Source organism: Podarcis tiliguerta (assembly GCF_965153285.1).
Source record: "Podarcis tiliguerta genome assembly, chromosome: 1".
In the NCBI taxonomy this organism is placed as follows: Eukaryota; Metazoa; Chordata; class Lepidosauria; order Squamata; family Lacertidae; genus Podarcis; species Podarcis tiliguerta.
The window spans coordinates 39,759,631-39,824,297 of NC_139534.1; the positions used below are offsets into that span (position 1 = coordinate 39,759,631).

General features: G+C 40.7%; 1 protein-coding gene and 1 long non-coding RNA gene across 2 annotated transcripts; both read left to right on the forward strand.

The window, feature by feature from the left end:
- The first annotated feature begins 17,039 nt into the window (after window positions 1-17,039).
- Window positions 17,040-24,237, forward strand: LOC310665490. Its single transcript, XR_014505498.1, has 3 exons — window positions 17,040-17,462; window positions 17,670-17,757; window positions 24,155-24,237. It is a non-coding gene; the product is annotated as an uncharacterized lncRNA (long non-coding RNA).
- Window positions 24,238-32,185: 7,948 nt separating this feature from the next.
- NXPH2 (neurexophilin 2) lies at window positions 32,186-58,240 on the forward strand. Its single transcript, XM_083413592.1, has 2 exons — window positions 32,186-32,740; window positions 56,328-58,240. Exons 1-2 carry the CDS (start codon window positions 32,681-32,683, stop codon window positions 57,069-57,071), a joined length of 804 nt encoding a protein of 267 aa, XP_083269718.1. The 5' UTR covers window positions 32,186-32,680; the 3' UTR covers window positions 57,072-58,240.
- The last annotated feature ends 6,427 nt before the right edge of the window (window positions 58,241-64,667 follow it).

The window sequence follows — 64,667 nt, forward strand, 5'->3', positions numbered from 1 at the left end:
CCAGACATCTACCTGGATATATCCTTAATCTGCTCATCTTCAAGCCACATTGCTGTGTTTCTCTTAGAGGAGAAATTAGTACATTTAGATCTGTGGAAATTAATCCACAAGTGGGGATCCATGAATGTTTCATGGTTGGTGGGGTGATTGGGTTCAAAGGACACCTGAGCTCTGGTGAGACACCATTGTTAAAACATCTGCACTGGCTGCAGGACCGTGCAGAGCTTGTCTGAGGCCTGGGGCAGGAGTCTTCTTAAGAGTAAAGTTATAAGCTCAAAGAAGAAAAAGCAGCCGGTCCCTGGCAGCACCCCACTCCACAGCTGGTTTAGCCCTCCAAGGCCCAGGGCAAGTGTACACAGCTGGCCACCCCCTCTGTCTGGGCCTGACTGGCGGTCCATCTGCTACCAAGCCAAGTTCAAAGTCTTTGTATTAATTTACAACTTGGGTCCAAGTCACTTAGGGAGTGCCTGAACCCTTATATCCTAGCTCAGTCATCGGGATCATCTATCTGTAGGAGTGTTGCTGGTTGTGTCCCAGGTTAGTGAGGCTCATGTTGCATCAGCACAAAACCAAACGTTTAGTGTAACTTGTCTAGTCCTGTGGAATGTTCTTCCAGCAGGGATTTAGCAGGCATCTTCAATATTGACTTTTAAATGTTTGCTGAAAACTTTCCTTTGCATCTAGGCTTATGCAGACAAGTGAGATTAAACACTTTCTGTAATAGTAAATTGGCAATCTGTTTAAATAAGAATAACCTGTGCTTTTTATTTTGCATATATAATGGTTTTAAACTGCTTTGATACTTTTGATGAAATTGCAGTATACACAGGGTGTGGGTGTGTGGATAAATGGATGCATATGTGTGTGTGTGTGTATATACACACCAGTTTATATTAGTTTTAAATACAACCCAGAAAAAAGTAATCACTTTAACTCTGGTTGATATAAATGAGGAAAATAAAACTCAACACCCCCACTGAACTCAGTCATATTTAGAGTTATAGAATTAGCATCCATTTATTTCCAGGTGCAACTATTTCTACCTCCCTCCGTAACATATATGGATTGACAATAAAATGAATAGCAGGAGATAGTCGGACCATTTCCTTGCCAGAATATCAATTCAACCTTCAGGCATTTGAGCTAAAATCTGTAGGCACCTAACAATTAACTCCAACTAGCACCTGCAGGACTCTTTAATTCCTCTACTTCACAGACAGAGCTTGCCAAAATGTGTGTCGCGACATGTTAGTGTGTCAGCTGAAGTGTTGTAGGTATGCCATGCAAACGCTATCTATGCTCCTCCCGGGGCTGGAAAGGGGTTAGTTTAACCTCTGTTTTGCTAGTAAAACTGAATTATTGCGTTGAGAAATGATGCATAAGAAGTGTGACACCAACATGAAAAGTTCTGAAAGCTCTGTTAGGAAATATAGATGTCTAACCCATTAATTTGAGTACTATTCTGACATTTAAAAATGTGAATGGAAGTGAATATTAAATTTATTCACATTGAAAACTGAAATGCTGCTTTGTTACTTATGCATTACATGGAGGTCTTCTGGTTCCATACTCGGGGTCCTGATAATCTATTTTCTTTGGTTCTGTGCTTCTTAATATTGGGGTTATATGTTTGGTCTTTCTGAAAGGTCAGGCTCTATTGGATTATAGCACCAAACTGGATATTGCTCAGAGATCTACACAGGTGTGACCCAGCAAAGGTCAGCAGTAGTCCAATACTTTGTTCAAGTCTGGAGAGTTATAAATAGAGGGTGAAAATATAGTTCTATATAAACAGGTGATGTGTGCTAGCCTTCTAAGGTCATTACAAACAGTCCAGAGAAGATTCGTGCCTGATTCAACCAAAAGCTGATCAATATATGAATAAAAGGAATCGAGAATTTCTGGATATTTGAACTTTACAAAAGTCCTGAACGATAATTTCCATTGGGAGCTCATATATTTAGTTCCTCTAAAAATTGCTTTATGCTGTGATTCAATAAGTGTGTAGCTAAAGTTTTAATCAATTGTTGTCAAGGTTTCAACTGGGTAGCCTTACCTGAAAAATAAATCATGCTATTAAAAAAAATAAAATGCAGCACTTCAAATTATCACAGACGTATTCTAAAATTAAATTTTGTGTCATGTCTTATAGATAACACTTTGTGTGAGATTATAAATTCAGGTTGCCAGGACAACATTTACGAAGGAAGAGTGCTCTGGGCCTGTAAAGATGCCTGAAGCAGGTTTATACCATCCCTTATTTGTAGTTGTTTGAGAAGGAAACTGCCTAAGCATTGTTCTAAGAAGATTAGCATCTGCATGAAGCAGACCTTCTGCTACTGACACACTTTCAACCATGCCTATTTTATCTTTTAGGGTTTTTTTCCAAAGGGGTTTAGCTGATGTGGGCAGTTGAAATCCCAGGTGTATAGAGATTCCAGGTGTATAGAGGTGTATAGGTGTATAGGGACACAGATGGTGCTGTGGTCTAAACCACAGAGCCTAGGGCTTGCTGATCAGAATATCGGTGGTTCGAATCCCCACGATGAGGTGAGCTCCCATTGCTCGGTCCCTGCTCCTGCCAACTTAGCAGTTCAAAAGCACATCAAGTGCAAGTAGATAAATAGGTACCGATCTGGCGGGAAGGTAAACAGCATTTCCGTGCACTGCTCTTGTTTGCCAGAATCGGCTTAGTCATGCTGGCCACATGACCCGGAAGCTGTACGCCGGCTCCCTCAGCCAGTAATGAGAGATGAGCGCCACAACCCCAGAGTCATCTGCAACTGGATCTAATGGTCAGGGGTCCCTTTACCTTTACCTTTAATTGATGTGGGCAGTTGAAATCCCAGGTGCATAGAGATCCAAAGGAGAACAATAGCCTATCTCTCTTTATCTTTACCATTTTATAGCCCCAGCAGACTTTCAAAGCAGCTTACAAAAGATTCCCAAAGTAAAAAAAAAAAAGAGAGAGAGAGATTCAAATCTTGTTCCAGCAGCAGGATTAACATGGTATTCCTATGATAGGAGAACAAATGTTTGCTATCCAACAAGTTCAGATCTCTTAGTTCGCTTCATCAGGGATTTTCAAACAGAAAAGCTCCATCTTTGGGTATACTGCCTCCCTCTTGTGGGAGGATTGGCTGGAGACATGTTGTGTTCTTATCCTTGGTCTTCCCTGGTTATGCTGTTTGGTGGTGGCATGCTAAATAATAGAGCCTGCTGAGGGAAAGGTATAGGGCAGAGCAGCTGGAGTTCACTCAACTCAAGATGGAGGCAAGTTTTCCCTTGCTGATGAAGTTGCTGGACTTCTGTTCCCTGAAGCAAGGGAGTGGAGCTGAGTGGCTGGATCTTGCTCAGCCAATGATGGAGAAACAGAAGCAGAAATAATAAGACTTCAAAGCAGTGCTATTTTCCCAGAAAAAGAGGTTCTGGGGTGGGGTGTGAGCCCTGCAGCAAAGTGATTCACCTGCATCATGCATGAACAGAGGACACATATATTATACGAGGATGAATAGGTTATATGACTCTGCTGTATTAGTGCCTTCCATCATCCATATCAACAGTCTCCAGTCTGAGATGGCAGCGGAGACCAGTAATGTTAGCAACTCTTGGAATAAAGGTTGTGGCTGCTCCTCATATATCACAGAACCACTTGGAATTATAGGGGGCGTAGCTTAGATTTCACTTTTCTTTCCTGAAATAGTCCATTTTCTCTGAAAGAGAGAATGTGCTGTCCTATCAGGCAGAGCATACTTGAAAGACAAATGATGATGAAAAACCCCCCATCCTTACTCAGATTGTGAATTTAAAGATGAGCCTACATTCTGCTGCCACCCCGAAGGTCCTGAGATGCATTACGGTCAGAAGAAAGTATGTCTTCAAATTTATTCTTGTGGGACAAATGAACCGAGATACAGCTCCCCTTTCCTCCTCTTGCTGCAGTTGCCAAGAAATTGCTTAAGACCCTTTAAGATGCATAGGGAGAAAGAATGAGACATACAAGCAAGCTATATAGAGCTAGATGAAAGAATGGCAAAGGACAGGAGGGGAGGAATGTTACTGGGCAGAATGATGAATTTTGTAGTCCACTTTCTGATCAAGATTTTGCAGGCATGATGATCCTAAAAGTTTGTAAAGCATGCTCTGCTCCATCAGAAACTGTACAGTATGCCTGTCCAGTTGTGTTCATGCAATTCTGGGGCACCCTGGAGGCAAATATTAACTGCAACAGATCAACACGGGTAGTAGGATCTGAGTTGCTGTCTTAATATTGAATTCCCTGGCCAGCTCTCTACTTCCAGCAGCAGCAAAGAGCGTGGGAGGAAATCAAACAGACGGAAACCACTGCTTTCCATGCTTATCCAAAGTAGGAATGTATCCCAAGGGAAGCAACACAAGAAAGCAAAAAGGCTTTATAAAGGATGCCCTTAGAAGGCCAAGTAAATCTAGTAGTGGGGAAAGAAGAAGAAGATAATAAGCAATGAATTCTGAAACCCACTAGAATAGCCTTTATCGAACCATCATTCAATGCATCTGAGAAGCTAAGATTTAACAGTCCACATTTGTGGCTGACAGTACAACCTGGGTGCTTCAAGCCCATTTCCCTGAAGTTTGTATATCACATATAATCAGATATACAGCTGCTCAGTAGATGCCAAATTATACTGACTGCTCATGAGTTGGAATACAGAGCAAAACACTTTAGCATATAACAAGCTTTCTTGCAAATAACAAGATAATTGCTACAGTTTACCCATAAGGAATGGGTTAATATTAGGGCTGTAAAGTTTAATCAGTAGTTTAATCAAAGCTTTAGTTGATTACTCAGGGTCAATGTGAATTGGTGAGGGCAAATTTGAATTGATGGTACTGTGAGTTAAATGCTTAAAAAAAAATATTCGAGGCTACTTTGGTTTTGCCATGTAATGAAAACGAAAATAATGCAGGGAATGAAAAGGAAAATATTAAATATAGATATTTTTTCTGACAGTGAGTGGTAGGTTTTGTTTATTAAATTGTATGTTATCTTACACTTTCTTCAAGATCTCAGAAAGATGCCTATATTGAGGTTTTGATTATATTCATATTTAATAAATTGATCAGGGGATAGCCATTGTTCATCATACTCAAGTAGACTTGCTGAAATCAGTGGACTTAAGTAACTTACATTCATTGATTTCAATGGGCATGACTTAGCTGGACTCTTTCTACATTGAAATGGATTGTGAAAGGATGGCTTTCAAATTTTGCAGGGAAACATGAGAAAAAAATCACTGTCTAGGGCTGAGCCCTAGTTGCTCTGATGGCCCAGTTTTCACTGCTGCTACCCTGTGGTTTTTCCTCTACACAAATGAGTTAGTAATGACTATGTGACTTTTAAAATGTAAAGTCTGAATTACCTCAGAAAACTGCAAAGCCTTTCACACTGGACAGTTATTTGAATACAGAACCTTTTTAAATGTTTAGGTAACCTCATTCTGTCCATTACCAACCCCACACAAAATAGCCTTTGTGGAAGCAAACACTGGAAAATAGCATTCACAGTAGGATTTGTGAAACTTATTGTAAGACACATATGTATTTAAAAAGTTGATTGGGCAAGCGACAATCAATTCAACATGACAAAAATATCCATCAGCATTGCAGCAGTTCGTATGAGTTAATACTTTGGTACCAGACCCGTGACACTTTTAAATCTCATAAAGTATGGAAAATGCAAATGTATGCAGGTAGGGTTTTAAAAGGCAAATCTTTAGGTAGCTGCACAAGTTCCTTTGATCTTTGCAGGGCTTTTAAATTGTAAATGAGAGGCATCAACTTGAATGGCACTTATGTTTTCAAATATTTGCAGGTAATTCTAATTCATTCTGCAGAAAGCAGGACTTTGCATTAGCAAGTGATTTGCGGTTCAGGAGACTGTCTTTTAATTTGTTTGCATAATCAGATAAATCATGACATTTTTAAAAACTCAGATTACTATTATTAGAATATGTGAGTTAATGATTCACTCTAAGAGGTGGATATTCCAGGGTACTTTGATCTCTGAACTCCGGCAAGTGATTATAGAGGCTTTCAGGGGGAAACTGAGCCCATTACAAGAATAAGATCCTTCATATTACATAAATGTTGCATTAGGTTTTTAAGAGAAGCAGAAGAATGTAATGGGTTCTATAAACAGGGGGTTGATTATACCATTTTGACATTGTGAGCGTAACAATCCAAATTAGAACCATATGTTTGCCAAGCTGCTGTCATGATTAGGTGTTCAAGAGCTCATCTTGCTTTCTCAAACAATGCTTCCCCAAACGAGACCTGCAACAAAATGTTGTAGTTTTAGCAGCCCCTGTTCAGAATATAGTCATTCTATTCCTCTTACCCAGTTTTCTTTTCCTGACCAGGAATTAGGGATCTGGCAGACACCCCCTACTTTCTGTGCTTTTAGTATTCGGGAACTTGATTGAAGGACATGCCTGGCTTGCTTGGGCAAAATGGAGAGCAAAAGAACAGAATTTCACTCTGCCCCAGGAATCTTGGTCATTGTGGTTTATTTTGGCTGTAGCCAGTTTGGTACTAGGTTGATAACAGTACAGTAGCAAATTTGACCTGTGATGGTTGCCTCTGTGGTCTTAGGGTTGTGGGCCTGCAATAGAAAAACAGGAGAGACAGATCACATACGATACTACTATCATCCCCAGGATCACCCTGAAGAGGGTTCTAGCTACTACACATATAACCAGAGCTGTGTGGAATGTAACTAAAGGGAATCATTAGGTATAATTATTGGGAAATATATGAACCAAGCCTTCAGACTACTTGACTTTGACCTGTTCTACATGATGCTGTCTGTCTTCGTGCAAAAAAGTAACACTTTCTACATTATTCCCTCCAAAACAGAATTCAATATTAAAGTAAAGGTAAAGGGACCCCTGACCATTAGGTCCAGTCGTGACCGACTCTGGGGTTGCAGCGCTCATCTCACTTTATTGGCCAAGGGAGCCAGTGTACAGCTTCCGGGTCATGTGGCCAGCATGACTAAGCCGCTTCTGGCAAACCAGAGCAGTGCACCGAAATGCCGTTTACCTTCCCGCCGGAAGTATTTATCTACTTGCACTTTGACATGCTTTCGAACTGCTAGGTTGGCAGAAGCAGGGACCGAGCAACAGGAGCTCACCCCGTCACGGGGATTCAAACCACCAACCTTCTGATTGGCAAGTCCTAGGCTCTGTGGTTTAACCCACAGCGAATTCGATATTAGTCTCACTTTATTTATTTATTACATTTCCAACCTGCTTTTCCTCCAAGGAGCTCAAGGGGACATTATTATCCTAAAGGTTCACCCCACATTTCATGCTCATAACAGCCCTGCTCTGCATGGGAGAGGGGTGTGTGTCCCAATTTGAGCTTGGTGTTCTTTCTGGTCCTCATCCTACACACTAACCATTACCCTGTGCTCACTCTCTTAAATGCATGAAGAGAAGAAGGAAAAGAGAAAATGAAAGCTACCCCCAAATTGGGGAAAAGGCCTATCTGAGATTATAGGCCTCCTGTTTTTGACATTTTAAAGCAATCAGTTAGCTGATTGTTTAAAGTAGTGCAGTGAAATCACACAAGGAATACAGAGTTTTCTGCTTAGGAAGCCCTAAGAAACATTGAAAATGTTTTGCAAAAACCTCCAATACACTGGAGTCCTGAAATGTATTTTATTTCAAGTGAAGTACGTTGTCTGAAAAAATATAATGTAAGTTCAGAATGTATTCTTAATAGCAAGGGGGGGCGGAATAGAGTTCTGTTTTAGCTGAAGTGTTTTGCACACATGATGATTGGATGATGGCATGCATAGCAGCCCCTGTTCTAGTCTTCAGAGTCTGCTTCCAGCTACTTTGAGTGACAGAGTTATCAGTAACATTTTTCTTGCGTGCTTGGTGCACTCACATGGTGCCCCAGAGATTTCAAGTGTAATTTCTTCCTTCATTCCTTTCCTCTCTAAGCATTGCTTATGGAACACTTTCCCCATTAACTGCGTACCTTTCGTTTCAGGTTTGTAAAACAGTTCTGCCTTCTAACATCTTACAAGGGGGAATACTGTTGAATGATTTCAGCTGCGTAGACTAAAAAAAGAAAACCCTACAAAACAAAACCCATAAAAAAACCTACCAATTCTAGTATAACCATTTATGGCTTTCTCTCCAGAGAAAGATACAGTGATATCATTGCATTGGGTGTATATGCAGATTCTGGGCCACACCATACTTGACATTTAACATCATGTGCAAATGGAATTACCATGAGCAAGTGCTTGTAGAGAAATGTTAAACAGATACACTTGTGAGGGACTGCCTAGGGTAATCAGAGTTGTTCGACTACAACTCCCATCATAACACTCGTAATTCAGATGCTGCTGGACTCCAGCTCTCATCATCCATGGCTACTGGCCATGCTGGCTGGGGCTCACAGAAGCTGGAGTAAAACAACATCTGCAAGGAACCATGTTGGCTACCCCAAGCTAAGCTGCCAAATTAATTAATGTGGGAATGTGACCACATGAATGTTTCAAAAGGAAATGGCCACACAGCTTTGTTTAAGGGCATACAATGAAAAAGATATAAGTATTAAAAGTTCACACTGGGAGTAAACCAGTGGTCACCAGGCAGTTGCCTATTGATATTTTACTCGGGGGGGGGGGGATGTCTAGAAAAAAGTAAGTCCCATTTAGTACAACACTAATGGGTACTCACCTTAATGGTGATTATATTATATGTTTTACCAATCTGTGTATTTTTGTGCTTATATAGTACTGTTTTTATCGATGATGAAAGCTGCCCTAGGTAGAATAGCAGAAAAGTAGCACATAAAGTAGTAGTTAGTAATAGTAGTAGTAATAGCTACTTTTAGATACGCAGTGCTGTTAAGTTGTGGGGATCTTTTACTGCTGTTTTATCTGAATTGTCCCTGGGAGTTTTAGTGGGGGTGTTATATTCAACCACAGTTGATATACAGTACTCTTATTTTCATATGTAATCTGCCTTAGTGGAATTTGTATTTAGAAAGGGAACAATTTTTTAAAAAAAAAATCAATCAATATATATTTAATATTTGATATTTAATAAAATAATAATAATATTTACACAAAAGCAATTGTGTAAATGTAATTTCCCTGTCTGCAAACTGCAAAAAATGCTTTTTTTCTAAATCAATGTACTTCCATTGTTTTCCATTCTTCATATGTGCAGAATAAAGTATGCTGTAAAGTTTTGCAGGGCTTTTTTTATAATTTTAAAAAATTGCATGAATTGTGATATAAAATACCAGGAGATGGCAGTATAAAGCCATTTAGCTGGTACTGTGCCCATGACAGACCAAAGCCAGTGAGGAAACAGGTGAAAGAAACAGATTTGTGTTTTGCTTCAATTTCATTTAGTGGACATTTTCTGAAAATAAGGACAAAATTGATTGGGAATGGGCCAGCAAGAAATGCTGTGGGGAAATGTGATGGTATTGGATATAAGTGGCATGAAACACACACAAAAGTAGTCATATATATCTAAAGCCTTTCAGAATGCCTTTCTGTTTTCTTCTTGAACAATAAGCTCTGAGTTTACATTTTCAGTGAGCATTCTTGTACATTAGCGCGGGATGAAGAACTATTGCCAAACTTGCCACTAAGTGCCATAATTTGAAGTTCATTTTGTGCCAACTTTCAGAAGCACAATAAAAACTGTGGAAAAGTATTAATGACATTATTTAATTACTCTTATGCATGGAGGATAGTGAAGTCACACTTGCACAGTCAATTTGGAACATGAGGTGTTTGGGTGGTTTTGTGTTTTTTTGAAGTGTCTCTTAATTGCTTTCCCTTGTTTTCTAGTCATGAAGTAAGCAGTATCTGCAACAAAATATTGTAGTTTGGAATGCTTCTCTTCCCAGTGCCTGGCAGCCAGCCATCGGGGCGGACCTTGGTAATATGCCATCCTGTGAGAGGCCATTTAATGCCCTCCCCACAGACCTCGTGGTGCCACCTTAAGCCAACCTTTGACAGGGTCCTAGAGCCCTCGTATCTCCTTCCCAAAGCCTGGTAAGCACCTGCCTGGCTTTGGGAAGGAGAAAGGGGGACTCTAGGACCCTATCAGAGCCCTCATACCTCCTTCCTGAGGCTGGGCAAGCACTTACCGGCCTTTGAGAAGGTGCCCTCCTCAGCTGTGCACCCAGCGCAACCACACCGCTCACAATGCCCTAAATATGTCTCTGCAGAGGCCATATCCTCTTCTAAGATTCTATGTTCTGTTGTCTCCCTCTCTGCCATTTGTCTTTCCTCCTCCACCCACCAGCCTACTCAATAGTGAGCCAGCATCCCACGACCACTGAGCCTTAGTCTTCATTGGGCTATAGTAAAAGGTCCCCCCACAAGAAGTTTCTCCCCTCAAACATTTCTTTATTACTCTTGCAAACCTTGGCATTTTCCTAAACCTCCTGTTATCTTTTGTGTGTGTGGCTGGTACAGACAAAGCCATCACTTTCAGCTTCACTCAAGTTCTCCTTTTTATTTTTATTTTAGTCTTAAATTCGGTTCTCCACATTTCTGCAGCAATTTGCATTAAAAAAAACAACAATCCTCATGAAAATTCATCAGCGTTTCATTGTGAGTTTCTCCAAATATATACATTTTTGTATTCAGTTTTTGAGTAATATACACATTTTTGCTAGCTGTTTTTTCCTGACATAATGCATTTAACATGTCGTTTTCATGCATTTTTGTACACTTGGCTTGCTTGGAGAAGTGTATCGCAGAATTCAAAGCAGGGCAAATTTCAAAGGATAGTTGTTTTGGCTCGCATTTTATGTGCACATTTGGTATGAAATGGTGCAAATTAGGTAGTCTCTCATTAAAATGCAAACAAAATTGAATTTATCCCCCATCCCTATCTTCAGTTCAACTACCCTATCCAGATTTCTTTCCTATTAGCCACACCTTCCTGTATACATATTCACCTACTGCTGTCTTCTTCCAATTTTTTTTCCAATACTGAAAAAAGAAGAGGAATCTTTCCAAAGAACCCATTTAGCAGTAGACAGGTAAAGGAGTGGCAGCAGGCACAGGAGTAATAGTGCATTTAACTGCTATTAACAGTCCAAAAGGAGGCATGCCAGACTCTACCAGCTGTCACAAAGAAGTATATGCCAGGTTTCTATCACCACATGTCTTACCTCAGTGTAACCTTTGCAATGATGCAGCACATGGTTTTTCTTTAAAATGGATCCCCAGTTCATCTCCTATTTTTTAAATATTTTCTGTTTCTTAGAGTTCAGTAGATACAAGCCTCACTTCAATGGAAAAATCCAAGAATTTTTGTTAATTTTGAATGCTTTCAAATGTAAAGGATGGCATTCTGCCTGAACAAATTTAGACATGAATGAATGTGAAGCTATAAACCTGTGGTAAAACTTGGAGCCGAGTCCTACCTATGAGCCAGCAGAAGAAAGAGAAGCTAATCGCAGCACTAAGCTTAAAATGAATGAATGAATGAATGAAACTGAAAGAGAAATGTATGGTGATTCATATTCTTTTTAGAAGAAAATTTATTATTAAATAATAAAATAGGTTATTATCCAAAGAAAACAGAAAAGATTAAAGTACAATCAAAAGAGTTCACAGGGAGAATACGAAGTTAAATTACCAAATTATTATAACAGTAATATGGTAATACACAATTGCCCAGTTTGCATGTATCACTAAGCCAAACCATGACTAAGCATGAACATGCAAGTGTGTGGGTACTCACGGCAACAATTGTGGCTTCTCTACTCCTTCCTCAATCATCCTGTTGCTGCACTACCTGGAGCTAAACCATGGTTTGGCTTAGTGTTACATCTGAACCTGGCATTTCATCTTCTTCCAGATAAACCATGAGCTGTAGCCAAGGTTTGTTCTTGGCTTATTACTGGCTGTTTGTCTGGCGGATACAAACCATGATTTCCAGTTCACATGTAATGCGAAGCCAATCTATGACTTACCTCTGGGTAGTGCAGCAACAACAGGAGAACTGAAGCACATGTTATTTTTGCTGTGCCTACTCACACATTCACACTTAGCCACTGTTTGAGCTGGGATAATAAATAATTATGCAGGTTGGGACGTGGGTGGCGCTGTGGGTAAAACCTCAGCACCTAGGACTTGCCAATCGCATGGTTGGCGGTTCGAATCCCCGCGGCGGGGTGCGCTCCCTTCGTTCAGTCCCAGCGCCTGCCAACCTAGCAGTTTGAAAGCACCTCCGTGTGCAAGTAGATAAATAGGGACCGCTTACCAGCGGGAAGGTTACCAGCGGGAAGGTTAACGGCGTTCTGTGTGCTGCGCTGGCTCGCCAGATGCAGCTTGTCACGCTGGCCACGTGACCCGGAAGTGTCTGCGGACAGCGCTGGCTCCCGGCCTCTTAAGTGAGATGAGCGCACAACCCTAGAGTCTGGCAAGACTGGCCCGAACGGGCAGGGGTACCTTTACCTTTACCTTAATAAATAGGTTAATTTTATAAATTACTTAAGCTATTGCAATCACTTTCATTTTACTATGACTTTGATGTGTACATAGTACAACTTCATCTGTTCTCATAGTATTTCAGTGCTGGGAATAGCTCTGGGGATGCAATCTCGGTGTATGTAATATAGCAATGACAGGGGAAACCAATGGGCAGCAGATGAGCATGCAAAAGTTGCCTCTGAGCTTTAAATGAATCCTCAGAACTCCTCCCCGAAACAGAAACTAATAGGATCAGACTTCAGGCAAAATCTCAAGGTCACTGCCTAATTTTGAAAACTGTTTTTAAAATCTAGGCTGACCACAACTTGTGTTCCAGCTACACAGTTCACAAGACTAGGAGAAAACATGCATATGTAATCCAAGCTGATGTGGGGGAGGGAATCTACTTGGTTGTACAATAGGGATGGGCATTCACTTCAGAACACTGGAGCAATTGCAAATGGGGCTCATGAGGTTCCATTTTAATTTGTTCCAAAATGCACAGAGGTGTGAAGGGATAGAAGAACTTAAGAAGAACCCTCCTGGGTCAGAGTTATCTAGACAGACTAGAATGCTATCTAGTCTAGCATTCTGTTCTTATAGTCACCAACCAGATGCCTATGGGAAGCTCACAAACAGGAGATGGCACTGTTTTGTTGCTTCCATACCATTCAGGGGTGGGCAATCTACTGGTCTCCACTGGCATGAGCTGGGTTCCATGGTCACTACTGCTGCTGGCCATTTCCTCCTCCCCAGATTGCCCCAGCAATCACAGTATTTCAGCAAAAAAAGGAGAGGTGTTTTTTTAGTAGTGACCCCTAACCCCCTGACATGAAATGAAATGTCTGGAGAAGAAGAAGAAAGACCATTTTTTGAGTAGCTGCCCAAGTTGGTTCTATTCACGGCACTGCTATAGGCGGTGACAAAACAGTAATGAAAAGAAGTAAAGGTGGGGGAGACCCAAAGCAAACAACTGCAAATCACAAATAGAATATAAGTCCAACAAATGAGCAATAAAATGAATATAACTTGCATGGTGTGATAATCAAACTAGTGTGCCCACTAATGAAGAAAATGAATGGCGTTAAAGAATGGAAAAAGTACTTACACATCCCTATCATACAATACCTGAAAATAGAATAATGTTCAATGCATTTGTTTTAACATTTATAGCCCGCTTTTCTTCCATATCAGGAATTTGAATTCACAACAGGTTAAAACAATCGTACATGGGATTTCAGACAAAGTCAACCATCTGACACAACCCCAGCTGAAATGCAGCAATACATATTCATTCTAAATGACTAGGATTTATTTATGCAGCTGAGAGAGACACGGCAAGAGAAAAATAGGTTGTGCAAGTGAGCACTTGGCAGATGGAACTGACTCTGATTCAGAAAGAGCATACAGACTTAAAGGACTCTAGGACTGATTTATAGCTATATATTTACTTGGCTATACAGTTCTTCCTGTTTTGACTTTGTCCCTTCAATCCATCAAAAAAGGAAAACATTTTTTACATGGTCAGAGATGTACGTCACACTCTAGCAAAACGATGATCATTAAAATGGAAAGGGCCCATGGATTACAGCAACCCATGGCAGCTGGGGGCGGGGGTGGAATGAATCTTTCTCTATGCTGACACATGCAGCCCCCCTAATAGGCTCTCAATGTATGTTGCTTTGCTCTACAGAAGGGAACAGCAACTACTCATACTCTCAACTGGGAAAAATAAAACTTTGCAATAGCAAGCACCATTGACTTCTGAGCCACCTGGCCCTGCTCCCTCTTTCACATTATGAAGCATTCCATGTCAAAACACTGGCCAGCTGATTAATATTCCCTATGAAGCTGGATTTTCTTCTTCATAGCCTACACTAGGCAGTAGTCTAATGAACAGGCCAATCTCCTCCCCATCACTGACTTTTACACCATTCAACAGTCCAATCTGAGGCATGCCTACTTTGAAACATTACCCGTTAAGTTCAGAATGCCCTACAAGACCACATAGTTTGTTTCTTCTTCTTTTTCAGTGCTTAGCATTTTAAAAAGCTGCTAGTGAACCTGGCAGTATGTTGCCTCCACCAGGTACTCCTAACTTCATGCAAAAAAAGCTCTACCCTTCTGATGCAATTAGGAATAATGTGTGTGTGTGTGTGTGTGTGTGTCTCCCTTTCCACACACGCAGCTCCAACTTCTCTACTAGATCAGAGAGAAGACAATAAAATGTCAATTTGCTTGCCTTCATTGGGCACACAATGTAAAAAGCAAGTTATTGTTGAAGACGTAAAATCAAATGCAACCCTCTTATTAGAACAATTAAGAGATTTTAAATGGCTCGTTCTTAACTTGCCAGGTCGCCTGAAACGATAATGTTCGCTTTCGACGTTTTGAGTGCAACTAAACTTTGTTCTGTCATGTGAGAAGAAATCAATTGGAAAAATCTGCATCACTCTGGGAGTGACTGGCTAGAACCCTTAATAGCTGCTGACAAATTTAGCCTCTGCAAGCCTGCGTTATTGGCTATAATTCTTTCATCTTATATATTTAGCATTAAATATAGGAAATCGCTAGAACACATTGCACCAACTATATCACAGTGTTCTAGTGACTATCCAACAGATAAGAGCTGCCCAACAAAGATCTTCTTTTTTTACTGTAGCTCAAGTTGCCACTAAGATCTCACAGAAGTAACAAGCCAGTTACTGTGTTGTCCTTGCAGCCAGCTACGATTTTGCACCGAAGCTTTGCTCCTCTTTTCATGCTAGGATAAGCCATTGCTGTAGTTCAGCAGAACGGCAGGAGAAGAAAGTAAAAGGAATTGTTATAAAGCTGAAAACAGGCACACACAGCTAGTAAAATAAGGGCTGTACAGCTCAGTGGTAAAGCATCTGCTTTGCATGGAAAATGTCCCCGGCCTAATCACTGGTATCTCCAGGTGGGGCTGGGAATTTCTCATCTGAAGCTCCAGAGAAGTCCCTGTCCATGTCGAGAATATTGGCTAGCTGGATTAATGTGTATATCAGCTCCCTGTGTTTCTGTGTTCCTATGCTTTGTGTGCAGAAGGTCCCAGGTTCAGAAATGTGTCTGAAACCTGGAAGGCCACTGCCTCTCAATGTAGACATTACTGAGCTAGATGAACCAATAGTCTGACTTGGTATATAGCAGCTTCCTAATAACTCTGTGCCAGAAATCCATATAGAGCTTCAACTAATAGAACTATCACTTTGGTACCATTTGAACAACCCACAAAAACATTTGCAAAAAGACAAAAAAGGGGGGAAATGATTATATCAGGCAAAATTGTTTACAAACATATGAATATTAGGAGAAAATCACATTAAAATTGTGATTATTTTTCTTTTTAGCTTAAAAAAATATGCAGTTTGATGTGAAAATGTGGAGGGGCTTAACATAAGACTGGAAAGATGTGTAACTGAGATAAACTGAAACTGACAGATTTGCCCATCCCTATCTTATATCAGTTTATGCCCATTCCACTCTTGTACCCATTTACAAACACATGCAAACATTATTTTTCATATAAATTCCTATTATAAGTTTATACACATTATCTTTTTCTAGAGCCACTCCATACGGCACATTTTTTTAAAAAAAAGTGTCAAGAAAATATGAGTGTAGGAAAACATGTGTGCCTTAAAATTCATTTAATAAATAAATTCAATGATTAAATTCATAAAAAGTAGAGCACACTGGTCTGATTTGTGGTGAGCTGCCCCGATAACCACAACTTAAGCTTCTCTTTAAAAATAAAGAAAGAGGCAGAATCTGTGAACAGAATGTGTTCTGTGCTGGGTTTTCTCACCAGGTTGTTTCTGTAAAGAATCCTTTGTAATGAAGCATTTCCCCAAAGTGCTAAGACTCAGTAAATTTTTAAAAGAAGTTTCTCTTACATTGACATAATTTGGAAAAAAAAAAACCTTATATATATCTATAACTCATGCAGCTGCATAAGCAGTGATGTGAGTTAGCGGTAGGGTATCAGAGTACCTTTCAAGTACTTTAATTAAGCCAGTTTGCCTGTTACCTTTTCTATAAATTAATTTTCTCCATTTAATAGTATCAAAGCACTTACATTTAGTTTTGATGAATGATGTAGAGAGGGGGAAATGTAAGCCCAGCAGGGACCAGTAACGAGCATGCCAGTTTAGGATATCTCCTGCATTTCTATAGTCAAGCCAAACTGGTAATTTGTTACTTCCCTGCTGATAAACTGCAACTCACAAGCTTGTCTGCTCCTAGTGTGAATGAAAACTTAATTGGCTCCAGTATTGCAGCAGAAGGAGGAGTAGGATGAAGGCTTTGTCTTTTATAAGGAGAGGAGAATGTCTTCTTATTTTTGTGTGCAAAAAAGAGAACATACAGAAGACCTAAGATGGTGAGTGAAACAAAAATAGGCATATTTTTGCACCTTAATATCAGCAAGACAAAGGAGATGGTGTTGGACTTTCGGGGAAAGAGAGGAAAACTAGCCCCGCTGTACATCGGGGAGGACTGTGTGGAGAGAGTCTCTTCCTTTAAATTCCTAGGAGTTTATCTCAGTGAAGACCTTACTTGGGAAATCAATACAACCCAGGTGGTTAAGAAAGCCCAACAGAGACTGCATCTCCTCTGAGTATTGCGAAAGAACGATGTCAATCAACATTTGATGATCTCCTTCTACCGGTCCACAATAGAAAGTGTCCTTTCATAGTGCATCACAGTGTGGTACACTGGTTTGACATCAACTGATAGGAAGTGCCTACAGAGGGTGGTGAATACAGCACAAGATATTATGGGCTGTCCCGTGAATCCACTGGATGACATCATGGAAGAACGTTGCCTCAGGAGAGTGAGGAAAATTCTCAGGGATGATTCACACCCTGGCCGGCACTTTCTTGATCTCCTGCCCTTGGGCAGAAGACACAGAAGCATGATTAGTCGCACCAGCAGGGTAAAGAACAGCTTCTATCCATGGGCTGTTAGGCTGCTGAATGAAAAGATAACAACAGGGCAACTGACTTTTGGGTTTGGTGTGTGTGTGTGTCAGTAAATGAGCGGAATTAAGTCTAAGAGGGCTGAGTGGGGGGTGCTCGTGTAATCTCACTGTATACAAGTTTTACAAGTGACAATAAAGTATTTCAGTTTCAATATTCCACAGGAGATGAAGGTTTACTTCTGCCAGAAGTCATCCCAGAACTTTCTTTTGGGCCCATGGAAGCAATACATGGAGGAAGAAGACTATGGTGGTACTTTTGCATCTCAAATGTGGCAAAATCTGCACAAGCAATCCCACAGTAACCCTGGCTGAGTCTGAACATTTCAGGAGGAAATCAATGTCACACTAATATGATTCCTCTGTCAACACAATAATTTCTGCTTGTCTGGTGCAACATTCTCCCTTCTTCCCCCCCCCCCCCCCCCGCACTGATCTGGGGGTTCTCTTGACTCCCCCTGGTGCATGGAGTAGGAGAGAAAGCCCCGTTATGCTAGCAGGATTCCTTGTGCTTTCTCCTATAGTCATGTGACTATTCAGTTCAATACAGCCCTTTCATTTTTGAAAGATTATTGTTCAGAGGTTCAGCTCATGCTCTGCAAGCATAGGGATCTATGCACATCCATCTTGCTGCATTGAGGAACGCTTCTGTCTGAAACCATGCAAAGTCTGTTTTGCCAGTTGAGGTTTGCAACACTCTATTAGGCAAGATTAGCCTTCTTCAACCTGGTGTCGTCCAGATGTTGTTCAACTCCAGCTTCCATCAGCCACAAAGAGAATAGCCAGTGATCAGTGGTGATAGCAGTAGTCGTTCAACAACATAGGAAGAGCAGAAGGTTTGGAGAAGTCATTGAAGTGTTCAGGTCCACCCCACATGCCCAGAGAATAGGTGAGGTGGAATCATGACCTCTGGCCATGCCTCAGTGCTAAATGTACCTGCTGGCCACAGCATTATTGGCTGTGCACTAGGAATTAGTAAAAAAAGAAGAAGAAAAGAGCCAGAACAAATACTGCTGTAGATGCATAGAGATTTCGCTTGTAATTGAGAAGCCTGAGCAAATCTGGTTTACTGGTAGCGTGGAAAAACAAGCCTGATGACTGTGTACCTGCATGTATGAAGATCCCTTTCTCATTGATAACAAGCATGCATCTATCAGGAGTCTGGCCAGCAGGCATGATCCTGTTCCAGCCCCCTTACATGAGCATCTGCTTCACATATATAGGTAGATTCTGGGGCAGTATACAAAATTGTGACTAAAACTAATTCACAACGCATCAATGCATTTTAAAACCAACAAATAAACCTAACAGAATATAACCAAACAAGGATCAGATAGACCCTGAAAAGCTACAAATAGAGGCAGCGCAACACTCTCCTTTGTCAACCTCTGATTCTACATGGGATCTGTGGAATATGCTTAAATAACGTGAACAATGTTACCCTGTTGAGCTAGGCTCTCTGACCCTGTTAATTAGTCTTAAAGGAGGGTGATAGTTCTTACTGATGTATTCTATTCCTTTGAAACTAAGTCTGCATATTGGTCATCAGATGGTCCTAAAATACTCCAAGATCAATCAATTTCTTTATTATTTGCTCAAGTAGTTTCCCCAATACTAAGCTTCAGCTGACTGGTCATTACCTTTCCTATATTTCCCTTTTTATTCTCCTTTCATGCTCATAGAAAGGCTTTGAATGCATTGATTACCATTATTGCATCCATTTCACTTTTAATTAGGAGCGTATTCTAAGCACTCTGTTCAAAGCTGGGTCAGCATATCTGGTTAGGAAGCCTGTGTTTTCAAAGGGTTTTATTTGCTAATAAAGTTTTGTCTGCTCGCATCTTTGATTTGCCTCCAAGTCTCTCATCTCGCAGGCAGTTCACTTCCCAGCACCCTGGGCTAACCTCACCTAAAAGTCTTCTTTAAAAAGGAAAGTTAAAGGATCCCTGACAGTTAAGTCCTGTCACGAACGACTCTGGGGTTGCAGCGCTCATTTCGCTTTACTGGCCGAGGGAGCTGACATTTGTCCACAGTTTTTTCCAGGTCATGTGGCCAGCAGGTCATGGCAAAATCAGAGCAGCACACGGAAATGCTGTTTACCTTCCCATCAAAGCGGTACCTATTTATCTACTTGCACTTTTTGGTGTGCTTTCGAACTGCTAGGTTGGCAGGAGCAGGGACCGCGCAACGGGAGCTCACCCTGTCGTGTGGATTTGAACCGCTGACCTTCTGATCGGCAAGCCCTAGGCTCAGTGGTTTAGGCCACAGTGCCACCCACATCCCAAGGTCTTCCTAGGAGCACTATAAAGTTGCATCAATTTTGTTAAAATACCAGCTACTACACAGGCAATGTGCCACTGGGTGTTGTTACCAGGGGAAAGCAGTTCCCCCTTGGAAACAGAATTCTGCACTGTTTTAATTGGATGCTTTTGATGTTTTAAAGCAAACACGTTTCTATGTGTAACAGATGTCTACAACACTAAAAGGAAAAATGAATTCAGTTTCGAACAAGTGAGACTTGGTGTGGCTTCCTGCCAACCTCACTTGACTTACAGCCCAAGCTCCACTTGGAGCTATCCATGGTGGATCCACCTTTCTTTGTTGCTTGTTGATCTTTGACCTCTGCTTTGCCTCACCTGCCTCTGTTTCATCTTCCCTTGTCTTCCCTTGTCTCTGTTTCATCTTCCCTTTATTGCAGTGGTTCAGCTGGGACTTGACCTTGGCTTGATGTGGCTCCACTTCTTGGGCACACAGATGTTATTCACATGGGATAAAGAATGGGAGACAATGGAAGAGAGCCATTTTAAGTATTGGATATGCAATTATTTATTCAGTCAACAGAATGAGGAAATATAAAGTACAGTTGAAATACCATGGCCCTGATCCTTTTGTAGGCATGGGCATTACATCACATGTAACATCCACCTTTGCACCTTCCTCATACAACTAGCTCCCTGAGTGCACCGGAGTACCAATGCTCTCTATGACTTGGGGCTATTGGTTATAATGGTGTAACCAGTACTATGCCCTTCCTTCACCTGCCTGTGCCTTTCTCCACACTTGAATCCACTTTCATGCTATACAATACCACATAGACTTCTGCTACTGCATTCTTCCTTATGGAAAACCACAAGGACAGTATAGCCATATAACTTTTACATAGGAAATGGGAAAGCACTGCACTTCAAATGTAGTAAATTGAGATCCATGCATTATACCATGTGATTTGTGGCCACTGTTGATGGAGAAAGAGGTGTTAGGACTGGCATGATTTGCATGGTATTATTTATGTGGCTTGTGTGGGTGAAGGGTGAACATAGCAGGGAATTACTATGTTTAAATGTAATTTAAGGCTGCATTCCTATACCCACATGCCTGAGAGCAAGTCCTGTTGCATTCAGTGAGGCTTACTTCTAAGTAGTCATGTATTGGGTTGCACTGCACGTCTTTTATTAATACACTGTTTAGGGTCAATAGAAATAGCAAGAATACTGTCTGCGCATAATGCTTTCCGCTTATATCTCCAAAGGGTTTATACGAACATTATATTTTAGTTAATCTCAGAAAGTATGATTTTAGGCCAAATTTTGATCACTACTGTGTGACAAATCTAATGCTATTTAAATTGGGTATGATCATGTTTAATAGGATATAACTAGTTTAAACCCTATTGTTCCTCTAAAAGGCAATGGAGGGAATTCATTTCTCCTTTAAATTATGGCATATGAGACTAGCATTTTTAAAAACTCTCTCTTAATGCATCATCTGAACGCAGCTTTTGTAATCTCTCTCCCCTCCCCACCCACTTTCTAATTGTATAATATGCATTTCAGCCTGCTTCCTGTCTTATCTGTTACTTGGAAATAAAAACCTGCTCTACAATAGGCTAGTGCTTTCTTTCCCTCTGTCTTCCTAGGTAATACCACCTTTGTGCAGCAGATAGCGCTCAAGACGTTTGTATTTATCTAACAGGGAAAGGAACAGTATCACTGCTGTTGTGATGAATGTCACCAGACACATTCATCTCTATTTGTACTTAGCAATGATCCAAGGATGCATCACATCACCAAACTGCTTTGTTACAAATCATTTTCATGTATTCAAGTATTATTTTGCTACAGCAAAATCAACAATCATGTATGCTTGAAATACATAGGAAAGTTATTGCAAATTCCCTATATGAAGTTAACAGATGCAGTCTGGAATCCAAAGAGATGCAGCTTAGGAAGGAAGTTTCATTCTTCCAGTAAAACAAACTGCTTCAGTAACCTCCCTTCGTTTCAAAAATAGTTTACCTATTTTACGGGGAAGGCGGGGGGGGGGGAGTTACATTTTAAATACCAATCCCTCTTGTTACATTTTTTCCCATCTTTAATCCAAACAACTGAATCCAACAACCTCTTTCTCCATCAACAGTGGCCATACATGTTTCCTGCCCCACTTTTTCTTATGACAACCACTCTGTGCGGTAGATCTGGCTGAGAAATAGTGGCTGGTTCAAAGTCATCTACTGAGTTTCATCGTTTGGTGGGGATTTGAACCTGGGTCTCTCTAGTCCTATGCTCTAACCACTACACCACACTGACCCTTGCGTCAGCTGCTGTTTCTGGTGGTGTGAAAACAAATATTTATTGATCTCACAATGCCAGGGTTGTTGTTCTTTGAAGTGATAGCCCAGGCGGTAGAACATGAGACTCTTAATCTCAGGTTTGTGGGTTTGAGCCCCACATTGGGCAAAAGATTCCTGCATTGCAAGAGGTTGGACTAGATGACTCTTGTGGTCCCTCCCAATTCTATGATTCTATTATCCTGACCTGGTCATTTTACTAGTGTTAACTATTGTTCCTGATTCATCTCATACTGCTAATATATTTCTTTTTTTAGATTATATACTAATTTATTTCAGTGTCAAAAAGGAGACAGTCCTTTTTCTTCTTCTTCTACTGGGTTAAGTATAATTGTTTCCAGTTTTCCAAAGACCTTCAATCCTCACCACATTTCAAGATTATCACTAGAAAGTTATTCTGTTTTGTAATAGCATTCCGGTGCAATAGTTTTTATATTTTAGCTTTGAACCAAGTCTTTATTTAATTAAATATTCCTATATTTCAAGAAGGTGTCATACTATTATGAGTCTCAATATGCTAGTAACTAGCAATAGGTTTATGCAAACTGTAGAGCTTTCTGAAAATGTAAAATTGTTTTTTAAAATATATATATATAAATTGGCATGAGAGATTATTATTCTTGCAGGTGTGGTTGCTATTCTTTTAGCCCCCCATTATATTTTTAATGCTATTGTCCGAACCTCCCCCTATAAACAGGATGCATGGGGAATCTAGTATATGGGCTAGACAGTCAACAAGAACAACAGCAGCCACCAAGCCTCAGCAACATAGACAACAATAGTGATGACAGCTCCATCCTTGGTGTAGGGATCTGTCCCTCTGGGATTTTCAACTATTGGCAGATAGCGTAACAGAATTAATTTCCACACATGAAGGCAAGAAATGAAAAATAACTCCACACTGCAATAATAGTAGTAGCCATCAAGTACCAGATTGGTTAACTCATCATGGGTAATGCTAGGATTAAGAAAAGATAACTCTTGCCAGTTCCAATGCGGCAACATCAATAAAGCACATTTGTGTGCCAACTAAAAAAGTGTAAAGGTAAAGGTAAAGTGACCCCTGACCGTTAGGTCCTGTCGCGGACGACTCTGGGGTTGCGGCACTCATCTCGCTTTACTGGCCGATGGAGCCGGCGTACAGCTTCCAGGTCATGTGGCCAGCATGACTAAGCTGCTTCTGGCGAACCAGAGAAGTGCATGGAAACGCCGTTTACCTTCCCGCTGGAGTGGTACCTATTTATCCACTTGCACTTTGACATGCTTTCGAACTGCTAGGTTGGCAGAAGCAGGGACCGAGCAATGGGCGCTCACCCTGTCGCGGGGATTTGAACCGCTGACCTTCTGATCAGCAAGTCCTAGGCTCTGTGGTTTAACCCACAGCACCACCCGTGTTGTATGAAAAGTGTATGTTTATGCAAATGATGAAATGGCTATATTCTGCCCTGGATGCATGCTCAGACTTTCAGTGAACAAAACTTCCAGTGACTACATGCACAGCTTCTCAACATTCTTACTTCTCTTTCTCAAATATGGAATTTTTGTAAACTCCCGATTTAAATGCAGCATTCTTGAAGTCAATGGTGATATACCAAAACTGTAGCTGTAATCACCTACTTGAAAAACACCAGTGCAGGTTTCAAAAGAAATACAAAATAAAAAGCACTGCCTCCCAAACGATCGGAGAAAATAGTTTGTTATAGTTGTTCCTCATTTGCTGCGGTTGCTAGGGAAATTACTGTATCTCAGTTTTAAACACTTTTATCTTCTTTCTAGCTCTCTAGCTGTGCCGCTGTGTCAGGTGATCAACCATTTACTCTTGCACCCCTTTACCTACCCGTCAGTTAAGTATTTGTTCTCTCTCTCCTACAACAACATGAGCAATTCTCCTCGTGTCTTCCCGACAATCCAAGACTCCATAACATCTCCCCCGAACCAAAACTTCCCTCCCTCTTACAACTCAGAAATTGATTAATAGTGTTTTGTGGACTCCAGTTTATGGAGAAATGCATCTATGTTCCAGGGTTATGGTGATGTTACCCACCATGTGATGAAACAGCTGGTGGTGCCACCTGCCTTCAAATTTCTCCATCCTAAGAATCAGCAGAATCACAGTCTTGGACTGTCAGATGGGCAGCACATTGACGGGGATGAAGCCAGCCTTTCCTCAGATAGCATCATTTTTAACCAAGTAAACATTCACTCCGTTTGGTGTGATGATGCCTGCACAGTGTGAATCCTAAACACAAAGCCTATTTAGGCTTAGTGCGTCAATTTGGTCAATTTATTGTTCACCTGTTGTAAATACAAAAAACAAACAAACAAAAGAATGCATAAGTTCTGTAACAATCTATCTCAAACAAGTACATTAATACTCCCACACTGTATTACATCATGTAATATATCAGCGAGCTATTTAAAAGAAAAAGAAAAACAGGTTAAATGTATACATGCAATAAAACTGTTCTCCCTCTAGAATTACGGGGAAGGAAAAAAGGGGTTTTTTGGTAGTATTGCACATTTATAAATTTAACCATTTCAGTTACGCTATTGAAATGACACTAAAGTACTGTCTGGTCAGTACTCCTGTCCTACAGTGCACTGAAACACAGGAAAATAAATTACACTATGAAGTTTTATCCCGTTCCAGAATGAATAGCTTCCCAAAGTACTTCTATATAGTATTCTATATAGTAGATAGTAAGCTTGAGGGTAGGGACTATCTTAAGCCACTCTAGGAGCCTTTTTTGGCCGAAGTGTGGAACAAAATATAAGAAATACTTTAAATATCTTGCATATCCTGTCACTTTATTTTCAGTTCAGAAACATTGTTTCCACACGCCAGAGGCATAAAGAGGGACATACTTTACTATGCATTGGGATCCCCATACGGGTTCCTATATCCCAGAATGACAACAGGGCTGGAATCCATTTGGAGGGAAGAAGCAGTTGGCACCATCCAAGGAAGAAATGGGCATGGTTAGTACAGGGGTGGGGAACCTGTGATGCTCTACCTGTTGTTGGACTCCCAACTCCCATCATCACTAGCGTGGTCAATGGTCAGGCATGTTTGGAGCTGTAGCCCAGCAACATGGTCATACTTGGTTTAGTACTTGAATCTCTTCATATTCTGCTTCAACCTTGATAAAATGGCCTATAAAATAGCGATCGCTTCTGCTATGGGGAAGCTGAAATGACATATTGTCCTGTTCCATTATTTCCCACCTCCAATCTGTATGTTCCAAACATACAGATTCCAACGCCCTAAGGAGTGTTTTGTAGCTTCAGGGTGAAAGGTGAGTGGTTTCCAAAACCATTGGAAATTGCTACTAAAAATGGCAGATCAATATTTCAAATATAAGGTTCATGCTGGACCTATGATATTTGTTCAGTGGAGTGCTGTGAAAATAATGTGCCCTGAAAGAATGTATTGTGTTGGGCTATAGGTATATCTCTTTTAATGCCTGACATAATAGCAGTGAAGGAGGCACATGAACAGGGGGACATACCAATATAGGAGAAAGGATCTAAGGATGCCATTTCTGACATCACTGGATGTAGGAAAGATCCTGGGCATGCTTTGAAGCCTTGCTCCTGGCTATATTCAAGAATAAAGTGAAACAATACTGTATTTTAACAATAATTTGTTATGGTCTTCTTTTGCATGTGTCATAACAATTACAGCATCTTAGGTCAAACAAATACTGTTGTTCTTGTTATATTAATTTATATACTGTTTACTTGCTGAAATGACTCCTAAGTGGTTTACAAATGTGAAATAAATTCTAAAAACATATCAACACATAATTAAGATACGTATGCAATGAAATAATTCCATCAAAACATTTAAAACATCCATAATGAATATGTACAATTAATAACTTTTTTTAAAAAATGAAAGATGAAATATCCTTTGGAATGTCTAGGTATTCCAACACAGAGGCCTAGCTGTTTATAACAATAGCCACCCACTAAACAGAATTAGTAAGACAGCCACAGATACAGTTATTCTTAAGACTTATTAATCATATGATTCAGATCACAAGAAAGGGGCAGCCCCTCTTGACTACCCATAGTCAAGGTCCCTCATAAATTCCTTTACTTGCCACACGCATATATATATATATATATATATATATATATGCAGGTTTTGGTGTCCTCGGGTGTCTTCCCGTGTAAAAGTTGGGGTGTCTAGGCGACGTTTCGACGAGGTCTCACTCGTCATCTTCAGGCTGGTGCTTTCGGCTTCTTGTTACTGGAACAGAGCAGGATCTCAGTGTTTGAGTTCCTATAAATACTGTTGAGGAGGTGTGGTGTATAGCCTCCAATGTTCTGGGCAGAGAGGAGGTTCCCAGGCTAGTGTGCCTTTTCTTCTTTTGTTCCTTAATTACTTGAGGGATATCTTGAGTGATTTCTTGAGTGATTTCCTGAATCCCACTTAGGTGGGTCATTAGGTGTGGATTAGTTGCTAAAGCCTTCGTGTCTTGAACTCTTGAACTTTGTGAAGAGTTTTTCTGAGAAGATGGCTGTACTGCACTTGGTTGTGCTCTGGCTTGGCTTCGTGTATAGGGGCGAGCTGTGGTTTTGTGGTCTGTGCCAGCCAAATCTGTGTAGGGATTGCAGGGGGGTGCAGCATCCGGAGGTGTCACCCTGGTTTGGCTACTGGATGGTGTCTGTAATTTATCTGTGGAGAGGGTCTGGGTTTGGGTCTGGTGTGGTTGATTGGTGATGGCGTTCTGTGTGCCTCTGGATCTGGTGTCAGATTTTGTGGGGAGGGCTAATTTCCAGATGTCTGGCAAGCGGGATGTGTCGTCACGCTTGTTCATGTTGTGAGGGTGTTTCTCTATCTCGATGGCTTCCATGATTATTCTCTTGTGGTGATGTTCCATGTTAAAGAGCAATTTGGAATCTGCAAAATTAATTTCGTGTCCTGTTTCTTTCATGTGTTGGAAAAGAGAGGAAGTTTTTTCTTCTTTTTTGACGGCATTCTTGTGTTCTGCGATACGTGCATTTATTCGTCTGTTTGTTTGTCCAATGTACGTGGCTGGGCAGACTTTGCAGGGTATTTCATAGACCCCTTGGTTTTCCAACTGAATTTTATCCTTGGGGATACAGACGAATAAATGCACGTATCGCAGAACACAAGAATGCCGTCAAAAAAGAAGAAAAAACTTCCTCTCTTTTCCAACACATGAAAGAAACAGGACACGAAATTAATTTTGCAGATTCCAAATTGCTCTTTAACATGGAACATCACCACAAGAGAATAATCATGGAAGCCATCGAGATAGAGAAACACCCTCACAACATGAACAAGCGTGACGACACATCCCGCTTGCCAGACATCTGGAAATTAGCCCTCCCCACAAAATCTGACACCAGATCCAGAGGCACACAGAACGCCATCACCAATCAACCACACCAGACCCAAACCCAGACCCTCTCCACAGATAAATTACAGACACCATCCAGTAGCCAAACCAGGGTGACACCTCCGGATGCTGCACCCCCCTGCAATCCCTACACAGATTTGGCTGGCACAGACCACAAAACCACAGCTCGCCCCTATACACGAAGCCAAGCCAGAGCACAACCAAGTGCAGTACAGCCATCTTCTCAGAAAAACTCTTCACAAAGTTCAAGAGTTCAAGACACGAAGGCTTTAGCAACTAATCCACACCTAATGACCCACCTAAGTGGGATTCAGGAAATCACTCAAGAAATCACTCAAGATATCCCTCAAGTAATTAAGGAACAAAAGAAGAAAAGGCACACTAGCCTGGGAACCTCCTCTCTGCCCAGAACATTGGAGGCTATACACCACACCTCCTCAACAGTATTTATAGGAACTCAAACACTGAGATCCTGCTCTGTTCCAGTAACAAGAAGCCGAAAGCACCAGCCTGAAGATGACGAGTGAGACCTCGTCGAAACGTCGCCTAGACACCCCAACTTTTACACGGGAAGACACCCGAGGACACCAAAACCTGCATTCCTGTACCCGTGAAAATCTACGAAAGCATATATATATATATATATATATACACACACACTATCATTGCTGTCTTTTTCCAGCTGTGTCTATCAATTGCAAGAGAATGTTGCCATTTCTCTATTCTTGCAAACATCAAGTTAATCTTCTGTTTTCAGACTTGACGAGATTGCCATTTGAAGCTATAAGAGTTGCCACTAATTATGGAGCTACAACAGTGGCAATTAGGGTTGATCACTGAGCCAGCACTCAGGTACACAGTTTCTTTGGTCAGAGACACTTTCCAGTGTACAAAACCAATAGCGTGCTCCCAGGATTTGCTAAGCTGTGGTAGATAGTTATATGTTGCTGGCTTTGACTTTACTGTTTTCCAGGCACATGTGGACGCATGCATATGTTGCCAAAGACAGGGTGATAAGGGGTGCATATTGTTTACTTCCCCCCTTATACACAGCAAGAAGTGGGGACACTCTTTGTGACAGCACTGGGCCAGGATCTATTTTGCCATAGTGAATTAACTCTTACTGGTTTTTCCACTGGTGGAGAGCAGCCTCTCCTTAATCTAATAATTAGCATATATATATATATATATATATATATATATTTGGCACTCACATTACACATTCTCTACAGCCACTTTCTAAAGCTCTTTAGCTTAGAAATAAATCCTACAAATAATAATGTATGAAAAGTATGACTTCTGAAAATAATATAATAATACTTCTCATGAGTATTCAGATTTATTCTCTTAGAATGGCAATGGCACCCACCTGAGAGATTCTGGAGCTTAGTTCTGGTGACTTCCCACTGAAAAAAAGCCCAGGTTTTAAGTGTGCATACTTTTGAAGATGATTCAGAAACAATTTAATTCAAACCATATTGGTTAAATAGATAACTGGGACCAGGAGTTATGATCATATTACACTGGTGTTTTGTTGACTGCACTTGCTCCTTGTTAATTTCTAAGCTCAGTTCCCTATTCAGGGAAGTTTTTAATGTTGGATTTTTTATCACTTTATTTATTATTATTATTATTATTATTATTATTCTGTTGGGAACCACCCAGAGTAGCTGGGGAAACCCAGTCAGATGGGTGGGGTATAAATTATTATTATTATTATCATCATCATCATCATCATCATCATTATTATAATTATTATTAAAATGCTAGTTTGACCTTTAAAGCTCTTCACAGCTTGTGGCCAGGTTACCTGAAGCAGCCCTCTGTCTACATGTATCTCATATACAGCTAAGGACTTCAACAGAGGCCATCCTCAGGGATATGAAATACATTGACTGGCTACTAAGAAAGTGATCTTCTTAGCAGAGCTGTACTGCGGAAAACATATACAGAGACTTGCCTAGTGCCTACTTTGATGTCATTTTTTTTTTTTTTTTTTTGCCAAGCAAAGAAATAATTCCCCCCCCCCTCCCATGCATTTTAACTTTTAATTTAGGCTGCAATCCAATGTATACTTACTTGGGAGTAAGCACCATTGATCAGAATGGGCATTTCTTCTAACTGAACAATCCTAAACATATGATTGCAATGTGAATTAATTTTCGCTCTGGTGGTGATGTTATGCTTCTCTGTTACTTTTAGAGTCGGATGCCTTTTATGTTTTGATTGCTGCTTTTTAAAATGTTGGTCTTGCATTATAAGCAGTAATGGAAATTATTTGAATAGTGGATTAAACATTCCTCTAGATAAATAAATTTCCCAGAAGCATCCAGCTGTCCAAAGTTGGGAAAAAATGCTGCCCTAGGTGGATTATGGTGCAATCTGGGAAGGGTATTAAATTTTAAGTGTGAAGCTTTATTTTCTGCACCAGTGCAACATCAGTAATATGTATTCTTTTGGACAATCTAAAATTATATATATATATATATATATATATATATATCCCTGTTATATAAGGATTCCTAAGGTCCATAAACATTCTAAATGAGGAAAAACTCATTGATGCTTTTATTACTAGTACTTAATAAATGCATTAATGGTTACATGGTAAAGCAAGTAAACTAGGACTTAGGAGGAATAAATATGTACAATTGGTTTTAGGCAATGCAGCCACCAGACTAGACATAAGTAATTAAATTGGCAAGACGTAACATTGATCTATTTAAAGAAGGTCCTGTCCAAATGAATGTTCTGCACAGTTACATCAGACTCACTCATATTCTTTGCCCATTATTCCTTGTCTCTGATGTGCTGACAGGTGGCTGCACATCACAATGCAAACTTACAGGTCCCATTTTTCTTTAAAGATTCTGTTCAGGGCTGTCTTCCCTTCTTGTTTTATTAATGTACTTGCACATACTTCTTAAGTCAAAACTAACTCCTGCTTAATCTAGTCCCATATTAATTCACTTGTCTTCTACTGAGGTCATACGTTTCCTTGCAGAAACAATTTGTGTATATGATTCCCTCTGATTTTCTCCTTGTCTGCGCCAACACTGGAAAGGTATTTAAGTGTTCTTGAAAAAATGCTTTAGAGACCAAAAATACATTCTTGATTAGAGAGAACACAAATAATTTACCTTAGGTGACAGCTATTTTTTTGTTTAGGATACCTCCAGAGTTTAATTGAAGCAGGGCAACTTGTGGACTGCCCTGGTCTAGGAACATTCTTCATTCTACATAACAGACTTAAAATAAAGAAGGTATCTGTGAAAGCACATGATAAGATACTGGTCCAATTCACTTGCCCTATACAGATTATATATATATATATATATATATATATATATATGATTCCTCTGAGAAACAGATGTAGAAAAGGTTAGATTCTAATTGAAAATCCACAAGGATGCTGAGCTTAGATGTGAGTTGGCAAATATGCTGTTCATGAAACTTTTCTAGAAAATCTATGCAGATTCTGGATTGCACCCAACTCATTCATTCTCAGAGTAGACCCAATGAAATCAATAGATTGAAGTTAGTAATGCCCATTTATTCCAATGGGTTTACTCTAAGTAATGTCTCAAGCTCCACAGAGGAACTTAGCTTCTTCTGCAGAGCAACAGCAGTCGGACATGTCTCCGCTTTCTCACTGGCAAGTTCAGCATCAGAGGCAGACACCTCTCTTTCCACCTTCCTCTGCCTCATTGGTTGGCATAGTGGGGAGAAGTGAAGCCGGCAAAGTTGCTCTACAGAAGCGCTGTGACTTCCATCAGCTTGCTCTTCCTCTCGCCCTCTGGGCTCCACATGTGGAGAACTGGGTACCATGGCATTGCCTGGCCAGGCAGAGAGACAGAGGTTGAAAGATGCCTCTGTTCCCTTGGTGGTCATCCACCCCTTCTCAAGATGGTACATTCAACTACCACCAGCACAGTGCCCAAGGGGGGAAAAGGAGGTGTATAAAGGGAAGCTGATACATCCTCTTGCTCACTAGCGCTGCCTCTGCATGGAAGGCACAGTGGTGAGAACTGCATCCAATTCTCCCTAACTTTGTTGCCCAAAGAGAGCCAGCAGGCAGACCATCGCAGAGCCAAAGAGGCTGGCAGGCTGGTGATGAGAAGAAGCAACACCTGAACACCGGAAGCTGCCCTATGCTGAGTCAACACCATTGGTTCAATATTGCCTACTGACCGAAAGCTCTGCAGGTTTCAGGCAGGAACTCTTCCACTGAACTGCTGCCTTGCCCACTTCAACTGACTCCCGCGCTCTCTCCCTCCCTGGGCTGGAAAACGGGCAGAGTTGGCTGCCCCCTTCTTTCTCTGGGCAGAGCCCTTCTGCTCCTTCCTGGGTGGAGACGAGGTGGGACCACCCACCTGGCACACCTCAGGCATCCCTCTGCCCCTTGCTGGGAAGGTTTTCTTCCGTCTGCAAGGGAGCTCGTCCAAAGGCGTGTTACCACAAGGGGTCCCCATAAGGACCAAAAACCGCCGCCCCTCTCCCCCCCGCCGCCTCACACACTTCCCACCCTGCTCCCAACTGCGTTCATTAATACGCCCCGGGCTGAGCCACGCCCCTCCCCACTCCGTCGCCTCAGAGCGCTTTCCCGCCAAGCGCGAACAAAGCGCCCTCCTCCTGTTCCCTCGCCCGCTCCAGGCAGCCGGGGAGGCGCCGCCGAGTTGCTTGACGCGCGCGGCTGGCATAGCGCTGCGCCGCCGCCGCCGCCGCCTCTCTTCGCGGGGCGTGTGTGAAAATGCCCTCACTCTCGCCCGCCCCTCCCACCTCTCCCAGGGACCCCTCGACGTTCCGCCGTTGATTCCGGCCATTTGCGCGGCTCTTTCCCGCCTCGCCGCCAGCCATGAGCGGCGCCCCCCGCGCGAAAGGGGACCCCAAGAGGCGCCTGCGCGAGTGAGCGCCGGAGGATTTGCCTCGGGGTCTTCGCGGGGGCTCTTCTTCTTCGTCCGCTCTGACGGGCGCGCGCCTCTCGGCGAGCGCGTGTATGTCTGTCGTGTGGCAGTTTCTGGAGGCAGAAGAAGACGGCGACTAAGCCGCCGCCGCCGCCTCGCCGTGCTATGTCCCTGGACTCAGTCCTGCCCCCTAAAGTGGAGATGAGCCAGACCCGAGGAAAGGAGAGCATCTCTTAAGACTCCCGAGCCAGGATGGCGCACCTGCGGCAGCCCCTGCCTCTCCTGGTGGTGATGCACAGCTTCCTCCCGCTTGTAAGTCTCCCGCTTTGCCTGGGCGCAAACGGAGTGCGCTCTTAGGCTTCGCCTCCCTATTTCTCTGCAAGCTTTAGAAACGCTGGAGAAGTTCGTAACCAACCGGGGTGGCTTTAGCATGAGGTCTTTCCTTGCCTTGCTCTTTTTCGGGTTTGCTCCCCTTCTCCATCTCTTCTCCCACCCTTGCTCTCTCTTTTTTTTTGGGGGGGGGAGTGGACCATCCATCTCAGCGATGCCAGGGAATGAATGGGGCGCGCACCTGCCTCTGCCGCCAACATTTCGCGCGGCTCGATGGCGAGATCTCTCACTAGCTAGCCGCGCCTGGTGTGTCTTTGGTTTGCGAAGGAGGAGGGTGAGCGTTTCGATTCGATCGCTTGGGCTCGGATGCTTGGTGGAAACTTTTCCCTTTTCTAAGCAGCCAAACAAACCTAACGAGCTCCTGGGCGCACCTGGCGTCTCTTCCGACTGCTGTCGTTTCGACGGAGAACACTGTTCGCTTTCGGAGGGGAAAGAATTCGATTGAGTTAGAACAGCCCAGTAAAGCCCAAGGCGGGATTGCTTAACAATATCGTCTTGGTTTTTTCAGTTTTCAACTGGGATTCCCGAAAGGCCTGTGTCCAACATGTTGAATATTGTCGGCTTTGGACTAAGGTTTTCGGATCTTCCATTTATGTGCTCTTAGTGTAACCAAAGTAAGGCTGCAACTCTAAACACAGCTATGCAGGAGTAGGTGCCCCTGAACTCAGAGGGACTTTCCTCTGAGTAGACATGGTTAGGGTTGCACTGCAATAAGCCCTTTGGAAATCTTGGAAAATAAAGAACTGGCTTTTTACAATCATCTCCATATCTGGTACCTCTAGAGAAACTTAGTTACATTGTTGCTTCTTACAGTTTTCTAATTTACAAGAAATCATGTGTCTGTTGAGCAGATTTGTTTTTTGGTGGCTCATATATTTGCAGGCTTTGTTTCCTCAATAGTGGGAATCTGAAGCAATGTTATTAAACAGGATGTTGTGTGGTGCAACTGTGAAGCAACTTTTTACTTAAAAGTCTTACATACTTATTTAATACATCGATACATCACCATCACCTTGTGTAGCCTTGTGGTATGTTGAAGACTAACAGATGTGTTATGGCACAAGCTTTCATGGACTAGAGTCCACTTTGGTTGATCCTAAGCAATTTGCAAATAAGTTTATTTTAATTTATTAATATTTTATTTTGTTTTACCTGAGAATATTTACCTGTAAATAAGAATCTTGTACTGTTGACAGCCACTCAAACAATAAACTACTTATGCAATTATCTGGTGCTCATGCAGCTGGACCCTGTGCATGTTTACTACTCTGGAGCAAATGTTTTCATTGGTACTTGATTTTCATGTAACTGCACAGGATTGCAGCTTAAATTAAATTTCTTTGCTTTTCGTAGTTTCAAAATTAGTTTTACATCTCCTATAGATGATGTAAAAGTACAGTACTGCTGTCTATTCTCTTGTGGTATCTTGTGGCTTTGGGGTGGACTCAGTTGTAAATACCTTTACTGTACTTAGCAGTAAACCCTGCAGAATATAATGGGAGTAGACTGAAGATTGCAGTCAGAAGCAAATGGCAAAAGCTGGTTTGCTGAAGTTGTGGAGAACTCCAAGTGAGACACTGTTACTAATCAGAGTGTAGAGAATACAGTTGTAAATAGTTGTAACAAACTTCCTTGAATAACTAACTTGGGGCATTAAATATATGGAGTAAGGCAGCAAAAGGAGCTAAATCAAACAAAAATAGCATTGCAATCGTATTTCATCATACTCCATTTCAGGAAGATGTTAATTGTTTGCACACAACAGGATACAAAGTTTTGTTTTTCTCCTCATGGCTGCATTCTGGCTGAAAGTTTGTGTGTGTGTGTGACTACAGTCAATAAGGGGATGTGTAATAAACCTTGAAGGGATTAGACAGCCTCCTTAAGAGCTGGATTCTAATATTACAGCATGAGTTGATTGATTAGTTTTTGAGGAAGCTTATGTCAAATTCTAATCCGGTTTTGGATTGTGCTTGTCTTGTAATGTTGTGGGGCTGTTTTCCTTTTTCCTTTTTTTTTTTTTTTTTTTGCTGTGGCACTTTATCATAGCAGTGAAGTGCGGAGCTGCAGCTCTGCGATAAGACACTCATATTTGCTTTCACACTGCTTTGCTTTTTTGAACAATAAAAGGCTGTTTATATTCTTAGAGCAGATTTTCCAGCTAAACACCACACAGGGGTTAGGGATGTGAATGGAAAGCAGTTAATGGATTACAAAGTTGCTGGTCAGGAAAGAGGTAAATTGAAATACCCCGACCCATTTTTATTTTTGTTATTTTAAATCAACCAGATAATCAAAGGAACCGATTAAAACTTCTGACGGACATTGGTTTTATTCCACATTTTATTGGATGATGTCAACTTCTTTGCTGTGGCTTTACAACAATTACTTTGTGTTGATTACTTTAAAGGATCAAAAGCTGTTTTCTTGTAAGGGGAGGGAAACGCACACAAGGGAGTACCTGTTCGCAGCTGATAGCCTAACAATTCCATGGGGAGTAGCTCATTTTCTGTGCTGTTAGAGAAATCTCCATCAGTGGTGTAATGAAACACTTTTATCATATAATTCTTAAGAGGGAAGTAGTCCTAAAGTTAAAAAAAATAATCCAAGTAACCCTGCAACCCTATAATTTTATTTATTTCGATTTCTATCATGCTCTCCCTTCCCATAGAGCCCTTGGGATGGGAGTAAGCCCTATGGGACTCAATAACATATGCTAATTACAAATACAAAGCTGTGCTTAACATTTTGTTGCATATCATAGACACAGTATTACCATGTTGTCTACTATTTAGTTGTGCACATGTACTTTTAAATGACCAGTGCCTTCCAGGTGTACAATTTGTAGAGTCAGATGACATGGACAATCAAAGATAGACATGGACAATATCCGTAAACAGTAACAAGCATTTTTGCCAATGAGAGAAAGAAACATTTTTTAAAAATAAAATAACCAGAACTTCTTTTTTTTATGTGGTGAAATTTACTGTAGAGTACAAAAATTTAAAAACACAAACATTGGGGGCAGTATCTTATGGCAACTATAATGAACTGGCAAGTCTCTCTGCGCAGAGAAATTCAAAAGGCCTATTTAATCTTGCTGTACTCATTTTGATTCCTTGTATAGATGCTATTTTAAGTTGAAGTTTTACAAAATCATCCTCTTGTTAATGATTTAATGAGTTTTCCTTCACTACAAATAAATTAGTCTCTCTGTTGTTGAAAAACATTTACTGCAACTTATAGGATGTCCTTGGTATACCACCTTGTAGGTTATACCTATTTCCCCGCCCCCAAGCTGCAGCCCCCACAAACACTTACTTAAAAGAAAGTCCCACTGTATTTAACTGGGCTCACTCTCAGGTGAGTGTATATATGACTTCAGCCTTAGTGTAGGCAAAAATTAATAACTAAACATTTAATTGTAGACATATCTACACAAAGGTAAGCTACACTGTGTTCAATGGGGCTTCCTTCCATTGTTTATTTATTTATTTTGTTTATTTGTTTATTTATACACACATTTATAAGACTGTTGTTAGTAAATACAGGTTGTGTAGACAGTAAAAAGTGCTGTTGGTGGTAAAAAAATTTGCACACCATCCATTTCCCCTGCAAACTAGATAGTAGCTAATCAAAGATAATTAAACTCACCATAATTCACCATTCGTTTAACATTATGGTAGTCAATATATGTAAAACAATATTGCTGTTTCCAGTCAATAATAATCTGGGTAGTTATTGGCTAAATAGTAAAAAGGAAAAAAATGCTTTGTCCAGTACGTATTAAGGTCATAGCATACCATTTCTTTAAATCTAATGTTAACGGCCATTCAGCTGTTTTGTTGCTACAAATTATTCAGTGTCATGTTAATAATTAGGTTAGAGGAGCCGTGCAATCTTAGGCACTAGCAATAGAAAAGTGCCTTGTATAAGAGGATTTTACAGCCCATTCCCTAAGGCACTGATGTTAACACTGAATCAAGCCTATTTAACAGATTCCTGCAAACAAATCCTGGTATATTATTTTTGTCATATCTATTACAATTTTCATTGGTGGTGCTTGCAAATGAAAAATAAAACTAAGCCAAAGATGTCAAATATATATTTCAAAACAGTCTTTTAAGAATCAGCCCCCAAATGAACAAAATTTAAGGTTAAAAAAAGACCAACGGAAATTTAAATAAAAATTGTATGGTGTTGCTGTCAAAACCTAGCTGCAGTGCTTTGCTGTTTTATACTCCACATTTTAAATCCATACATTAAATGAATCACAGCGCAGGCTTATAATAAAAGGGAAGTCCTCAGACTATGAACTGGTTCTGCAAATGGTGCATTAAGCTTTGCATTGCCTATGGATACAGAAAAGGGTTTCAAAAGCACTCGATGATGTTTATAGCTAACAGAAGTGCTGATGTATCTTTAATGCTTATTTGTAACTTGATCAAATGTGCTGCTATTTTGTTAAAAAGTCTTTTCCATAGTATGAGGGAAGGGGTTTCCCTTAAATTCAAATGGTGAGATAAAACAAAAACAAAAAACCTCATGCAATATAAGTTTTCTTTTTTAAGTTGTTAAGTATGCAGTTTGTTGCTCTCTATTATTTATATTTAATTTGATATCTTTTGGTTAAAACTTATCTGTGTTTTAGCTTTTGGGTGGGTGTGGGTGTGTATTACAGAGTTAGCTGCCTTGATGTTTTCTTTTTTAAAAAAGAATTATTTTTCAGTATAGATTAAGAATAAACTTCTTGATGATTGAGGTGCTTCTCATACAAGCATGGACTATACAGTAAAACAACTATTATTATTATTTTTTAAAGTAAATTGTCTTGCATAAAAGAGTTTTTTCCTATTGCCAACCAAAGCTGTGTGTGTTTTTTTAAGTGTGAGATTCATACTGCTCCCCTCCATCCTGGGATAGCCTACTTTAAATATGTGAAAAATTATGTCACAATGCTAGGCATCTTTGTGATGTACCATTTTTGGTAAAATGTTGAAGGTACGGGATGTGACTGTGTTTAAAGTGAAAATTGACCAGACTTCTACATAAAACCCAGATTGTGGTTATCTACCTCCAGCTCCTCCCTTCTGAGCCCACGCCCATCTCCCTGTTACCACACACTACTCCTCTCCTCACAATTCACCTTTCACTACCATTCTACCCTGGTCTCCCAGATAACAAGAAGGAAACCAGGAGGGCAGAAGCCATCAGCATTGCACAGTGCTTTTCCCGCAGTGCTAGCAAACGTGGTTCTCCATCTTGTATGCAAACATTGAAACATTTAAACAGGCTGCATTCTAGATACTCCACACGGAGCTTTTTTCTGTCATTCTTCCATCAGGTTCTGGAATCTGAAGGAAGGAAAGAGAATACATTGTTCAAAACACAGTCTCATGTTAAAACAGGGTTGCTTTCTGGAGGCATCACCTAGGGCTGCCTTTGTGTCTTCCCTAAGCAGGGAGACAGGAGCTCTAGAAAGACAGAGATCCCCCTTTTAAAAAAACCAACTAGAGTTGGACATTGGACCAGGCAAGGCTTATCAAATAATGTTCCATTATTTAAAGCATGAATTGATTAGTACCCGAACAAAAAAGAGGGAGATATTACAAAAATAAACGAATGGCAATAAGTGAGGGCAGTGACATTAAATTCAGGTCAGCTGTATTATTTATTACTAATAATGAACTATGTGGAAGGTGGCAGTCAAGGAGCCCTTTCTCCCATGGGATATCTCCTCAACACCTTGAGGCAATAAAAAAAAAAGTTAGCTGCATTTTTGCCTTGCCCTTTATGACATGATGTCATTCTTTGTGGAAGTTTGGGCCATATTTTAGCACAGGCACATAAGAGGCAGCCAATTGACCGATGTCACAACCCTGCACAATGGATTATTTTTATTTGCCATTGCCAGTTATGAACAAGTGAATCACTGCGAGTCTGGTTTAAAAATGTGGAAGTAGATACAGCAAAAACATTCCTATGATTTCCAAGATGAAGTAGTGAGTTAAAGTGATGCTAGAGGCCTACAGTATGAGGAGAGTCATACACTTTAAATGTATGGTATGTACATAAGGACATAATAAGAGCCAGCTGAATCATGCTACTGGCCCATCTAGGCCAACATCCTGTTCTCTCAGTGGCTGACCAGATGCCAGTGAGAAAACTACAAGCAGAATTTGAGCACAAAAGCATTCTCCCCTCCTGTATCCCCAACCGGTATTCAAGCAACCCTGGGCTGTTGAACATCTACATGAAACCATTCAGTGGGGTTCTCTGGAATTTTGGAGTCCATTGTCAGCAATATGCTGATGACACACAGCTCCTCTTCTCCTTTACATCTGCAGGTATGGCAGTGGATGTGCTGGGCCATTGTCTTTCCTTGGTAGTGGACTGGATGAGAGTCAACAAACTGAAGCTCAGTCTGGATAAGACTGAAGCATTGTTAGCTCCCTAGACTGAATGGATGGGAGATGGTTTGCTCTTGATGGAAGGAGCAGGTACATAGTTTGGTGATACTGCTGGATCCTGGCTATCCTGGCTATCGTTTGAGGCTCAGTAGCCTCAGTGGGTGCAGAGTGCCCAGCTGCACCCCTATCTGGACAGGGATAGCCTAACTTCTGTTATTTATTCTCTCATAACTTCTAGGTTAGATTGCTGCAATGCATGCAGTGTTTTAGGACACTTGGCAAGCATCGCTGATTCTATAAATAATTTCAGGATTTGGAGAGAGATTAATCCTTTGAATCTTGTGCAATAGTTAGTTGTGAGAAGTACATTTTAGTTCATAAGTGCTTCAGTTATTTATATCAGCCATTGCCTACTCTTTAAAGACTTTAGGCAGTTTGCAATCTGTATATAGTTTATTTAAAGCAGAAGTAGAATTGTTATTGAACATTTTCCTCCTTCAGACGTTATTACTCATTTTATTGGCTTATTTTATTATTGAAAGGAGGAATCTCAGGTTCTATATAAAATGCTTGTTTTAAAACTTTATATTTTCCCTTATGATAAATTTATAGTCAGTTGTACTGATGTACTTTTACTGTAATTTTAGCATAAGACTGGGGTTTTGGTTTTTTTTTATAAAATATGTGATTGTATAACAAGAGGAATATGCTAAATTGTATGTGTATCAGGATTGCTATGTTAATTGAGGCGGGATGGATTGAGTTGTCTATAATTCAGCAAAGGGACTTGATTTTTAATTGGAGTTAATAAAGCTGATAAACGCTCATGCAATTTTTAAACATGTAACCAGTGTCCACAAATTTGAATGTAGCTATAGCGTTCAGTTTCTTTGTTGAAGGAGATCATTTGTAATACAGCATAAAACTTAACTAGACTTTTGAGGTGTGATATAAGCTCTCTCTCTGTATATAGACAAAGTATAGTTAGTGTCAGGAAATAATAATACTGGTAAAATAGCTACTGGTAAGGCTCTAGTGGTGACAGGAATTTTTATATCTGGGTATAACAGTGATAAATGTCTAAGCTCGTATCACTGGAAGACAGTCCAGAACACAAACGAGAATTGATATGCAGCATTTATAACTGAATTAACATACAGTGGTACCTCTAGTTATGAACTTAATTCATTCCGGAGGTCCGTTCTTAACCTGAAACTGTTTTTAATTAGAGGCGTGCTTTTGCTAATGGGGCCTTTTGCTGCCACTGTGCCGCCAGCACACAATTTCTGTTCTCATCCTGGGGCAAAGTTCTCAACTTGAGGTAACTCTTCTAGGTTAGCGGAGTTTGGTACCTGAAGCGTTTGTAACCTGCGGTGTTTGTAACTCAGGGTACCACTGTATATGAATCTCCCCTCACTCTTAAAAGGCTTAGAATTTTACAGGTCCATAGGTGAGTGTAGCTCTAGGGACGCTACACCTAGATGGTGTTCAGACAAGAGCTACCAGAAAGGCTGAAGTGTTGGCTACCCAAGTCCTGTGCCTGGAGAAGATTATAGGGAAGCATGGGAGCTGCTTTCATATACCTGAAAGGCTGTCACAAAGAAGATAGGGTAGACCTGTTCTCTATTGCTTCAGAGGACAAGACTAGAACTGATGTGTAGAGATGGTAAAGAAACTCATTTTAGCTAAACATTAGGAAAAACTTCATAAAGAATCTTCTGGTTCAACAGTTTGTTACCCTGGGACTGTAGAACTAAAGCAAAGCATGTTCTGGTTCCACCCACCAGTCAACAGCTTGAAGCTGTGTGTGCATACATGAGCTATTTTGGGTATGTGTGTATGTGTTATTATAACCTATTGTGTTGTTTGCCGCCTTGAGATTAATTCAGGTAGGGTATAAATCTTTAAAATAAGTAAGTAAATAATATGGCACCACCCACATGCAAAACGTGTCAGCAGGTTTGGGATGACTCCAAGGTTTGCATAAGTATGAAAATTGTTTAGGGGGACCCCCCCCCTAAAAAAACCAACCCCACTCAGTGAGGACTGAGCATGCTCAGTAGGCATGACTGACTGTTGGAGGAGGAGGAAAATAAGGAAGGGGAAGTGGAATAGAGTATCCTGGAAATGGTTATGACTGGCTAGAACCCTGACCAGGAGCACTCCGTACTGCAACATTTTGTTTCAGGTTGCACTTATTTTATAGATGGACTTACATATGTCATGAGGCAGAGCCTCCAAGTTGCCCCTAAGATTAAGGGGGCCCGGTTTTCATTGTGTGTGAGAGAGACGTGACACATGATGCAACATCGTGTTGTCTGAAGGAGGCCAAGCATTCTGGAGGAGCTGGCCACTGAAGCTGCACCACGCTCGGCTTCCTCAGCCCCCTCAACGTTTAGGGGGGCAAAAATGCCTCAGCTCCCTAGAGTTGGTGTGTCAGAATCTCACTTTTGCCATCAGAACAGGTATCTTTAAAACCTAGATGTTCACTGCCGTGGCTTATTAGCATTTTAGCATACAAATAATTTTTTTTTTTCATTTCCTTCATTGCCCCCAGCCAGACAGCAAACCATACTACACACAACATTTGATGAAGGCAGGTGAAGAGCAGGTAGGCTCTTCTGCAGTAAGAACCACCTAGATGAATGTAAATATTGTGGAATTATATAAATACTAGCATTATGCAACCTCTAGATCCTTTTAGAGCTGGGATAAGCAATGTGATACCCTCCACATTGTTGGACTACAATTCCCATCAGCCCAAATCACCATGCCCAATGTTCAGGGATGATGGGAGTTGTAGTCGAGAAACTTCTGGAGAGCCCTGTGTTGGCCTCCTCTGTTTTGGAGGACTGAAAAGTCCCAAGGCCCAGAAGTGTAAGAGATTCCAATTTATGCTTCTCTGTGAACTTACTGGAAGATCTAACTGCATCTTGCCCGCCCAGAGCATGCTGCAGAAGCCTCACTACATTTGTGTCCTTTTACTTCTAAAAATAATGTTGCTTGATCCATAAAATTTAACTCTAAAAGAACAGTCCTGTGCTGTCAGTCTTTTGGGTGCAAGAGTTATTTGCCATAATACTGAAAGCCCCAGATATATGCACATCTATGTGCTCCAAAACATTCTGGCTGACTTCTGAAATCATCTGAAGTGCTTGTGCATCCCCGTTAAGTTGGTTACACAACTATCTAGGTTATATTACATTTTCCTACTTACTGTGTGACTTCTTGCTAGTTTTTAAGGACCCATGTTTTGACAGATGGTAGTTCTTCCCCAGTCTTGACATTCTGGTGCTTATTCAGGCAGAGGAGTTACAGCTGACAGAGAACGTTGCCCTCCCTCTAAACCAAAGTGCAATTACTATTTGTGCTGTGATATTCCAAGCCTAACAACTGCAAGCTCAGAAGTGAACCCTGTTCAGCTTGCAAGACCAACTTCTTCCGAGTACTTTTGAATTCTAGTTTTTACTGCTGTGTTTTTTGGAGTGGAATTTATTGTGTCAGGTTTCTCTTAGCGCTCAGGCAGTGTTTGCTATAATAGTTTTATAGCATAAGAAGTCTTTAGGATGCAATCATGTGCATACGTTCCTGGGAGTAAGTTCCACTGAGCTAAATGGGCCTGACTTCTGATGAGACATTTACAGGACTGAGTTGTTAACATTGTGTGTGCATAATTATATATATAGTTATAATAAATCGGCAGGGAACTGAGCGAGAGCAGGATATAGCTACTTTATTCTCTCTACTTTTCTTTTATGCATCTGAGTTACATTACATTGAAATAAGAATTAACTTATTTGGTTTTATTAAAAAAACTATCACACATGAATGGGTTGTTTCTTTGAATTTTTTTAGATGAAATAAATTAAAGCTTTTGCTTTAGAGCATCTGGCGGCCTTAGAACCTAGTACATGTAATTACTACTGTTTATTAGGAAAAAAATTATGTAACTGTATGGTTGATTTACTCTGATGTGACTGGCTTAGCAGCTTAATTGGACTATACAACAAACCAGAGCAAACTAGAAAAAAATTAATTAGCAGATTCATTTGAGGATGACTACAAGCCCTCTGTGTTATGCTTCACTTCACTGAAGGTGTACAATTGCAGGGTTCTGCTATGCGAATTCACACTGAAATCACCAGATTTGGGGAACCGCCAACACCAGATGAAATGGAAACCTAGGAATAAACAGCTAAGGTTGCAATCCTATACATACTTACTTCAGACTTAATGGAACTCATTCTGACTATATTTGTATAGCAGTACAGGCAGTACCTTGGATCTAAAACGCCTTGGCTCCCGAACGATTGAAACCTGGAAGTGAGTGTTCTGGTTTTCGAATGATTTTCAGAAGCCAAACGTCCGGCACGACTTCTGCGGCTTCTGATTGGCTGCAGGACGCTTCTTGGTTTTCGAACGGTTCTGGGAGTCAAACAGACTCCTAGAACGCATTCTGTTCAAGAACCAATGTACAACTGCACACTGTAAACCATGTTAGAGTTAAATGGAGAAAAATATATTTATCAGTGGAATTAGTAAGTGAATCAAATAGGGTTAACAGTACCTTTACTTCCATAGAAGAAAGAAGCTATCTTTAAAAGAGGGCACTCATATCTCAATTGTTGTTCCATTAATGGCTTGTTCATCACATTGTTTCAAACTCTGCCGCAAAGTATCCGCACCTTGAGTTGCAATCGGAATGGAGGGAGACATGGCTTCCCAGGTGAGGTAGAGCTGCTATTCTAGGTTCCTGGAAGGGAGAGTGGTGTGGTGGTTCAAATACACAAGCAGGAGTGTTGGATTGGCTCCACTAGTATGTTTGCGCACACCCCTGACCTCACATCTCCCTGCCATTAAGCAACAGTGACCTACCTGCTGGAAAGCTAGCATAGCAGCTCCACCCCACCTAGTGACCTATTTCAAATCTACCTTTTTAAGTGAATCAACCTAATTCACACTTCCTGGATTCATAAACAGATCAGGATTTTTTTTGCACTTCTCTGAATCTTATGAAATAGGTCTCAGCTCAAAACACACACACATCAAAACACATTTTAACATGTGGGCAAAAGACATATTTTTAAAATAAACATTTTGCACTAAAATATGTATTTAAGCAGGGACACGGGTGGCGCTGTGGGTTAAACCAGAGCCTAGGACTTGCTGATCAGAAGGTCGGCAGTTTGAATCCCCATGAAGGGGTGAGCTCCTGTTGCTCGGTCCCAGCTCCTGCCAACCTAGCAGTTCGAAAACATGTCAAAGTGCAAGTAGATAAATAGGTACCACTCCAGCAGGAAGGTAAACAGCGTTTCCGTGCGCTGCTCTGCTTTGCCAAAAGCGGCTTAGTCATGCTGGCCACATGACCCAGAAGCTGTACAACGGCTCCCTCGGCCAACAAGGCGAGATGAGCGCTGCAACCCCAGAGTCAGCCATGACTGGACCTAATGGTCAGGGGTCCCTTTAGTTTTATGTATTTAAATAAATATTTAATATTGGATTCCCATACATTTTCTGGTGAGGGTAGAGAATTGCAGATTAATGCAGGAATAAAATGGAGTGTACTTTTGGTTATGGAGGTACGCATGGATGGGAAATATCCTGATCCGTCTATTTGTAAACATCCCAGAGTGCATCGGGATGAAGAACTTTGTAAAGCAATGTTGAATCTTGATCTCTGTGTAGCTGGAACATTGAGAATATTATAACATTGGAGCTTTGACAAGCATTGCTGACTTGCTGATCCAATCTACAGAGAAGCCAGTTCATGGTGACTCTAGGACAAAACTAGGTGTCATGTCTTTCCCAAAATTCACAATTTTAATCAAATAGCACGCATGGGGTGTAGGTTACCTGGATTGGGACTGTGGCCTGAAAGGGGCTTTAATCCTTTGCTGTCACTGCAGCTTTGATCTGAATTGAGTGTCTGTTTGTATAACAGCTTTCTAAAAAAAATAAATCTCAGTTGTATTTCTGTCAAGTTAACAGTGTTATCATCTTCACTTCCAAACTCTTTTCAGTTTTGTCAAATTGTTTCTTATTCGGTATATTTTTATTGTGTGTTTTCTGTGATTCTAGTCATAGGACTCCAGTATTGCAAGCGTTTACCTTCTGTATCATGTCCAGGGCAACAACTGCTTCCATCAAACAGGTTTTTCTTCTCTATAACCTCTGTTGGTTATCCCCCATAGATCGTGGGCCCTTGAGTTTGTATTTCTGAACAAGAGTTCAGAAGGACTAAACTGGACATGAGGGGCGGAATTCAGCTTGGTGCTATTATAGTTGTTCTGTCAATGCAAGCGTTTTTGCTTTTCAGATAGAAGGATCTCCTATTTCATTCCCCTGTATGCTGTTCTGGGGGTTCTCCTGACCCTCTGGAGTTGATTTGGGGGAAGCACAGAGTCCTGCTTGTCCACCAGATTAGCTGAATCCAGCTTGGTTTGAGGTTTTTAAAATAATGAACAGCAGGTAGAAAGGGAAATTAACTCTTTCCTTTCTTGCTGCAGTCCTGGGAAAAATCCGTCGTCTCATACAGCATTTGCATTGGGAGGAAATTCCCCACTAGAACCAGAGTATCTTTGGGCAGAATCATATTCATCAAAAGTTAGCAAAGGAGCATCTCCACCCCCATCGTCCAGCTTGGACACTGAGGGTCCAGCACCAAGGGCCTTCTGGTGGTTCCCTCACTGCGAGCAGCAAAGTTACAGGGAACCAGGCAGAGGGCCTTCTCGGTAGTGGCACCTGCCCTGTGGAACACCCTCCTGTCAGATGTCAAGGAAATAAACAACTATCTGACTTTTTGAAGACATCTGAAGGCAGCACTGTTTAGAGAAGTTTACAATGACTGATGTTTTAATGTATTTTTAATATTTTATTTGAGGCCGCCCATAGATGCATATAAACACACTAGATCATACATCTACATAAAAAGCTGAGAAGAAACATGGCAGCAGAGACAACATTAAGTCTCTATTTCAGCATTAATGTCACTTCTAGTTGGCCCTGAGTGATGTCAATTTCTGAGAAGTGGAGATCACAGCATATACAGCATATTGTTTTACTGCATATTATATTGTGCCCCACCTCAGTATTTTATTTGAAGTGGCAAGTATAGAAATACTTTTATAAATAATAAATAAAAGAAATGTTGGAAAGCTTGAAGGGGAGAGATATCTTAACTAATTTACATGAGGCCAAAGTTCTGTGGTTGGAGCTTCCAACATAATTTTGCTTTTTAAAGAAATTTGTTGCTAAAAGAAATATGTTGGACAATATAAATACAGAAGCAAAAAGCGCAACAGCTAAAGCAGGCCCACGTTGCACCCAGTCAGGACGGTATTTCAGTATCCACTGGGATGTCATGATGTCATGGACACAGTACTCTGCATGGTGTCAGCATTGTCAGCCCGCCTGTCGCATCTGACATTGTCATTGACATGCCTGACCGAAAGGTTCCCTAGGTGCCACTTCTGCTACTTTTTGACTCTCTCACCCATCTCACTTGGCACATAGAGCATTGGAGTGAATGGGTTCTCAGCACATCAGTCATTTTTAGCAATGTGTTATGAGATTGCCCCCCACCCAGTTTTATTTTTATTTTTTTTACAAAGAAAATGAAATAACATATACCCTGTTTCAGTAATGATATTCATTGCATTTTAAAACAACTGCCCAACTTAAAACAGGCTTAATTAAAATGTGTATGGGAAATGAAGTCCACTTTCTTCATGTATCCATAGCACCAGAAATGAAATTCAGTCTGTTTCCTGTGTGTGTGTGTGTGTGTGTGTGTAAAATAGTTTTACTGGGTTTTGTTTGGTTTTTTTGAACTGCCAAGTTTGATGCAAGTGCACTGATTGCTGGATTTTTTCCCCACTACCGTTTGTGCTTTGCAAACCAATTTGATCTGCATTCTAACAGAATCCAGGGAACCTAGACTGGTACAACACCTTTGTCTTTTAGAGGTCTTCTGGGGCTTGTTATTTTAATCCTAGTGTAGACTGATTTATCACTTCAAGCATCTGTCAGCTGCGCTTTGTCTAGAAATTGATAGTGATAGTGTTGCTGATTTTTCAGGAGCAGCTGTTAGAGGTTCATTAGTTACACTCTCAAAGGGTGCAGATAACTGTAATATTTTCCTTTGTTAATTATCTCTTATGTGTTACAATAATAGAGGTTCTGGAATTCACTCAGCTTCCTGCCTACCAGAGCTATAAGGTATACCTTTAGCTTTAATTAAATAGTTCTAAACTCTTATTCCCTAGCTTAAAAGATGAGAGGCAGACAAAAAAAGTAGGAAACAAAAAAGAACATTTGCTGTAAGAACTTTGTGCCCGCTATGGAAAGTAGTTTGTGACAAATTTGTGGTAGTAAGATCATGTCTTAGCCAGGACATTAATTATTATACTGGAGTTGTCTCAAATTATTGGAAGTATTCAGTGAAGAAGGAGCAGAGCAGATATCAGACAACCCCATTTATTTATTTATTTATTCACACACTTGTTCTGTACACATATAAAACAAAGATTGAAATTATTATTATTTTACATGAGTGCACAGGAGATGGGAGATGTAAATCTCCAGTGAAGAAGTGGTCTCAGACTAGAGTCACTGATATTTTAAATGCCTATTCCAGCAGAACTCTGGCAAACCCTGTAGGCTCTGTGCATAAAGGGCTCCCTCTGGACTTCAGTACTATACTGTCAGCTGTCTCCCACAGGCCAATCAGGACTCCCTAGGTCCTATAATACCTGAGCCTCCTTTGGCTAGGCAACAGCTTAAGGTTCACTGACTCCTCTGGCCATGCCACACTTGGACCCTCATTGTGTGCTTGCCCTGGAACCACCAGCCCATCTTAGACCATGCCATCTACCTCTCTCTCCCTTTGGACCCAACTGGCCCTAGCCCTGGATCCCGTGCCTCGCATGAGTGAAATCTTCACCTCTTCTCTGCCTTTGCCCTATAGCTCCAACCAATTTCTTCCCATCCTGGAACCAAGCCAGACAGGGATTTTTTTTCAAACAAACAAACACGGACACACAGCAAGGCAAAGAATTTGACTTCCCCTGCACATGCAAAAAAATATTAAAAAATGGGACTGTCACATATTGTTTGGATCTAAGAAAAAATGTACTCTGTTACTGACTTTTCTTATCAGTCAGTATTGGATGTGGCAGCACGCCCCTTGAAAAAAAAGATAGGGGTTGGAGTTTCTTCTGGACCTTACCTTAAAAACACAAGAACAGACCACTGCTGGACCAGAACAAGGGCCCATCTCATCCTGCGCTCTGTTCTTGCAGTTGCCAGCCAGATTCTGATGAAAAGCCTGCAAAGCAGAATCTGAGCACAAAAGCATACTTCCTGTTTGCGATTCCCAGCAACTGCCTTCAGTGGTGGAGGTGAATCAGGAGGACCCTTGTCCTCCATGATTTTGTATAGCTATCTTTTATAGCCACCCAAACTAGTCGCCCCTTGCTGCCTTTTGTGGAAGTTAATTCTTTAATTTAGTTATGCACTGAGTGAATAAGTTTTGGGATTTTAAAAAAAATCTGTCCTAAACTTAGACATACAAATGCAAATCACCCATCCCAGTATTTTGAACAGGTATTAAGCAGTATTTTGAACAGGTGAGTTATTACCTTTTTCTGCAAAGGAACTTGTCTCCCAAATGAAGTATATCTGCAGAACTTTGTAGACAGCCAAGAGGAGAAGCTGCATGCTACAATTAGCACCACACAGCCTTATATAAATATATATGTAATATATTTCAAATTAGTATTAAAATAACTTATCCAAAACGAACAGCAACAATGCAGAATCAATCTTAAATACTTATTACAGGCTTTGTAGGTTTATCAAAACAATGCATTGCCTTGCTTAAATCAAGTGTTTGTTTGTAAAAATATATTGTGTCATTACAACTGTGCTCTTCCCTATTGACTTGCTGTGGATCAGTTTGGTTTGCAAACTTCGGAGAAAGCAGAGAGGAACAAAATCACAGCCAGCTGTGCTGTGCTTCCAGATGTGAATACTGGAAGGAAATGGACCATGAAACCTGTTTTGCTCATAGCAGAGGCAAATCCAACTAACTCTAAATAGCATCTCTTTGACTCTGTTAGTACTATTGCAAACTTCATATTTTGGGGTTGGAGTATCTTGCCTGGCTCTCCCTCCTTTCCCCCATTTGGTTTAATGTCCCACTTGAAGAAGCCTTCTGGAAAACTAAAATCCTGCTCACCAATTAGTAATATTCTATCCTAATAAATATATACCCTATTGTAACCTTTGGGTTGTTTCTAAGGAGCCAACACCACCAACTATAATGTCTTAGGTTTGAGTTTCTTTAAGCAGATGGAGCTGGTGGGAGCTGGTAGGGTAGAGGGGTGCTGATACCTTATTTGAAACTCATAAATGTTCTATTTTAACTCTCTGTAGCAACACATTGACCAAAGTGTTTAAGTTATCAACAGGGTCCTTTTTGATCAGTAATGTTACCTGTTGTTTAGCCAGATGGTCAGGATTTATGAACCTCTCAAAGTCTTGAAGGAATAGTTGCAAGGACAGTTTGTTCAGACTTTCTGCTTTTTTAAAAAAAAAATTAAAGGGCTTATTGTGCATAAAGGAAAACCAGGTGGCATTTCCATAAGAGGTCAGTTTATTAAGATTGCACTGACTTTTGTTACTGTGTCTCTCCCACTGCCTACCCCCCTGACTCTTCCTGATATATTCACTTGGGGTGCAAATGCTTGACTCTTAAAAGCACATTTCCTAAATCTCTTTCAAGACTGTCTCTGAGCACAGTGGAGCCTCCTGGGGACTGGAACATCTGTGAACTTTTCTGCAGTTGGGAGTATATCAGCACTATAGCTTGTTCAACCAGCAGAGCTAACCAACAGATAATTACAGTTTGAAATTAGTATTTTAATGAACTGATTTTAGCAAAGGTAAAATGAAATCTCCCAGGCATTAAAAAAAAGTATGCAGGAGGGGAGAATCATTAAACTCTAAAGTTCAGCAGATGGGTGGTCAGCAGGTGCTTGTTGAAAATGAGTGCTAACTGTGCTTGTTTCAATCAGCAACCCACAAAAAACTAATTTGGGTGCTGTCCAGAGAGGTGTTGGAGCATCTGCATGTGCATTGTAATTTCTTGGGGAAATGAGAATCATTTATACTTCTTGGGGAGCAAGTATTTAAATGGTAAATTGAAAATGTCCTCTAACATGCAGTTAACTAAGGGTTGATGCACATCAAAAATGATGTTCCCATTTTTGGGGAACACAGGTATAACCATCCTCGATCACCATTTTTACCTATAGAATAGAGCTGAGGAACCTCTGGCCCTCCAGATATTGCAGAAATACAGTTCCCATAATCCCTGACAATTGGCTGTGTTGATTAGGGCTGATGGAAGCCGTAACAGTTGGAGGGCACAGGTTCTCCAACCCTGCTGTAGAAGAATGAAGCAGATGCCCCAGTAATGTAAAGATAGGAAGCAGCAGCTGGGGAGCCCCTTTCCTGAATTGCATTGCATTTTTATCGCATCTGCCATCCTAGGAGTTCAGCGCAACATATGAGAGCATGGATAGGCAAACTAAGGCCCAGGGGCCACATCCGGCCCAATTGCCTTCTCAATCCAGCCCGCGGACAGTCCAGGAATCGGCGTGTTTTTGCATGAGTAGAATGTGTGCTTTTATTTAAAATGCATCTGTGGGTTATTTGTGGGGTCTGCCTGGTGTTTTTACATGAGTAGAATGTATGCTTTTATTTAAAATGCATCTCTGGGTTATTTGTGGGGCATAGGAATTCATTCATTCCCCCCCCCCAATATAGTCCGGCCCCCCACATGGTCTGAGGGACAGTGGACCGGTCCCCTGCTGAAAAAGTTTGCTGACCCCTATATAAGAGCAAGCTCTCCCCCAGTTTCCGTACACATGACTCTACTATGGATTAGTATATTTGCCTGTATTTAGCTTAAAAGTGACTAATCTTTGGCCATTGCTGGACTGTTTATTTATTTCATAAAATTTATATACCCCTCGATTGCAAACAAACAAACCTCAAAGTGGTTCTACAGCTCACATTATTGCTGATCATTTGCCATGCTGGCTAGGGCTGATGGGAGTTAGCTACCCCTTGATTTAAGTTTTTTTTTAAAAAAACACAAACCCAAAAAAACTGAAAATAGATTCCCAAATTAAAACTTTCAATTGTGCTTTTGCTCGTCATGCATACACAGGTAGCGTTATGACACTATTTAGCCAGGTGGTTGCAGTATTAAGTAGCAGAATCTAGAATGTGGAGACAGCAAGCTGGTGGGCGATTGCTGCTGGGAAGACATGTAAAGCAACTAATCAGGGTCCAGCATCCCTTCAGGAGCCTAGACAGTTTCAGACTACTGTACTGTACTTGAATTTCCCTCCTAAGTGAGGCTCTTTGTGCCTCACAGTTAGTTGATTCCATGCAGTGGCATTCTGCCTCCATCTCATGATAAACACACACACACAGCTTTATTGCGGTGCATAAACCCAAAATACACAGTACAACAATAGTATATATCAACAGTTGTTAAGATCAGAGGAGTTTTAACCTGTACATACTGATTTCTGATAATGATAAACTGTCTGTTCCAAAAACAAGATGGCAGCAGTTACTGCTGCTTTCTTACCCAACATATTACTCTAGCATGAGTTGCTAGTTCATCACTATTTAGAATGTGGAGGTGTGAACTTAATATTTCCCCTATGTTTTCAGCTTTTTCCATTTTATCTGTTAGCCACCTTGAGTCTCAGTCTGGGGAGTAGGTGGGATATAAATGAATAAATATAATAACAACAAAATAAGATTATTCAAGCAGTGCTAGATAACAGGGACAAAACTACAACTAAGTTAAAATGGATGCAGTTGAATATAAACCATGCTCTGGCAAGACCAATTAGTTTCAAAGGTTCTACTCTTAAGTATGATTTAGTTGGATATCACTCTTTGCAAGGCAAAGAGTTTCCTTGCTGAATGTGGCAAGTTTTTCCCCTCTTGTCAATTGAACAAGTTTTTGGTGGTATTTTCTAAAAAAGTTTAAAAAAGAAAAAAGTTAAAGCTTTGGGCAAGCCAAGAAAAGTTTGCAATTATCTCCCTTCTTCCTTTGTCGAGTTTTGTTCCAGGCTTCTATTAGTATTTATCAGCACTAGCAGCTTTTCAGAAAATGATATATTACACGGGAAAATATTAATATCTTCAATTAGTATTCTGATATATAGTTCACTTCTGTCATTCCTCATCTACTTTCTGTCATTTTCCTATTATGCTTCTCTGACAATTCCCTAAAGATTCAGAAGAGATATGGCTTTGGGGGAAGTTGCACCACTAATCATGGATAGCCGTGTTTTCTGCAGCTGGATCTGCTTTCCAGTTTTGTCAGCAGAGACGTTGGTGTGCTTGTACCTCTACAGGGAGGATAGTTCTTTATAAGATTCATTTACAAGCAGAAAATTTAATGGGCTGCAAGATTTGATCATGAGAAGGGTTTTAAAAAAAATAAAATCATTATTTCCTGCTGAAGCAGCTTGTCATTTTAGTTAACTACAGGAGACAGGACAGAATTGTTAAAGCAATCCAATTATATATGTTATTGAACAAGGGAATTCTGGCCACTTTTCATTAACATAGTAAAACTGTAATAACAGAAGGTGCTTTACCAGTTGCTTGGGTGGGAAACAGAATTTGTACATTCCTAATGTGATAGTGACTCGCCCTGATCTCCAATCCCACCCCAGAACTGTTTGTGAAAGCCTGTTTTCCGCTTAACCCTATGATATACTACTGGGGATTGGGACGGAGAGGGGATCAGACATTGTTCAGCCTTCAATTGCGTTCTTTGAAAGCTGCGTCTTTGCTGTTCTGACTCAATGGATGGCTACGCAAATGATATTTTAAAACTGCAAACACTGAAATTCACTCTTCAATTATTACTTCTATGACAGGGCGGGGGGTGGGATAGGTACAGTCACATATTGTGTGATGGCTATTTAAAAAGATCCAAGTGTAAAGATGAAATCTACAGTTAACATTGGACTACAATGTGGATACTTAAAAAACCCCAAACAAGTCTCCAAATACAGTGTGGGAGGAACCATTCTGCAGTGGAAGATGGAGATAGGGGGGGGCGGGATTTGTTTTAGTTTGCATTTAATGGCAAACCTATCTCATTCACCCCTTCTGAAACAATATGCAAACCAAGGGCAGGATCCAGCTAATGAGTCCTACTAGCAGAAGCCTCAGGGCATAGTTTCACCAGGACTTAACTCTGTTCCTATTCTGTAAAACAGATGAACTGTTCTGCTGCATAAGGGTGAATACAGTGGTGCCTCGGTTTAAGAACAGTCCGGTTTAAGAACGATTTGGTTTACAAACTCCAAAAAACTGGAAATAGTGTCCCGCTTTGAGAACTTTACCTCAGTCTAAGAACGGAATCCGAATGGTGGAATGGCACTGGCTGTGGGAGGCCTCATTAGGGAAAGCGCGCCTCTGTTTAAGAACGGTTTTGGTTGAAGAATGGGACTTTTGGAACAGATGAAGTTCGTAAACTGAGGTACCATTGTACTGCAGTTTCAAGACAGGGATAAGGGATTAGCATCACAAGAGTTCCACATGAAGGGCAGTTTTGGAGCTGCCACTCACAGCCCATTTCCTCCTTCCTCATAGCATCAATGCAAATGTAACAAGAGCAAAATGCTTTAGCAACAGGGGGTCGGGGAATTAGGGGGGTATTAGAACTGTAGGATAGTACCACAAGCATAGGTACAAAATACATTCCAGAAAATGAATATGGTATGGATTTTCAGTATAGTGTAGCTAATAAGTACATGCTACTTAAATCCTTAACGCCTTACAGCAATCACATATGCTGCTACAAAACCTATCACAGCCTTTGCCTTTAGGAAAAGCACATTTAATTATCAGTAAGGTCCAGGCTTTGCTTATTATGTTGAATTATTAGTGTCTGTTATAATTTTCTTACAATAGGAGAATTGTAATGGAATATAATGTGATCAGTTTAGGACTGCATTTTTTGAGTGTAATTGACGACAGTTGGAGACTTCATTATTCTTGCCAGGCTTGAGTGTAAGATGCTGAAAACTTGTATGATATTGCATGACTCTAATGTGCATGCACTTGCAGAATTGGTAAGCTTTGTCAAGTCATGAATTATGTAAACGTTTACTTTGTTCTAGCATTCAAGTTAGTTTGTATTGTTAAAGCAATATATGAGCAAAAAGAAAAGAAAAAGGAAAGAAGTCTAGACCATGGAGTAGTTAACCAATTTGAGGCTACATAAGAGATTTTCTTTTTGTTGTGATTTAGATGGTTTCTTTACAGCTCTTTCTTAACGTTGATGCCTGAGATCCTATTTAAACCATTACCCTGGGCCCTTCTGCATGTGAAGACATGTGCCCTGCCACTAAGCAATAGCCATTTCCAGGGAATATATTGTTACGCAGCACCGCAATCTCCATGAGCAGTGTGAGATTCCAGGGGTGCACCAGGGTCTGTGGAGACGATTAGCCAGAGCTCAGGGTGGGGGCATGTTCAAGCCGTGGATTCTTCATGTAGGATTGGGGAAAACCTGTGTCAGAAACCCTGGAGAGCCACTGCCTTTCATTGTAGACAATACCAAGCTAGATGAACAGGTGATTGCCTTAGTATAAGGCAGATGAAAACCTTGAACTAGGATATAACCCCTATATCCACATAACAGAGAAAGCAACGAATGTTCTGTGAAAGCTCCTGCCCCATATCTTGGATAGCATTAGGGTTAATCTCTCCCTGCACCAATAATTTAGTATTAAGAAAATGCAATATTTGTTGTTGTTGTTACTCATGATTGTTGCACTGTTGTATTTGTGCAACTGTTATAATTATGTTTTATGTATGTAGCTGAACATTTTAAATGCTTTTTGTAAAGGCTTAGATTTCATACACCATTTGAGAAGATGTTTGTATTTTACATTGTGGGATTTTGTTGACCCCAATAACTTACGGGCAACTATTTTGTTATACTGGAAAGGAGGAGGTCTAAGTAAAGACATGTTTTGTTTTACATGCAAATGGTGTCATGCTTACTAACTTCTACCAGGTATTTTATTTGGATTGCTTTGTTGGGGTACATTTGCTGGCAGGGGGTTAAGTAGAAGGATATAGACTTCATAGGTCACATTTGATTTGTATAAAAAGTAGATTTTCTAAAATACAGAAATAAATATCTTATAACACTAAACCATTATCACAGAATGAGTTTTCTGCCCAAGGTCCAGTATGTATCAGTTCTATTTTAAGCAAATACAATCTTCTTTAAAAAAAGAGAAATAATTAAAGATGATTTTTCAAAGTGATTTATATTAAGAGGAAGATTAGCAAAGAACTGCAATGCACTTTCCGCATAAAACTGGTATTTAAGAATAAGATTTTAATCTTTTTATATTCATGTGTGAATAATTCAAAAAGGTTATTGCTCATTAAGTACTTGCAACCTAGTTATTAACTAATTTTATTTTACCATTCTTTTAAGTACTTAGAATGTAGTGTGTTGTTGTTGTTTTAAAAATACACATTTCTCTGTGGCTCCTTACAGATAAAAAGGGAGGGGAATGACCAAAAGAATCCATTGCCCTACTGAAACTATTTCTGTGAGAGAAAAGGAAGGGACCTGCTGGTAGTGATTATTTTGAGGATCAGAGAGATGGGCAGAAGCATCTAGGAAGCCTCTCATTAATAGTAACTGAGGATGGCAGGGCTACGGCACTGGAGATTTTAGGAGGTTCAGAATCTTGCCCTACAGAGGAGTCTCCACTGTCTCTTCAGATGCAGTCAGGTGTGATCACCACTCATTCAGGCACATCTAAAAGGGCAGAGCATGTATCTAGAACCTAGCAGAACTGAGCCCAGTTAACAAAAGAGTCACTCAATATTACCAATATTACAATACAGATATAAGCTGTCTTGAGTGTTTTCACAGTAAAGTCAGGGCAAGAATCTTTTAATTTAATATCACATGTTAGTTTTTAATATTTATCATCTTCTCTCTCTCTTTCTCTCTCTTGAAACAGATCTTTTGTGATGCTAAGCAGATCATCCATGCCACAGACTTACTAAACTGGGAAGACAAAGATCCTGCAGACACACTAGTTGATAATGTAGTCAATTCAAGGATCATCAACCCTTTACGCCTCTTTGTTAAGCCATCCCCAGCACTGAAACATGGACAGATGTCATATTCAGACAGCATAGACAACTTTTGGGATTGGTTAGCCAACATCACTGAGGTTCAGGAATCTCTTGCACGAACTAAACGCAGACCAATTGTAAAAACTGGGAAATTCAAGAAAATGTTTGGGTGGGGTGACTTCCATTCTAACATCAAAACTGTGAAGCTGAATCTTCTCATAACAGGGAAAATTGTTGACCACGGCAATGGAACCTTCAGTGTTTATTTCCGGCACAATTCCACAGGCCTTGGAAATGTTTCTGTGAGCTTGGTGCCACCTTCCAAGGTGGTGGAATTTGAATCCTCACCACAGTCAACGCTAGAGACCAAGGAGTCCAAGTCTTTCAATTGTCGAATTGAATACGAGAAAACGGATAGGGCTAAGAAAACTGCATTGTGTAATTTTGACCCTTCGAAGATCTGCTACCAAGAGCAGACACAAAGCCATGTGTCCTGGCTGTGTTCTAAACCATTTAAAGTCATCTGTATTTACATTGCTTTTTACAGCGTTGATTACAAACTGGTGCAAAAAGTCTGTCCTGATTACAACTACCACAGTGAAACACCGTATTTGTCATCTGGATGATATAATCCATTCTCTCCCCCCCCCCCCCAATGACTGATAAATCATTGTATTGATAAAATTCCACTTTAAGCTTCTTTTGGACAGGGATTCCTAATCAGGTTATAGCAACAAAAATCTCTCTCCCAAGTGAAAATAATCCTCTCTCGGTGGGCTGGTTCACCTGTGCATGTTCTTCACTTGATGGCTACAACATCAAGTGGCAATTTGCATGTGTCAGTGAACACCCTCAAAGATCAGACACCATAAATGGCACTTTCATAGCACTTGGAAGTCTTTCAGTGAAATCAATTCAACATTTCTGCTGCAAGTTCAACATAATGTCTAAGCAAGTGATGTTCATGAGTATGTGAACTGGCCCTAAGTTTAAGCTGTTGCCATACATATTTAGGCATTCAGATACCAAAATGTCATTTCAAAAAATGAATAATCATGTGTTATTGTGTCTGTTCCCATCAGTTGTAGAGGAAACACCAGACACTGCCACTATATGGACAAGCAGAAACAACAGACCCCATGCAAGCAATGTACACATTATCTGTCTTCTCTAGGAGTTGCTGCAATAGCCGATTAATATTTAGAATGGGGGGAGCACACTTCATTGGTGTTAGAGGAAAGTCATAACACAACTGCCAATAAACATGTCAGGGTAAACATTTAGGTTCAAGTAGAGATGCCATTAAGATGAGCATCTATAGAAATTTTGAGGGATGTCAGACATTTCCAAAAGATTTGGATGGGAGAACTATTATAGGGAGGGGCTTGTCCAACACTAGAGTTCCTATGAACTTTGCCTAAAGCTTTGGCAAATGTTCTGTAGGAATTGAATATTTTAAAGAATTTCTATGAGATTTGTATAAACTGTCTTCATGAATGAATCATTCACAAGAGCTGTCACTGACTTGCCATTGAGCTTGAATACAGCAGAACTGAGCCCAGTTAATGCAAGTGAGGGTGGGTCAGTTGCTCACCTCTGAAGCCATGCTTAAAAGCCATGTTTTAGAATGACACCTTCCATTTTCATAGTTGTTAGTGACTGAGACCCACTAATGAGCAAAAAAAAAAAGTGTGTTATGGGTTTACTGCCCAGCTCTAGGCTGTGTCCTCCCTCTTCAGATGTGTGGCTAGTATCTTTTTGGTGCCAGATTAAAATTTATCTTTTAGCCCAGGCATTTTAAGGGTGTAGTGAGTTCATTGGTTTTAGTTCAGTCTGCCCTTGCTTTATCTGCTCCTGTTACCTGTTGACGTATTTTATGGGTTTATTTCATTGTACTGTACTGCTTGTTTCGTTTTTGCTCATTCTAAATGTGAGAACCCCCCCCCCCCACTCCAACATGTGTATAGACGAAGCTGTTTAAAAGTGCTTTTGACAAATGAATAAAATCAGCCAAGTACAGGAAACGCAGGGAGCTTGCTTCCCATGTCAGTGGTCAGAACATGCAGAAGTATATCAATAGAGCCACATAATACAAAAAAAATGTAAAATATGGTTGCTGTGCTTAAGCAGGCGAACACATACAGTCTGTCATTAGCACAATGCGATCGCACTCCTTCTAGGGCAGGGGTGGGGGGCCTCAGGGCAGGGCAAATATGACCCCTTTGGCCACTCTATCTGGCCCTCAGGACTCTTCAGAGGCCACACACCCCTCCCCAGGCCACACTCATCATTCACTGTTCTGCCCTATTGGAATGTATCCCTGAACTCAGATAATGCTTCCTGCTTACCTGGGTAAAGGATAAAAAGGTGTGTGTAGAAAGTAGCCTACTGTACAAAGGTCAAATGCACATTTGCTGCTCCACCAACTTTTCTTATGGCCCCACCCAAAAATGGCATGAAACCTTCAGTATCAGACTACCTTCTGACCAGAATATGATCTGGGGGCTGCTAGCAGAGATGAGCCCTGCTGGTGTATTGCCTAATTTTCATGAATTTGGGAGACAGCAATGCATTCTTACTTCTTGTCTGGAAAGCAGGCAGGAGGGGATAAGCAGAGATAAGGAATGAGCAGGAGGGTCTGTCTCTGCTTTGTAAGAGAGAGTTACAGGAAAGTGGAAGGTTGTTGGGAAGACAAGTAGCTGCAAAAGCACAACAGAAGGAAAATTCCAGGAGCAATTCATTGATTTGTCAGAAGGAGCAATAGATAGTCCTCAACCCTGCCCTGGGATGAACTGGGGCTCCATTGTCAAAGAGCAAAGTGTGGTTCTGAGCCCTATCTTGTGATGTAAGATATGATCACACAGAGGTTCTAGTCTAGTGGAGAACACCCCCCCCCCCGTGACTTTCAGTGAGAAACTCCAATTCAGATTAAATAATGGGCAAGCAGCACATACACTGGATCTCCCAGTCATCTATACATCTGCTCATACATCTAAATCATATTGTCCATTCTCTTCTCCCTTGTAGTAAAATCTCCACCCCCAAATCCTTTTTATTAAAGAGAACTTATTAGAAGGTAGCAGCTTAGAAATGTGGGTTTTATTTGGCTGGTCATAAACCTGAGCAGTTCCCTGCTACTGCCCCCCCCCCCCCCGGTTGAAAACTGGTTTCTTGCATTAAGTTCCCTTTCAGTTGTTCCTTTCTATCAAGATAATGAACCACTAAAATTCTAGTTCACATTTGTGTTGTGTGTCCTAGATTTAGCTGTATATAAGCTAGGTTTTGTTGCTGAGATTTATGAGTTGAATTTCGGGTGCTTTTGTAATTTAGTCGTAAGCCATTATTTTTTGAACATGTATTTTTACCCAAGTCTAGGCGGTTTAAAATACAAGCTAAAAGTTATTTATTGTAGAGTATGTGGAAATTATACATGTATATATACTTAGAAATGTATGTGTACAAGTACAGAACACATGTGTACACATCTTTCTATGTAAATAAAGAGAGTTTGTTAAATCTGTCATTTGTTAGGTCAGATTTCCTTTTGAAATTTATTTTTCCTCAGCGCAACAGCGAAATGTCATGTTTTATGATGACGCTTTATCAAAATTCATCAGGACTCCAACTTACATCCACCTAGCTGGAATAATGCCCCATTAAACTCAATAAGGCAATTTACTGGCACAGTGCAATACTATGCATGCCTACTCTAAAGTAAATCCTATTAATTTAAATGGGACTTACTCGCAGACAAAACAACATAGTATCACAGCCTTTGTCTGTTAGGTTTATCCTGCTGTTAACTGGTGAGTCCACTAATTCATTCAATATTGTTGTATCTGTGAAGCACATCAAAAGTGATAACAGGGAAGTCTTGTTTTCACACTGGAATTTCCAACTTGGAACAGGAATGGCAGCGGATACAAGAAAGGGAAATTTCAACACTGCAACATCTTCATGTTACCATGCTCCTTCATGGAACACACTCCAGTGTATGAAGTTGTGTGGAAATTCACATAAACATAACATACAGCATCTTACATGCGAGTTTTCAGCATGTGTACAGTGTCCAAATCTACAGCTAGGTAATCTAAGTTGCAAATGTTCCACAACAACAAGCCTCGTGATGAAGATCAGGGTTAAAGAAAATATCTTGGGAGGAATTCAACATAGCACTCTGACATCAATCAGTCCGTCATTGAAAGCATTTGCGCTTACCAGAAAGATTTCTCCTTCCTCTCTTCTACCTATGCACTGCTCTGGCAGTTCTCCCAAACCAAGAAGTTCTTGCACAGGCTTCTTCTAGTGGGACTCAGTTGAATCCAGCCCTTAAATATTAGAAAATTATTTATTGCAATAAAACCATTTTCATATACAGCAACCCTGCAACTTACACTGGGGTTACTTTCCAGGGATAGCGCCTAAAGCCCAAATTATGTATGATCAAAACACATTGGGTGCAATGGTGGGTGGGCATGCCAAAGTTTTTTTCCTGGACTCTCGTCCCATTTCCACCCCTTTTTATTTTTAAATTGCCAAGGACAAAGTTGAATACACACAAGTTAACTGTCTATACAAATGTTGCAATAATGCATCGTTAGTAGGCCAAATGGTGTGCAGTGCATCTCCATATATGCCAAACATATTTCAGCCCAAGGGTCTTAATCGGTATCCTAATATAAGATGAAAACTGTGAAAAAAAATTAACTGCTAAGAGGTCCACCGCTTCTAGAATAATAATAAAAAAGCCACAAGTAAACAGGTGGGACTCACGATAGGCTTTGACGCAAAGCTTCAGAGGAAGAGGGCCAAACAATTCATTTAAAACTTCCATTGTGAACTACTGTCCTGGATAAACGACCCATTTGCCATGATCCCCAGTTCCAATCATATAAAAATCTATGTTGACAAATCCCAAGTTTCAAAATTAACTTCAGGGCTTACTAAATAATTATTCATTTAAATGACCATCAAAAACTTTCCCAGGCTATTTTAATATAATCATTGACCTATTAAACATTTACTACTGGAATGCTTCTATATAATTGTCTCATTATTTTTTGTAATAAAGATACATTGTAAATATTTCCTCCTTAGCTAGAGTTTAGGTTGCGCAAAAAGCAGCTTACAGCACATACGCAGTCAGCGAGAAACCTGGTTGTCCAATAGCCATATCCATGTGCAAATAACCTCCAGAGTTCCTTAGTGCATGACACTCCTATTATTGCCTTTACTATTGGAGATTCATTCTATCTATTTAGCACTGTATTGATTTTTACAAAAATGTTGCATCTTATATACTAATAATATATGGTCTTAATTTGTCAAGGTCATCAGTACGTAAGTCCTAGCACTGACTTTGAGATGCTTTATCTTGGGGTTGGGGTTTGGGGAGTTACCAGCAACATCCCCAGCTTCTCACCAGGTAGCCACTGAATACCACTGTTTATATGTGTGCTAAACAGTTAACAATCCTATCTATGGATTGGCTGGCCTTCAGAAATGGTATTCTGCAAAGCGAAGGGCTCCAGCTGCTCATGAAAAAGTCCCATCGATCCAGTGTAGGCTTCCACTGCCACACTGTTCCAGAGAGTCCTCCAAACCTGCAAAGGGGCTGCAAAGAGAAGGATGAAAATATCTGCAAAGAATCGCTAGATCCAGGCCTCTAAAATCTGTAAGCTGCTATTTGCTTTCTGTAAACTGTGCTTGAGAAATACCGCCTGCCTTCAATAACACTCTAGAGACTAATAATAATAAAAATAAATAAATAAATAAATAAATAAATTTTATTTATACCCCGCCCTCCCCAGCCAAGACCAGGCTCAGGGCGGCTAACAACCAATAACAAAAATAAGTTGATTAAAACACAACTTAAAAAAACAAGATTAAAAAACAACATTAAAACATTAAGATGCAGCCTTTAGTATGATGGTACCTCTGGTTGCGGACAGGATCCGTTCTGGAGGTCCGGCCAGATCCAGAGGGTTTTCACAACCGGAGGACCACTTCTGTGCATGTGCGCACAGCAAAACCCGGTAAAATACTTCCGTGTTTGCCGCTTTGGCAACCCAAAGTTTACGTTACCCAAGGGTAACGTAAGCCGAGGTGCTACTGTACTCAGCTTAGCATCCATTTTTAACGGGAGTTGAAAAGCTGGCAACATTTAACTTTTTAAAGGGATATATTTTGTCCACCTTTCTGCAAGCTCAGGGTGTATACAGTGAAGCAGTATAAAAACATAATAACATCCCAGCAACAATAATACAGCAAGAAAGCAATCAACAGCTAATCCACCATTTAATCACCAAATGCCTGGAGCAAACTGGCATGTTTTCAGCTATTGGTAAAAGTGTCAGTACCAACAAGGGCATGCTACAGATGGGCCCCTTCCTTTCAGAAGGGAGGCACTGCATAGTAGATCACATTCAGCTGTGAAACAGATCTGAACTCACATGCATGTCAGTCTGGGAGGAGGTGCTCCGTTACATCTAGCCCCAATTATATCATTACAGTGGTACCTTAGGTTAAGTTCTTAATTCGTTCCGAAGGTCAGTACTTAACCTGAAACTGTCCTTAACCTGAAGCACCACTTTAGCTAATGGGGCCTCCTGCTGCTGCCACGCGGCTGTGCAATTTCTGTTCTCATCCTGAAGCAAAGTTCTTAACCTGAAGCACTATTTCTGGGTTAGCGGAGTTTGTAACCTGAAGCGTATGTAACCTGAAACGTATGTAACCTGAGGTACCTGTTAAGTTGTGGGCGAACATATCAGACGACACAGCGATTCTTCCAAAGCAGCTCTTTATTTGTAAGCTGGAACAGAACTGAACTGAGGAGCTCAGTCAGCCTGCTTATATAGAGCTCCAGAACAATGTAACTGTTGCAACTTTCTAAAACTATCCAATCACTGAACGTCACTTTTGACCCTTCATTTGCATACAAACTATCCAATCACTGAACGTCACTTTTGACCCTTCATTTGCATACAAACTATCCAATCACTGAACGTCACTTTCGATCCTTCATTTGCATAACTATCTACAGTATCCGCCTGCTGGCCCAGGGTGAGAACTTCAGTACATAACAGTACCACTGTAATTAGAAACAAAAAGTACACTGTTTAATAATATGCTGGTTGGAAAAAGATAACCCATGTTATTAACTAACTCATTCTTATGCTCTGTTATATTTTTGGACACAGCCGCATTTATTTAGGTGAACTGCCAACACCCACCCTCCCCCACACAAAGCTGCACACAGGATCCCACAGATCATAAATCCACCACTGGTCCAGCAACAGTAACTTGGAGAGCCACAGATCAGCCACTCATGGTCCAAACTGACCGTAATCTGACCTGGCAAGGTAGTTACATCTTTTGGCACTGTGATGTTTTTCAAATTTCCTCACGAATACCTTTCCTTTTATGTCAGAATAAAAACATTGCCATATCTCCATTCTGAACCAGGTTGGCAGCACCAGAAGCTCCAAATCAATTTATGGTTGTGTCCTCAATTCAAGTCTCCTCATTTGTCCTTGTGGCTTTTACTCCCAATTTGATAACCTTAGATGCAAATCCAATTTATACTGCACACACATTCTCTCGCTTCGCTCCTAGCCACAAGACAGCACTCGTTCTTTCATCATAAGTAAAGGCAATTAAGCTTTGGTTACCTTATCTTAGCAATTCCACATAAGTCGGTGATCTCCCTGAAAGGTGATATGTTGTAATTGGTTTCAGATTGGAAATCAGGTATTTAGAACAGAAGAGATGGGGAGGGGGGGTATTTGTAGTTCCTCTGAGATTTTATTTGAAGCAGGAAGTGTGGAGGAAGAGAAGCATGTAAAGAAATTAACCGACAGCATGCTAAAATGAGAACTGTTTAGCACAAAAATTGGTAGCCTGTGGCCTTCCTGATAATGTTGGACTACAATTCCCATCATACCTATTCATTGGCCATGCTGGCTGGGGCTGATGGGAGCTGGAGTCTCACAACACTTAGCGAGTGAGAGAATCCCCATCCTTGGCTTAGTTGCTTAGCGAGCACTCAGGGAAAACCCTCTTTGAGACTATGTTTGCTATAGTTGTCAGCAATTATGATCTGCAGAACCAGGGTATATTTGAGTGTTTACACAGCAAGCACTTTCTTTATCGCTTTCACTGCTGGATATAAAACTTTCACAGCCACCTTCAGGGAAAGCACATTTCTGCATTTCATTTCTTCC

What these genes read in the sequence shown, in the direction of transcription:
- NXPH2 (XM_083413592.1), top strand. Translation starts at nt 32,681, where the DNA reads ATGGCGCACCTGCGGCAGCCCCTGCCTCTCCTGGTGGTGATGCACAGC. An exon ending in TGCACAGCTTCCTCCCGCTT is followed by an intron (nt 32,741 to 56,327) that starts GTAAGTCTCCCG and finishes CTCTTGAAACAG; the next exon opens with ATCTTTTGTGATGCTAAGCA.